Here is a 72,089-nt window from a genome sequence, read left to right as displayed (position 1 = left end):
GAATTTTCAGGAAGATTGTTTTGGCATCAGCGTGGGTACTTGAATTAAAGGGGTAGGAACAATGTCAAGGTTCGGAATTTTTCTCTGCTTCTTATCTCTTGAGATGAGAAAAAGGAAACACAAATATTTACCTTGATGTAGCATCCAGTCACATTTTAAAGCAGAGTACATATCCCTTATGGCCATTCTCTTTTCTCAGTCTCTTCTCTTTGGTGTTCGGCATTTGGTTTTTAAAGACTGGACTAGATTTCTAGGAGGAATGAAAACCCACCCACATTCAAAGGGCATTTAAAACAATCTGTTCCGGTTAAAATTGGATGGAACATCAACGTATTGCATCATATTAATTTGCCAAGTCAAGTTCTATAAGAGTTGCTAAGACTTGGTGAAAATATGAGGCTTTTCCAGAGCTGGACAAAGAAACTTACAAATGGATCAGATTGGAGTGATTACAAAGAGGGAAAAAAATGAAGGGATCCAAAGATAATAGTTTAGACTGTGACCGCTTCTTGTCCCTTAAGTCTTTTTTCTTTGCCAGTGCTGTCAACTGTTCATTAGATTTCTAACACCTTTTTCCAGAAGGATTGCACAAGACACATAAAGATCATTGCCTGGGGTCAGGCACAAAGTGGGCATTTAGGATGGGGAGAGTTTTTCTTATGGACTGAGATCTGTTTTGTCTAAGAGAGTCAAATCATGAGACTTGTCTTAATGCCATATGCTCCTTAAACTTCAAAAAGCTAAAATTGATATGCATGGGGGATCAGCTTCTTTTTTTCATGAGGCATTTTTTTAGAGCAAGCATGGTGGAGTGGAAAGAGTGCATGACTTGGAATTGGGAAGATGTGAGTCTGAATTCCATCCTGGACACTTAAGAGACACTGTGTAAGTCACTTATCTTCTCTGGGTCTCAGTTCTTCCACTGGAAAAATAAGAGCATTGGACTAGATGGCTTCTGACATCCCTTCCGTCTCTAAATATATAATGCTATTATCTTAGGATTTGAATATATATGTATATGTATACATACACATGTGTTTATATATATGTACATATTAAATGAGCATTATATGAAACAGTACAAGCTTTAGTAGCCCTCAGGTCTAACTTGTCTGTCTAAACCCCTATACTGTGATTGTGAAATCTCTGACACTAAGGCAGAGTTGGGGCCAGAGTTAGTCCTTGGCTCTATAGCATCGAGATCCTCTCTGGGTCTCTACATTGATCTCTACCATTCTTTTGGATGGGCCTTATAATCTTCATTTTAATCTTGAGCCCTCTACTCAGTGTCTATTTTCTCCTCTCTATTGCCTTATTCCAAATAAAAAGAGATTTGGATCTAGGAATCTTAGGACTTGGTTTCAAATGACAATTTTGCTACTTATTGTTGTATGTGACCTTGGGAAAATCACTTAACTTCTCTGGTTCTTACTTTCCTTATCTACAAAATGAGAGAAAGTAGGCTAAATGTCTTCTACGATCATTGCTAGCTCTAAATCTATGATTCTACAATCCTGTGATCCCTAAATGTTCATCTACTGCTGAAATCAGAAGGATGCTTTTGCTTTAGTTGTGTATGGGTGATTCCACAGCCAGTCAATTTGGTGAGGTAAGGTTTAATGAGGTGAGGGTTAAAAAAAGTCAAACAGGTTACTTAGACTGAAGAGCTGTTTTATTGAATGGTTGAATCAATTCAATGGCATGGTGCCTGTGGCAGCTCCATGAAGACACAACTTGAATCTTCTGCTTCTTGTCTCACTCTTCTTACTCAATTTCACTGTATGGGTTTTGGTTCCATGGAGCTGCAGCAATGCCTCAACTGGAAGGAGCATCCCAGGAAGAGTCAAAAGCAGTCATCTTATCAGTCTGCAAGCTGTTTATATAAAGCTTTGTGAATACGCGCACGCACACACACACACACACACACACACACACACACAGCACAGCTAATTATCTGCATGAATTAATCCATAGGACAATTAAAACAAAGCCAAACAAGCGAGGAAAATTGTTTTGATTTGTTTTACTCATGCTGTCTAATTATTTTGTTTATATTTATGATTCTAAAATGAGATGCAGAGACAAATACATTATTTGTTTTCTGTATTTGCTCCAGCTTTTCCTGCTGCTACAATGGCAGTTTCCCCTCCCCCCATTTCTTTTGACAACTTGTCTTTCCCCACCTGTTATCCTCATCTCTCTCCATGTCCTTGATCCCTCAGCCCATCTACTACCCTTTAGCCTCCATCTCCCAGTGTTCCTTCCTGTAATTACAAGAGGAACATTTTCAAAAAGAATCAGAATAAGTACTTGGTTATCATTAGCGCCTGGAGGAGACTTATAACCATAGCACCTCCCTTCCACGTGCTGTATGTTCAGTTCCATAGGCCAATAGTAAGAGAGAGACTAGATGTGAGTAACCCATAAACATATTTCTATTTACCCTCCTTACTCTTCTGTTATTTTGAGCCCAGAAGGAGCCAATAGTAAGCAATAGTTGACTGTTTGTTACTTTCTTCATGTTAAACCTACAAACAAAATTGGCCTCCTTGGGTTGTGGCACTCTGCATCTTTGCCAGAATGCCAAGAAGAGAAGCCAAAGACATGACCAATGACAATCAGAGTCCGACTTTTGCTTATGAATAACAAAAAATATTTTGAGATGTGTACATCAGTGTTTTAGGAGTACGAAAAGGAAGGGAAAAGAAAACCTCAATATTCTGCTGAAATCTTAAGAGTAACACATGATGGAAGTTTAACTTACTTTACACTTTATTACGGGTACCTAACACTAAGTTACTGTGGCATATGACTAGAAATCTAGTGTGATATGCAGTATAAATGTTGAATTAATTAATTATAATCAGTGATACTGCAATGAATTCCATATGACAGTAAGCTCTTTGGCAGAAATTCAATTGTGTTCAGCTCTTCCCAGCACTTATAGATTAGTATTCAAACAATATAACCTCTGTTTGTGCCTCAGAATTCCTCTTCTGCGGTTGCCTACAATTCTAAAGAAAAACAGTAGAACAATGACTGCAGCAAGAAGGGATAGGAATAAGAGTTTTGGGAAGTGATGGGTCCTCGTGTTCATGTGTCCCATATATCTGTAGAGGACAACCTCAAGGAAGGCAGAGAATTACACCTGAGGTGCTGGTTATGGTCTTGCAAATGCCCAAAGGTCAAAAGAGTCTTATGGTCAGGATAGGAGGCCCATCTGAATGGGTTACTACATCTCACTGCCTGGATACACATGGAATCCCTGCTTCCTGTGAAGTGTTTCGCATTGTCCAGGAGACTGGGTTGTCATGCCTAAAGGTGCGAGATAAATGACAAGCAGACATATGTTTGTATAATCTTCATTACCTTTAACATAGTTCAATATAATTTCCCCAAATGTTTCATTTATTTTTATTTCAGAGATTGTGACAGTTAGGATTTTGAAGTACAAGCCCGCATCTGTAATCAATTTATGAACCCTCCCCAGTGCAATCCTGAAGAGAGAGAGAAAAAAAGAAAGGGAATTATTTGGAGTAAAAAAGCATTGAAAAACAAGCAGAGTGGAGTAATAGCACATCTGTTTTCGTAAGAAATCATGGAACCTGGCCTTTTTTCAGTGGGGTATTTTACTACCACATGGCTTTAATCCTACATCTGGGCCTGTTGTTTTATGAAATATTTCCCACAGATGATGTCAATTATAATTTTTGTCCCGGTCGTCAATTTACGGACTTTTGGAATAAGACAAAATGAAACAACCAGAAAGAGAACTACTTATGTGGTCTACTCTCTGACAAAATTATAGCTGTGTGATACACATCTAAAATCAATAACTCTGTTAATGATTAGCAGAAAACATTGCTTGGTTTATGAGCAGAGATGTGGCCCACACTCTGCAGATGTTTGGCTCAGAGTTACATTTTTGTTTGCTGTGTATTTACCAGCAGATGTTCAGCAGTTTATTTAATACCTCTTGTATGAGCCAGTAGTAGGTCTAAGTCTGTGCGACATTTATAAGCCATCTGCCAGCAATACAGGTGGAATGCTTTTATGCTTTCCTTCTTCCCCCTCCTCTAGTGATGATCTATCAGAGAAATCAGGAATAATTCTTTATAGAGTTATATGGCTATTAAGACATGGAGCTCTGATCTTGCGTGTAAAGATTAAGAAATTTGGATTCCCAACACATGGCCTTTTAGTGGCTCTGAATACAAGGCTTACAATACTCAGGCACTAGCAATCAGCCCAAGGATGGCGGAAGCTTTGGGAAGAAGGCTAAAAATGGAATTTATGTTTATACTGAAGCAGAACCAAAGTTGTTGCCAGGAGCCATTTTCATCTTCGCTTACTGGGAGCCATCCTATACAGGGAAGGTATGGTGATTCTTTAAAGAGAATCATTCTACCAAAATATGAGTCCACTAACTACATACTGAGCCAGATTTTTCCAGTGAATTCAACTTCCTGGGGGGAAAAAGGCATCTGGTAGAGACTCTAAGTCTTTCAGCATATAAACAGTCCTGTGTACAGGCAGAGAAAGCCTTTCTAATGTAGTATGATTGAAGGGTCCCTTTTCCCTACATAATGTTCCCTAATGACCTGTCAGAGTACCTGAAATTCCTCCATTAGAGAGTCATTCTATTGTGGATATACCATTGTATATCCAAGAGTACTCTTTTTTTAACTCTCTGAAATCTGGCTTCTATCCTCTCTAGTCTGCTGAAACCAATGTTTTGCAGAGCATTTGTTATCTCATAATATACAAATCACCAAGCTTTTCTCAGACTTTATATTTCTTATATCTCTCTGGCATTTGAAACTTTTGAAATGAATTTTCCCCTTATTCTCTTTAATGATAACATATTCATTCCACTATATCAGCGTACAGTATTTTCCCCCTCCCTTATTGTCTCTACTTATACTTTAACGCAACTTGGTTTAGTAGAATAATCATTGAATTTCAAATCAGGAGGCATGAGTTTAAATGCTAACTTCAACGTTATCTATATGACTATAGTCCAATGACTTTAACTTTCTATTCATACTAATTATTTTGACATAACATTAAAAAGTTAAACTAAGTTTAGTATACAATGGTTTAGAATTATCTACTGGACATTTTGAAGTGGATCACCTATAGACGCAAAAAAATTTCTTAACTTTTTCATCTAAAAATGGTAATTAAAATATTTACTCTTCAGAATCAGATAATGATTGAATTTTAGATTTTAAAGGAACCTCAGTGACCATTTAGCCCGACCTATTCCCGTAAAGGAATTCCCACAATGAAAATACCCAAATGGACATCCAGGCTCTGCATGACTTCCACTGAAGAGGAATTTATGCCATATCAATACAACTCATTTCACTTTTGAACATCTATAACTGTTAAGAGAAATTTACTAAACAAGCCTAAATTTACCTCTTTGCTAATGCCAACCTTTCTCCCTGATATGTTCTTCATCTTTCCAAACCTAGTAAGTTAAATCCCTCTTCCATATTTAATTTAAAAATTTTTAATTAATTAAATTATTTTAAATAAATATTTGTACAAAATCATTGTGTCTGAGTCTTCTCTTCTTCAGGCTGAGAGCCTCCAGGGATGTCCCTAAAGGGATATCTTTGAGAGACTGGATGACCACTTGTTAGTTATTTTATATTTAGTTCCTTTGGCATATGGATTGGAATAAATGGCCACTGAGGTTCCTTTCCACAATAAATTGTGTGAGTAAATGTTGCTATCATGACATATTCCACAGCATTATTATGGTGAAATCATTGGTTGATACTTAAATAACTAAGTGTGAGTTTTATTATTCTGACTCCATAAGTAGAGATGGTCTTCAAATAACTGTTTTTTATGTTATCGCTTTTGCTGTACCTTCCTCCCTAATCCAACAAAGTGAAGAAATTTTTACAATCTGTATTTAGTCCTCTCTTTTTCTCCATTCTACCCCTCTTTCTTCTGTAATGGTGAAAGGAAGAAGCAGACATAGTTGCTAAACTCTGTGGCTAAATTTTCAACTATCTCTTACTGGCCGTAGCCTGAATTTGTTGAGGGCAATTCTTGAGGGATTCTCTAGTCATTGGGAAATAAAAGACCTAGAAGTTGAACTCTATCAATTATAGACATGATTTTACCTGAGAGACATACATTTAATGAGAGTTATTATCCAAATGGACTATAAAGGATGTTTTATTTTTCTAACATGTAATATATACACATGATATGGTTCTTAAAATTGTGTTTCATGTTTTAGTTATCGGTATATTTATGTTATTTCCCCAAGTAGTTTACAAGCTCCTTGAGGATAAGGATAATGTCTTATCCTTTGAATCCTCCGTGACAGTGCAGTGGGAGGGAAAGAAGAAAGGAGAGAAAAGAGAGACAGAGACAGAGACAGTCATATAAAATGTACTGTAAATATTTAATTTATGACTAAGTGAAATAGCTTTGAGGACTTAAATATGATAAACAAAGGTAGGATAATATTATGGAGGGTTAATATAGTGATAATTGCATAGTGGTTAGAGTGTGAAATTGGAGCCAGAAAAAAAATGGACTTGAATCAGTGTGGCATAGTGTGCCCATTGGTGATTCAGATTTGGTTTCCTCAAATTGAAGTAATAATATCTGTAATTCCACAGGATTATCATGAGGTTCAAGTGAGATGATGTTTTAAAACACCTTGCACATGTTTTAGCATTATATGTGTCATCCAATGGTAGGAATGAAGCCTCAAATGCACCTTTTGAAAGTCATATATTTTATTCATCATATTTCCTCAGTATCTCACTTAGAGTCTGTTTATAATAAGACAGCATTCTAATAATCCTCTCTTGTTTTCAAACCCAGAGCATTTGGAACCAGCAAGTTAAAAGGAGTTAAAGGACATCTCCTAGAAATAAACCTACTAACAATACCAAAAAAAGACGACTAAGAGCAGGGGAGGGTGACAACAATGACAAGAAAAACTAGAAAAAGTAAATACAAGAATTCAACTAGATAACATTGCAGAGGAGTCCAACAGAAGTAAATTATTCACGTTGATTATTGTGACATAACATTAAAAAACTAAGTTTAATATACAATGTTTCAGAATTATCTACTGGATATTTTGAACTGGATCACCTATAGATACAAAAAAACTTAATATGTCCAAAATAGAACTCATTTTTTATTGAGGTGATATTTTTTCAAACCTACATCCTTCAAAATTTCACATATCTGTTAAGGATACCACCATTTTTGAAATTGCCCAGGTTTATAACCTTGGACCCATCACTGACTCCTTACTCTCTCACACTGACTGAATCTTATCAATTCTACCTTCATAATATTTCTCGCTTTTAATCCTTCTCTTCACTCCCAAATTGATAAATGGTTAAAGGATATGAACTTCTGGGTTACCATGCCACACCTATCAGAATTGAAAATGCTAGAGAGAATGAGAGAAAATAGGCACACTAATAAACAGTTCGTGGAGTTATGAACTAGTCCAGTCATTCTGGAGAACAATATGGAATTATGCCCAAAGGGCTGTATGTATGTATGTATGTATGTATGTGTATCTATATCTATATCTATATCTATATCTTTTGACCCAGCAATAGCACTAGTAGGTCTACACCCTAAGGAGAGACAGAAAGGAGACAGAGAGAGAGAGAGAGAGAGAGAGGGGACCTATGTGTATAAAAATATTTATGGGAGTTCTTTTTGTGGTAGTAAAGTATTGGGTATTGAGGGGATGCTCATCAATTGCAGAATGGCTGAACAAATTGTGGCATATGGTTGTGTTTGAATACTATTTGCTCCAAGAAATGATAAGGGGATGGTTTCAGAAAAAAAAAAAAAACATAAGAAGACACATATGAACTGATACAAATGAAGTGAAAAGAACCAGAATATTATTGTGCACAGTAACAATGTTGTAATGATGATCACCCGTGAAAGACTTGGCTACTCTGATCAACACAATGATCCAAGACAATTCCAAAGAACTCATGGTAAAAAAATACTGTCTACCTCCAGAATTACAGTTGATGAACTCTGATTGCAAATTGAAATATAATTTTCTCACTTTATTTTTTGTGGGTTTTTTGTGATATGACTCTACAAAGATATGATTCACATTATTTCACATACATAATTGATACAACTTTGCTTGCCTTCTCAGGGGACTGGGGAAGAATGAGTGGTATGGAAAGAATTTGGAACTCATAGTTTAAAAAGAAAAGAATCTTAAAAACAAATAATAAATTTATTTTAAAAACATTTCCAAGAAAAATGGTTAAAACAAATGCTGCATTACCTTAAGGATTAAGATTCACTTATTTAGAAAACACAATTCCTTGACAATTCCAGGTAAATTATTCTTGTTGTCATAGTTCAGTCATTTTTCAATAGTGTCTCACTCTTTGTGACCCCATTTGGGGTTTTCTGGGCAAAGATACTGTAGTAGTTTGCCATTTCTTCTCCAACTCATTTGACAGATGAGGAAATGGAGGCAAAAAGAGTTAAGTGATTGCCCAGAGTCACATAACTAATAAGTATGTGAGGCCAGATTTGAACTCCCAGCTACCTTACAATGATTCTTCAAAAATGCACAAAATTCCCATGTCACAGAATGTCTTGTATTTTGCGTGTAGGGCCTATCATATATCTTCAAGGCAGCGAGTAACCTGTTATTTTTTTTAACAAATCTTCATGGTTTGGCATTGCATTAATCAAAGTTCTTGGGTCTTTCAAAAATTATTTTATTTATACTGCAGTCATTGTATAAAATTCCTACTGGTTTTGATGACTTCATGAAGTTATTAGTCATCAATTATGCATTATCAATCCTTAAAAGTCTGAGGTTCTCTGAATCTATCACTTTTATCATTTTGTACTGAGAATATTCCATTACATTCATATACCATAATTTGTTTAGCAATCTTCTACTTTATTTTAACTCATTTTTTCCTTTTCCTTGCTACAACAAAAAAAGTGTTAGCATAAATATTTGTAACATTTTTGACATGGTTCCAAATTGCTTTCTGGAGTGAATGGACCAAAACACAACTCCAAGAGAGTGCAACAATATGACTTTTTTTAATACAGTCTGTACAGCAATCGTCATTTATTTTTGGTCACCTTTGCCATCTGGAAAATTGGAAGTCTTTCAATTTGCATTTCTCTAATTAGTAACGATTTTGAAAAATTTTTATATGCCTCTTGATTGCTTATATTTTATTCTATGAGAACTGTCTATTCTTGTCTTTTGATTATTTAGATACTATGGAATTCCAGTTATTCTTATATATTTGAGTTTCCTCTATATCCTAGATGTCAGAATTCACCAGATTGTTTGCAATTTTTTCCCAGTTTACAGTTTTCCTTTTAATTTAAAATTTATTTATTTTCTTTGTTCAAAAACTTTAAAATTTTACATATTTAAAATTGTTTTCTCTTCTATAATCTCTATCACTTCTCTGGTTTTAATCTCTTCCTACATTCATAGTTGCAGAAAACAGTTTCTTCCTTGCTCCTCTAACTTGTAATGCATCTAATTTATGTATCAATTTGGAGCTTTTCTTGGTATAGTGTTTGCGATATTGGTTTATGCCTAATTTCTGCCATGTTACTTTTTGTTGAATAGAAATATCTGTTTGGATTTATCAAACACTGTGCCACTCTGTCCATTTGCTTCTGTGTTTTATGTGCTATACTTTTCCACTGATGAACGTCTCTATTTTTTAACCAGTATCTGATCATTTTGATGATTATATCTTTGTATTACAGTATAGCTTTTAAGCTGGTAATACTATGTATTGTTCTTTTCCATTTTACCTCATTCCCTTTGAGAATCTTGACCTGTTGTAATTTCAGATAACTTTTTATTGTTATTTTCTAGCTCCTTTAAATAATCCTTTGGTATTTTGATTGTTAGGGCATGGAATAGGTAGGGTTTTTTTTCAGGAAAATTTTTAGCATTCATATTTAACAAGATTTTGAGTTACAAAATTTTTACCTCTCCTCTTTTGAAATTGGTCAGCAGTTTGATATAGTTTACATACATACTACTATGGAAAACATATTTGCATATGATAAAGTTGTGGAAGAAGAAACAGATCAAAAGGAAAAAAAAAACAAATACGAGAAAGAATAAAATAAGTGAAAAAAACATGCTTCAATCTGCTTTCAGAGTCCATCTGTTATTTATCTGGATATGGATAGCATTTTCCTTCATGACTCCTTTGTATTTGTCTTGGATCATTGCTTTGCTGAGAAAAGCTGAGTCATTCATAGTTGGTTATCACACAATGTTGTTGATACTGTGAACAGTGTTTTCTCAGTTCTGCTCGTTTCACTTTGCATCAATGTGTACTAGTCTTTCCAAGTTTGTTTGTTTTTTTTTTTTTCTGAAATATGCCTGTTCATCGTTTCTTATTGCATAATAGTATTCCATTACATTTATATACCACGACTTGTTCAGCCATTCCCCAACTGAGGGGCATCCCCTCAGGTTCCAATATTTTACCACCATGAATAGGGCTGCTGTAAATATTTTTGCATATGTAGGTCCTTTTCTCTTTTTTATAATCTCTCTGGGATACAGACCTAGATTGCTGGATCAATGGGTATACACAATTTGGTTGCCCTTTGGGCATAGTTCCATATTGTTCTCCAGAATGGTTGAATCAGTTCTCAACTCCACCAAGAGTACATCAGTGTGCCAGTTTTCCCACATCCTTTCCAACATTTATCATTTTTCTTTTTTTGTCATATTAGTTAATCTGATTACTATGAGATGGTTATTTCAGAGATGGTTTCATATGCATTTCTTTAATCAAAAGTCATTTATAGCACTTCTTCATATACATATAACTATCTTTGATTCCATCATCTGAAAACTGCCTGTTCATATCCCTTGAGCATTTCTCAATTGAGGAATGGCTTGTATTCTGATAAATTTATCTTAGTTCTCTATGTATTTGAGAAATGAGGCCTTTATCAGAAATACTTGCTCTAAGCACTGTTTTTCAGCTTTCTGCTTTCCCTCTAATTTTGGTTGCATTGGTTTTGTCTGTACAGAAGCTTTTCAATTTAATATGATCAAAATTATTCTGCATTTTGTAATTTTCTCTATCTCTGGTTTGGTCATGAATTTTTACCCTCCCCATAAATCTGACAGGTAGAGTATTCCTTGCTCTTTTAATTTGATTATTTCATTGTCCATGGTACCTTTTAGAAAGATGTAGTTTCCTTCCTTATGTCTTTTAATTAGATCTATTTTTGCTTTTACTTTGTCTAAGATGTAATCCTAGCTCCTTTGCCCTCCAGAAAATCATGTTCCATGGTCTCCAATCCTTTAATCTTGTAGCTGCCAAGTCCTCTGTCATCCTGATTGTGACTCCCAATTTTGAATTGGTTCTTTCTGGCCACTTATAATATTTTATCCTTGACATGATAATTCTGAAATTCAGCTGTAATGTTCCTTGGGGTTTTTATTTTGGGATCTTTTTCCTGAGGTGATTGGTAGATTCTTTCAATGTTTATTTTGCCCTCTGGTTCCAGGACATCATGGCAGTTTTCCTTGATAATTTCTTGAAAGATATCCAGGTCCTCTTTTTGATAATGTCTTTCAGATAGACCAGTGATTCTGATATTGTTTTTCCTGGATCTATTTTCCAGGTCAGTTGTTTTTCCCATGCGATAGTTTATATTTTATTTCATTTTTTCATATTTTTAATTTGTTTGATTGATTCTTGATGTCTCATAGAGTTGTTAGCTTCCATTTACCCAATTCTAATTTTGAAGGTGTTGTTTTCCTCAATTAGCTTTTGTACTTCCTTTTCCATTTGGCCAATTTTGTTTTTTATGGAGTTGGTTTCTTCAGTGGATTTTCGTATCTCTTTTCCCATTTGGTCAATTCTATTTTTAAAGTAGTTTTCCAAGCTGTTGAGTCATTTTTTTTCATAATTCTCTTGCCTCTCTCTCATTTCTTTTCCCATTTTTTCTTCTACCTCTCTTATATGATTTTTAAGATCCTTTTTGAGCTTTTCCATGGGTTCTTTCTGGGCTTGATGCCACTTCCCATTTTTCTTTGGGGTTTTGCCCATAGGTGTTTTGACATTTTTATCCTCTTCTGAGTGTGTGTTTTGGTCTTCCCTGTCACCATAATAACCTATTATGATCAGATTCTTTTTTCTGTTTTTGCTAATTTTTTTGGCCCTTTTTCCTTTCTTTTGAATTTGATCTTTGCTCCTATGGTAGAAGGGGTTTTGTCTCAGGCTTCTTGTGTCAGTGACTGCAGGCCCTGGCCATTTACCTGGTGCTTCACTGATGTTGCCCTGAGGCCCAAGGGGGAATCTTGTGTCTGATGCTGTGGGGGGGTAGGGTAGGGGATAGCTGGTGCTGTAGGGGTTTAGCAGCCTGCCTGGTGCTCAGCTGGAGTCCCAGTGATTGCTTCTGGTGTATGCTGAGGCCAGGGGTGGAGAGGAGGGGGTGGGGTGTTTCTGCATTTCTCCAGAGATTCACTGAAGCACATGGAGGTATGGCCACAGCAGGAAGCCTGTCTACCCAGGGCTACACTGAAGCACAGGCTGGTTCTTTGAACTGGAATCTGCTTGTTCTCCTCCTCATCAGGCTCTCCTGCTGGGTTGCTGAGGTGGGGCTTGCTGCTGGCTTGCTGGGACATTTCCTGTCCTAGAATGCACTACCCTCTTACACAAGTGAGACGAACCATTCTTGCTGATCCTCCAAGCTCCCAGGCTAAAAGACTGCTGTCTTTCTGCTGGCTCCACTGTTCCAGGATTTGTTCTGGGGAGCTGTTTTATGGTTGTTTGGAGGGCTCCCAGAAGACCTAGGTAATTGTTTTCAGTGAACATTGTCTTGTCCTTTTCTGCTGTTGATTGATGCTAACGTACAAAAGGATGATTATTTCTGAGAATTTATTTTATAATTCACTGCTTCACTGAAGTTACTGTCTCAATTGATTTTTAGCTAACTCAGGGTTTTACCAAAGTGATTTTGTGGGTTTTTTCCCTTTGCATAAACAGTTACTTGTTTCCTTTTTCTTTTATAATTGTGATAGCAAGTATTTTTGATAATGGATATCCATGCTTTATTCCTGATCTTATTTGAAAGCAATCTGATTTATTCCCATTAAATACTATGCTAGCTCTTGGTTTCAGTCAGATATTTTCTGTATTAAGGAAAGGTTTATTGGTTCTTATTTTTTTCATGTTTAAAAAAGAAAAGGTTGTGTCTTGAAAATTCTGCATATCTTGATATAACTATTTGTTTTCATGTTTTTAAATGTTCTGTTCTGTTTATAGTTTTCAACCCTACGTTACTGATATAAATCTTTTAAATTAAATTTTCATCATATATTTGGTGTATTGATATTTAAGAAATTACTATTTAATCGTATATTTTGTTTTTTATATCCCCAGAGTTTCTCCTGGTATTTTCCATGTCCTCCTCTCAAAGAACCATCATACATAAAAATATTTTTAAAGGGAAGAAAAAGAGGAAGAGAAAAAATTGAGAAAAAACTGATAAATACATTCCAAAATCTCTGAAAATATTTACCATATTCCACATCTGTGGATCTTTCTCCTCAGAAAAAAATGGGGTAAGTATACTTTCTCATATCTCCTCTTAGAAAGCATAGTTATTCTTTTTAAATTTTCCTTATTCACTTTTGATTTTTGGTGTCAGTATCTTTATTTACATTGTGAAAACCATTGCGTATATTATTTCCTTGGCTCTTCCAAGTTCATTAATATCAGTTAATGTCTTTCTATACTTCTCTATAGTCATCATCTCTATAGTCATCATTTCTTACAGCACAGTAACATTCCTTTAAATTCATGTGCAACAATTTGTTCAGCTATTCCCCAATCAAAAGATCTCTAATTTGTTTCTAGTTCTTTGCTACAACAAAAAGTATTTCTTCTAATAGTTTGGCATATATAGAAACTTTCTTCTTATCAATGACCTCCTTGAAGTATAAGCCTAGTAGCAGAATCTCTGAGTCAAAAGATATGTGCATTTTAGTAAGTTTTCTTGGTATATAATCAGGAGAAATAATTTCTTATAATTTCCTTTATTTCTTGGCAATTTTTGTGATTTCTCTTTTTTTCGTTTTTGATACTGTAACCTGGTTTTCCTCTTAAAAATATGGGTGTTAATCATTCATATTTGAATTAAAATGTTTTTGATATTATTGATCAATTCAGTGGGCTTTTTTATTTTGTTGATCCCATGTTTAATTTTCAGGAATTCTATATTGATTTGTAGTTCAATTTTAATTTTGTTGTTTTCTAATTTTATTTGATTGAATGTTTAATTTACTAAGATGTACTTTTGTGTTTGTTTCTGAAAGTGTTGATATATCTGCTTCCCCCCACTACTATTTTAGTAGTATACTAATGATTTTTATATTTGTATTATTGTCACTTTCAGCTGTAATTTACTTTGATTTGCTGTTTTTCATTAGTTCTTTAGAATGAATACATTTTGTATTAAATTAATTTTATTCCCCTTTCCAAAAGCCAATTATTATTTATAATTTTACGTTATTGTTAATAGTATATGGTGTATACATATATATGGTTTTCTGTATTTGTTCATGAGATTTGTATGTCATGACATGGTCAGTTTCATTAATCAGTAGTGCTCTATCATATCTAAATTTTTCTCAAATTATTTTCTCTTCCTTTACTTCTCCATCATATATATTTTGTTTGTATTTTTTTTAGTTCTGAGAGGAATACATTGTACTCCCCCAATATTATATATTTGTTTTCTATTTCAATCTTCACCTCAATTGGCTTTTCCTTTAATTATTGTAAGTATTGTACCATTCAGTAAGTATATGTATATATATGAATATATATTAAGTATTGATATTAATTCATTGTCTGTGGTATATTTGTGAATATTTTATTCTCCCTTTGTGTCTCTTTTAATCTAGTCAATTTTATTATTTCCCTGAGATCATGATTTTTGCATCTGCTTTTTTGAGTTTAATCAAAATATAATAGATTTTATTTTTGTCCTTTTAAAAAATTCTTTGTGATTTAAAAAAAAATTTCACATTAGTCATGTTGTAAAGAAGAATTAGAAGCAAAGGGAGGAACCATGAGAAAGAAGAAACCAAGAGGGAGGGAGGGAGATGGAGAGAGAGAGACAGAGAGAGAGAGACAGAGACAGAGATACACACACACACAGAGAGAGAGAGAGAGAGAGAGAGAGAGAGAGAGAGAGAGAGAGAGAGAGAGTGAGAGACCAAATAGTATGCTTCAATCTACATTCAGACTATATCCACAGTTCTTTTTCTGAATGTGGATAGTATTTTCTATCATGGGTCTTTTGGAATTGTCTTATATCCTTGCATTGCTGAGAAGAGGTAAGTCTATCAAAGTTAGTCATCACACAATGTTTCTGTTACTGTGTACAACATGCTCCTTTCTGCTCACTTCACTCAGAATCAGTTCATGTAAGTCTTTCCAGGTTTTTCTGAAGTCTGCCTGCTCATCATTTCTTATGGAATGATAGTATTCCATTACTTTTGCATACCACAACTTGCTCAGCCATTCCCCAATTGATGGGCATCTCCTCAATTTCCAATTCTTGGCAGCCATAAAAAAGAGTTGCTATAAATATTTTTGTACTGTGGGTCCTTTTCCTGTTTTTATTATATGATTGGCATACAAACCTAGAAGTAGTATTATTGGATCAAAGGGTATGCACAGTTTTATAGTCCTTTGGGCATAGTTCCAAATTGTTCTCTAAAATTGTTGGATCAGTTCACAACTCCACCAACAATGCATTAGTGTTCCAAATTTCCCACATCTTCTTTAATATTTATCATTTTACTATTTTGTCATGTTAGCCAATCTGATAGGCATGATGTGGTATCTCTGAGTTGTTTGGATTTGCATTTCTCTAATTAGTTGTGATTTAGAGTATTTTTTCATGTGACTATAGACACCTTTAATTTCTTCCTCTGAAAACTGCCTGTTCATATCCTTTGACCATTTATCAATGGGGGAATTCTTGTAAATTTGACTCAGTACTCTATATGTTTTAGAAATGAGGCCTTTATCAGAGACACTAGTTGTAAAAAATTGTTTCCCAGCTTTCTGCTTCCCTTTTAATTTGGTTGCATTGGCTTTGTGTGCTAAAACTTTTCAACTTAATGTAATCAAAATTATTCACTTTGCATTTCATAATGTTCTCTCTCTTGATTGGTCATAAATTATTCTCTTCTCCATAAATCTGACAGGTAAACTATTCCTTGGTCTCCCAGTTTGCTTATAATATCAGCTTTTATATCTAAATCTTGTACCCATTTTGACTTCATCTTGGTATACAGTGTATAATGTTCTTGTAATGGTAATCAGGGTGGGACTTTTTTTGCTGTTCTTCTCTTTTGGAATGCTAAGGCCATCAAGTGTCTTTAATGAGTCTTGCCTTTATTGAATGAGGCAGGTAAAGTGGGACCCTTTTGTCTTTTGTTTTGGAGTGCTTCTCAGCACTGAGGTACTCAAGTGCTTTTGATGAGTCTTGCCTTTCAAATGCAATGGTAAGAAAAGTGGACTTTGTTGTCTTTGCTTTGGAGTGCTTCTCAGCACTAAGGAATCTTGGATTGAATTGGGAGTCTTTGATGACCTGCTTACAGTCAAGGGAAGGCCTAGTTCACATGGGTTTGAGTCACGTGGTTGTGATGCCTTTTGACCCTGAAGAAATGTATATATACTCAGAGGTTAGCATTTTGCCTTTGGGGGCACACTCATCGGAAGAGTGTTGGTGATTTGGCCAGACAAGACTCTGAGTAGCCTTTGGAGCCCCCCTGGCTTTGAAAAAACCCAGATGTTGTTGCTTCTCTCTCTGGTAACTGTCTATGTATTGCTATGAATAGACTGGTTTGTGTTATTTGCTCTGTTTATGTAATGTATGCTTGTGACTTCTGTTTGTATACTCTCTGAAGTTCAGGGTGCTTGCTTTTTCCCCTGAAGTAAGTGAGTGATATATGTATGTTTAATTAAAGTGAGATTGTTAACCCCTTAAAGTTGCTTTTCTTAGAAAGGCAGATCAAAGAACCTGTGCTAGCAGCCCTTCTGTGTGTTGTGCTGGTGTTATCAGTCTTTCATCCCCACAACAGCTGCTAGCAACATTGTTGTTACAGTTTTATGTCTAGTTTCTGCCATACCATTTTCCAGTTTTCCCAGTTTTTGTCAAATAGTGAGTTCTTTTTTTTCAAGTGTCCAAATCACTAAAATTTTATTTGTAATCTTTGAATTAGACATGACCTGAACAAACATTTCAGTTTTATTTATTGAAATACTTCAGTTTTCCAGCTGGATCTGGAATTATCATTTCACTACCAGGTTTCCAAACAGCAGAGCAAATTTCTCCATGTTTGTAAGTGTATTGGAATGCTTGGACTAAACAAAGCATTTCATTGACTGATCTGCCAACAGGAAGGTCATTCATTGTAATCTGTCATAAGATCCCTTTATCATCAATAATGAAAAGGCCTCTAAGAGTGTGACCTGAGTCCTCCAGATCAACTACATAATTCTTTGAAATCTAGTGTGTCAAATCTGGAAGAAGTGGAATTTTCATTGTCCCAGGTCCTCCTTGCTTCCCAGGGGTATTAATCCATGCGAAATTGGTAAACTGAATCATTAGAGCATGCAACCACTTCAATATTTATAGCTTTGAATTCTTCAATTCTGTTAGTAAAAGCAATAATTTCAGTAGGACACACAAAAGAAGTCAAGTGGATAGAAGAAAAAAACAAATATTTTCTTCAATAATCAATTAATTTGAACTCCTTAAATTCTCCATTTATCACAGATGTTCCTTCCCAATAAGGTGCTGACTTAGAAATCTTGACCTTGCTCTGGTGCAGGGAGTGGTCTGACACAAGCACGTCATTTGCCTCCCCTGGATACACTTGACTTCTGATGTAGAAGTGGCACTTGCCACAGGGGGCCCAAGATGACTGCAGCTCTGTGGGTTCCTCAGCCACCTGGCCCAGCCCGGGCACAGCCTACAGCAGCAGCACCAACAGCAGTGCTGTGATCCCCCCAAATAGTGAGTTTTTAACCCAGAAGTGGGAGTCTTTGGGTTTATCAAACAGTGGGTTACCATAGTCATTGACTACTTTGTCTTGTGTACTTAACTTATTCCACTGATCTACCACTCTTTTTCTTAGCCTGTAGCAAGTAGTTTTGATGATTACTGCTTTATAATATAATTAAAGATCTGGTACAGCTAGGCCACCTTCTCTTGAATTTCTTTTGATTAATTCCCTTGATATTCTGGACCTTTTGTTATTCCGGATGAATTTTGTTATTTTATTCTAGCTCTATAAAATAAATTTTGGTAGTTTGATTGGTATGGCATTGAATAAGTAAATTAATTTAGGTAGAATTGTCATTTTTATTATCTAAGCTTGACCTAACTATGAACAATTAATATTTTCCAGTTATTAAGGTCTGACTTTATTTGTGTGAAAAGTGTATTGTAATTATGTTCATGTAATTCCTGGGTTTGTTTGGGCAGGTAGACTCCCAAATATTTTATAATGTCTATCGTAATTTTAAATGGAATTTCTCTATCTCTTGCTGTTGGACTTTGTTAGTAATATATAGAAATGCTGATGATTTCTGTGGATTTATGTTATATCCTGCTTCAAGTAGTTTCAAGTAGTTTTTTATTTGATTCTCTAAGCATACCATCACAACATCTGCAAAGATCAATAGCTTTGTTTCTTCTTTGTCTATTCTAATTCCTTCAATTTATTTTTTTTCTCTTATTACTAAAGCTAACATTTCTAGTACCATATTGAATAACAGTGGTGACAATGGAAATCCTTGTTTCACTCCTGATCTTATTGGAAATGCTTCTAGCTTATCCCCATTACATATAATGCTTACTGATGGTTTTAGGTAGATGCTACTTACCATTTTAAGGAAGACTCTATTTACTCCTATGCTCTCTAGTGTTTTTAATAGGAATGGGTGTTATATTTTGTCAAAAGCTTTTTTTCTGCATCTATTAAATTCTGTTAGTTTTGTTGTTGATATTGTCAATTATGCTGATAGTTTTCCTAATATTGAAGTACCCCTGCATTCCTGGTATAAATCCTACTTGCTCATAGTGTATGATCCTTGAGATAGGTTGCTGTAACCCCTTTGCTAATATTTTGTTTAAAATTTTGCATCTATATTTGTTAGGGAAATTGGTCTATAATTTTCCTTCACTGTTCTAGCTATTTCTGATTTAGGTATCAGCAACATATTTGTATCATAAATAGAATTTGGTAGGACTCCTTCTTTGCCTATTTTCCCAAATAGTCTACATAGTATTGGAATTATTATTTAAATGTTTGATAGAATTAAGTTGTAAATCCATCTGGCCCTGGAGATTTTTTCTTAGGGAGTTCATTGATTGCTTGTTCAATTTCTTTTTCTGAAATGGGGTTATTTAAGTACTTTACTTCCTTATCTGTTAATCCGGGCAATTTGTATTTTTGTAAATATTTATCCAGTTAACTAAGATTGTCAAATTTATTGGCATACTATTGGACAAAATAGCTCCTATTTATTGTTTTCATTTCATCTTCATTGGTGGTGACTCCACTCTTTTCATTTTTGATATTGGTGATTTGGTTTTCTTCTTTTTTAAAATCAAATTAACCAAAGGTTTATTTATTTTATTGTTTTGCTCATAAAACCAGCTTTTAGTTTTATTTATTAGTTCAATAGTTTTCTTAATTTCAATTTTATTTATCTCTCCTTTGGTTTCAAATTTCTAATTTGGTATTTAATTGTGGGTTTTAAATTTGTTCTTTTTATAGTTTTTTAGTTGCATACCCAATTTATTGATCTCCTCTTTCTCTATTTTGTTCAAGTAAGTATTAAGAGATATAAAACTACCCCTAAAAATTGCTTTAGATGCATCCCATAAGTTTTGGTATGTTTTCTCATTATTATCATTCTCTTGGATGAAATTATTGATTGTTTCTATGATTCGTTGTTTGACCCACTCATTCTTTAGGATTTGATTATTTAGTTTTCAATTAATTTTATTCTATCTCTCCATGTCCCTTTATTATATGTAATTTTATCACATTATTATCTGAGTAGGATTCATTTAATATTTCTGCCTTTCTGCATTAGATTATGATGTTTTTATGCCCTAATACATGATCAATTTTTGTGTAAGTGCCATGTACTGCTGAGAAAAATGTATATTCCTTTCTCTCCCCATTTAATTTTTTCCTGAGATCTACCAAACTTTTTCTAAAGTTCTATTCACCTCTTTAACTTCTTTCTTGTTTATTTTGTGGTTAGATTTATCTAGTTCTGAGAGGAGGATTTTGAGGTCCCCCCATCAGTATAGTTTTGCTGTCTATTTTTTCCTATAACTCCCTTAACTTCTGCTCTAAGAATTTGGATGCTATACCACTTGGTGCATATATGTTTAGTAATACTATTACTTCATTGTCTATGATACCTTTCAGCAGGATGTAGTTTCCATCCTTCTCCCTTTAAATTAGATCTATTTTTTCTTCTGCTTTGTCTGAGATCAGGATTGTTACCCCTGCTTTTTTTTTATTTCAGCTGAAGCACAACATATTCTATTCCAGCCTTTTACCTTGCTCTGTGTATATCCCCCTGCTTCAAATGTGTTTCTTGTAAACAACATATTGTAGGATTGTGCTTTTTAATCCACTCTGCTATCCACTTCCATTTTATGGGAGAGTTCATCCCATTCACATTCACAGTTATGATTATTAACTGTGTCTTTCTCTTCATCCTATCCCCCCATTTATGCTTTTCTCTCTCTTTTCTCCCTTTCCCTCCTCACTAGTGTTTTGTTTCTGACCACCACCTCGCTCAGTCTGCCTTCCCTTCTATCTACCCCCTTACTTTTCTTTCCTATTTCCCCTCCTGCTTCCTGTAGGATAAGTTTGATTTCTATGCCTGAGTATGTTATTTCCTCTTTGAGTCAAGTCTGATGAAAGTAAGGTGCAAACAATGCTTATCTCCCTCCTTTTTTCCCTCTACTACGATAGGTCTTTATGCTTCTCCATGTGATGCAATTTATCCTTTTCTGCCTCCTCCTTTCCTCTTCTCCCAGTACAATCCCTTTTCATCTCTTAATTTGATTTTTTATCATCATATCAAAGTCAACTTATACCCACACCCTTCATCTAAGTATATCCCTTCTAAATGTCATATTAAAGATACAGTTCTCAAGAGTTGCAAGTATTACTTCCCTTGTAGGGATGGTAAACAGTTTACCCTTATTGAATTTTTTCCTGTTTAACTTTTTATGCCTTGCTGGAGTCTTGTGTTTGAAAATCAAATTTTCTGTTGAGCTCTGGTCTTTTCATCAGGAAGCTCTGGAAGTCCCTTATTTAATTGAATGTCAACCTCCTCCACAGAAAAACTGTGCTCAATTTTGCTGAGTAGTTAATCATTGGTTGTAATCCAAGCTCCTTTGTCTTCCAGAATATCATTTTCCAAGCTCTCTAATCTTTTAATGTAGAAGCTTCAAGGTCTTGTGTAATCTTGACTGTGGTTCTACCATCTTTAAATTGTTTCTTTCTGGCTGCTTGCAGTATTTTCTCCTTGACCTGATAATTCTGGAATTTGGCTACAATATTCCTTGGTGTTTTCAATTTTGGATCTCTTTTAGGAGGCGATCGGTGGATTCTTTCAGTGACTGATTTATCCTCTGGTTCTAGAGTATCAGCTGTTTTCCCTGATAATTTCTTGAATGATGCTGTCAAGTCTCTTTTTTTGACCATGGATTTCAGGTAGACAAATAGCACTTAAATTGTTTCTCATGGATCTATTTTCCAGTTCAATTGTTTTTCTAGTGAGGTATTTTATGTTTTCTTCTATATTTTTCATTCTTTTGATTTTTTGACTGACTACTGATGTCTCATAGAGTCATTAGCTTCCACTTGCCCAATTCTAATTTTTAATGAATTATTTTCTTTTTAACTAAAAGGTACTTTTGTACCTCTTTCTCCATTTGGCTAATTCTACATTTTACAGAGTTCTTCTCTTCAGTGAGTTTTTCTGCCTCCTTTTCCATTGCCTAATTCTACTTTTAAGGAGTTCTTTTTTTCAGTGTACTTTTTTTCCATTCATCCAATTGTAATTTTTAAGGACTTGTTTTCTCCAGTCAATTTTTGTCCTTCCTTTTCCAAGCTATTGATTCTCTCTTGCATACTTCTCATTTCTTTTCCCAATTTTTCTTTTACCTCTCTTATTTAATTTTTAAAGTCTTTCTTTAGCTCTTCCAAAAATGCTTTTTGGGCTTGAGATCCATTCATATTTCCCTTTGAGGTTTCAGATGTAGGAATATTGACAATGTTGTCTTCTGAATCTGTGTTTTGGTCTTCCCAGTCCTCATAAGAAAGAATCTATGGTCATTGTCAGTTTCTGCTTTTTGTACATGATGTTTGCTTATTTTGTGTCTTTTAAAGTTAAGTTCTCCTGCTGGAGCACAGGGGGCACTGACCCAAGCTTCTTGTGCTGGGGGCCAGGGGCCTGGTCACTGACTTTGTGTACTGGGGCCTCAGGTGTTGGCAGCTGGAGGTTGTAAGGGTCTGGCACCTTACCTAGTGCTGAGCTGTGGTCCTAGTGGTGGTGTCTGATGTGTTGAGGCCAGAGGGTAAACTAGGTAGGGTTTTCCGTGTTTCCCTGGAGCTACACTGAAGCTCTCTGGGTGGAGGAGGGGAGGGGAGAATGTCTGGCCCCTCGAGGACTACTGTTCACCAGGGCTGCACTGAAGCATGGGGAGGTTTGGCTGGTGAAGGATGCCTGCCCACATGGAGTTGTGCTGAAGAACAGGGAGGTTCAGCTGCTGGAGGATACCTGCCCACTGTGCATATGGTAGATCTTGGAGCTGTAGTTTTCCAGTGCCCCTGGCTTGCCAATGTACTCGAGGGTCCTGGTGTTAGTACTTGCCTGCTCCACCACCCTGGAGCTCAGGATCTCCCTCTGGTTTGCTGAGGAGGGGCTTGCCTGATTACCTCCTGTCCTATACTGCTTCCCTTCCACCAGAGTGAGAGGGACCTTTCTTGTTAATCCCCCAAGTCTTCTGGGCTAAAAATCTGCTGTACCCAGTGCTTCTTATGGCTCTGCTGTTCCAGTATTTTTCCTGGGGCTATCTTTCTGGGTTTTTAGAGGCCAATAAGAGAGAGTGACTTAATGATTACTCCTCCATCTTGGCTCCTGAAAGTCCTATATCTTGTGATTTTTTTTTAAAATCTCAAATAGACTTCTTACAATCAAGAGTTTTGGATTCTGTTTCTAATCTAGTCCACTGCCTTACTCCATTTTGGGGGTTAGTTGATACAATTCTTGTACACAGTTTTGTTGGCTAATTATATACTGCCTTCCTCTTATCCTTTAATATTTTTAAATTGTCTATGTTCTCTCTTTAAGAAGAAAAGCAGACATTGAAACAGGAGTGGGCTCAACACTAGTGATATATAGTTGATTCAATCTATTTCTGTTCCATCGACCCTCTTTTTTCCCCTTTGGCTACTTCTCAATCCAAGTTCTTTCCCATTCTTTCATTTTCCCTTCAAACTCTATGCTCATCAAAATATAATGAAACAACTCCCGGCCTCTCCATCTCACCAATATATCAGTCATAAAATCTTTAATTGCTATAAGTCATGAAACCAATAAAAATACAAACTGGCCTTTAGCCTTCTTTGGCCCCTTTCTGCTTTTGATGTGATGATGGCAATATTATGGAAAGAGGGAAGAAGGTACCAATAAGTAACAGAGTTTTTAGACTGTCCATAAAGTTTAATTTGGCTGTTGTTACTCTAAATTGTTAAATCCTTGTCTAATTACCAACAAGTGAAAATTGAGGATATGAAAAATATAAATCTTGACATTCTTTCTATAAATTAAATGATCAGAAATAAGGACTTGCTATAATGGAGGAATTGTTTTCAGATACTCTTCTGAGTGGTATAAAAGTGGGTTGATGAAGTTCGTTTTATCATATACTCAAAGGCAACAAAATATGTAATTTCTGAAAATATTTGGTTATCTTGTTTTGTATTATTCACAATAAACATTTTAAAAGGACATATTGAAAATCATATTCTGTATGCAGCAATATTCCTTGCAGAGGATGAAGAGGTAGAGAAATTTGACTAATGATATATGTACAATGTTTCCAACTAGGATGGTGAGAAATATATGGCAAAGTATGTAACAGAAAGAAGAAATGAGGGAGGCTAGAAACTTCTAGATTAAAAATAAATTTTATGCATTACATCATGAAGATTTTATTTTGAAAAAGAATTGGTAACCATTGGACATAGAAAGCACAAAACATCATTAAAATGGAAGAGGTTATATTTTGGCATCCAGGAAAAGACTCACCGATTGGGAGTTTTCTTTGGATCAGCTTTCTCTGTATAATAATATGACCAAAACGTCAGGACAAAGATCATAATTAGCGAAAAAGAAAAAAAAACAGGAGAAAGAATGAAAATTAGGAAAATATATTGTATATATAGAAACATGATAGAAACAACCCAGTCCTGAACTATTCAGGAAAGTGGTGAATAATAGAGATTAAACAGCAGAAATGAGGTTGACATTAATTAAAACATTTTTCTAGGCAGAAAGTGCCTAGAAATTAACCTTTGACTTATTTTCTAAATAAAGAAAGATGGCAGACAAGGTCAATGCTGGTTTAGAATGTAAATTGATATTTTTTATGATTATTTATATTTGTAAATATGAATAATCCCTCAGCAAGACTTCATGATTTCTTTTATCTTCATCCCATAGCTTGTATTTGGAACTGAAGACATTGAATAGTAGGAATCAGTTAAGGTTGCTCTTTGGAAGGATATGATCAGCAGTAATACAAAGCAAGAGAATTGATTGTAGAGGAAACTGCAGGGTTAAACTGATTCCCCAAGATTTCAAGAAAGAAAAAAGGGAGTTTAGTCACAGCAGGGTGATAGTCTGGGAAAGAATACTGATAGGGACTGGAGATTTCATTGTATTTATTTTGTGTTGATTATGAAAAAATATTCAACAGAGAAAAATGTTAACTTAAATGATCTCTTTCAACAAGGTATCTTTCATCCATACATTTAAAATATTCAGGATTGCTTAAAATTAAAACAAGAAAAATAACTGTGTAAAGATATTCTGATTACAAACACGTGAGGCAAAAAAATTGGGAGGTGTAGGTTTTTTAAAATTATATTGATATGTTTTTTTATATTACAAAAATTTACAGATCTCATATCATGATGGATCTCTTGTAACAAAGTAAAACAATTAAGCAAAGCTCATAATACAGTGACCCCATCTGAAAGTGCATGCAAAGCACTTTGCAACTGTGGCACCTTCCATTCTTCTATTAAAAAATTAATAGAAATGTATTTTTCCTCCCTCTTATTCCCCATTCCCACTGGAAAAAATATTGTAATAAATATGCATAATCAAGCAATAAAATTTTTTTCAATTGCTATTTGTATGTATGTATATATATATATGTGTGTGTGTGTGTGTGTGTGTGTGTGTGTGAACACATTTGTTTCATTCTGTATTCTAAATCAATCACATCTCTGTAATAGATAGCATGTATCACCAACACATTTGCCAGTGTGATGAAGGACCTCCAGAACAGCATTGAAATTGAAGAGGCATTCCCTCTCAATGTAAAGGTTCTCCAATGGTTTTGTGTATGGATGATATTATACTGGTTTCATCTAACCCAGCAATAGTGCAGCATCTCCTGGAAAAGAGCTATAACCACTCAAAAGAATTTGGCCTAACCATCTACATACAGAACACCAGATTGATGACAAGTGTCTGTCACATAGATTATAATATGCATTGGGATAGAAAATCTACTATATATATATATATATATATGTATATATATGTGTATATATGTGTATATATATACATATATATATGTATATATATATGTATATATATATATATATATGTGTGTATATATCTGGGACAGGCAATACAATGGGCAAGTTGCACCCAGAATTGAAGAGAAGCAGGGTGACTGATAATGGTTTTAGGAAATTCCAAAATACTTTTAGTGAGCCCAAGTTTCCCCTAGAAATAAAGGCCCATTTTTGATACCAATATTACTACAAGCATAATACTGCTACAATATTATTACTAGTATTGCTGTATGGCAATGAGGCATGGAAAACAACAGTCTCCAAAGACTTAAAAATAAATGTCACACTAAATACAAAAGAAAAAGCAAATGGCAATCAGAACAGGCTGCAATATATGACCAGTGAGGACTTTCTAAGAACAGAATTAAAGCTGTATTGAGGGAAATATGTAATAGGAAGAGGGGTTGAGCTGGTCATGTGGAGAGGGCAAAGGATGACAGGTGGACAGACCAAGTACTATTGTAGGTAGAATCATACTGTATCTAAGTGGTAGGGAATATCCAGGAAAGTGTTCAGGATATTGGATGGGCCTTTGGGAATAAGCTTATGGTAGAACACAGAGAATGGTCAAAGAAGAAGGACAAGCATGAATCTGCATTGTTGGAAGGAACAACCAAATCCAGCCTCCAGTGAGAGACTAAACTCAAGGAACAAAAGAGTGGTAATTATCATCCTATGAAGTAGCAATGGTAGACACTGTTTTGGAAAGAGAAAGCATGACTTTTTTCAAATTGTGTTTACTTTATCATAACTGATATCAGTAAGAATTTTCAAACACAGATTCTTGTGTTATATAAATCTTCTAAGATGTCCCATTAGTTAGAAGATAATTTATCTATATACACTCAACCAAGAAAGAGATGATAAAATGTCAGTTTAGAAAGGACCCTTGTACATATCCTTTTATTGAGGGTGCATCTAATTAGCCACAAGTGAGGCCTGTCAAATGCCTTGAATCACTTACTAAATGTCTTGAAGTTGGCAGAAACCAAATCTTTTTTTCCCTTTTTATTTTGTATTTTTCCCTTAATTTTGAAATCCAAGTGAATCCTAGGGAAATTTGATCCATATGTTACTAGTTCGTTTACACTTAACTCATCAAAATGTTCTTTTGTAAGAGCTGTTTGATGTCCAAGATGCCTTTTTTAGTCATTTTTCTTAGAAACAGGAAGTTTTTTTTTGTTTTGTTTTTTAAGAGTGAAGTTGGAACCCCCAAAAGACTGAATTCAATTCCAAATTCTTAACCACTGGAATTGAAGGGGACTTTTGACACTCAGAACAACATATTCTCTGAGCCCAAAATAACCTCACAACAGAGTTTTGGTTTGGGGTGCTGGTACAGGCAAGGGATTCCCATCAGCTGATTGTTACACATTTTAATAGCAGTCTGCAGTGATCAAAGATCTCCCCCACCCATTCAATAGGCCTCAGATAGGCCTAGGTGGGAAAGCATGATTATATCTTTGTTTGTAAGTAGGCTTAAAGCCTCTACTTACTAGGTACTAAGCCAATTTGGGTGTGAAGCCCTCAGGGCCCTAAGGGGAGTTGCTAAGACCAGAGCCAATGGTATGTGCACTGAGTTCTTGTCAATCATGAATTCAGCCAATAAGAGACCTGAGTTCTAGCCAATCAGATGCTGACTAGGACTGTATTTAAAGAGAGCCCAGAACTGAGAGCAGCAGAATCTGCAGGGAGCTACAGAAGTCAGAATTCAGCCCAAGAAGGAGCAGGAACTCAGAGTTGACAGAGCTGCAGAAGGAGCTACAGAAAGAGTACTGAGTGGAAAGTGAGGATTCCTAATTGATTGTTTACAGGAAGGCCCCTGCAGGGGGTAAGGTTAACAGGATGACTTGGTTCCTCACTATAACATTGTATTATAATTTCCTTGTTGCTACATTGAGGTAGGTTTAATGGTTTTGGAATATAATTACTGCTATATAGAATTGGAGTAGCTGGTCTTCAGATTTTATCCTCGGGAGTCTAAATAAATGTTATATTTCCTCTGCCTTTTACCTAGAGAGTTTTTCATACTTTGCAATTCCAAACCATACAGGCATGTTCATGGTCATCCTCAAGGTCATGAATCTTACCTTACTGATACAAGGTCATGTATTGTTCCCAAGTTACTAGAGCTGCCTCTAAGAGAGAAAAAATGAAGATATCAACTTAATGCCTCAAGACAAATGAGATGGTTCTTTCTGCTATAGGGTTTTGAATTTTTAAAAGAAGGTCATTTCTACCAGACTATAATGTGATAGAACACAATTACATCCCCAGTAATGGGAGGCAGGAAATAAATGTATATATTATAGGCTTTTTGCATCTCTTTTGAAGAAATGTATTAGACACTATGTCAATGGGCTTCAAGTCTTAACAAGCCTACTATGAAGTGTTTTATGATTGTACTTTACTATCCCTTTTTGCATGTTAGTTCTTTGGACTATAACCTAAAGAGAATATAATTATTGATCTTGATTTTGTTACAAAATGTAGGGACAGAGATAAGTCAAATTTATATGGCTTGGATAAAAGTATTATGATGCTAAAAAATAATTCGAATTATGGTCATACTTCAGAATTTTCTTAATAAGTATACAATTTATGGTCCTTTCAGGCCATAATTCCTTCTATAAAAATAGCACCAAAGAAAAGCATGTTGGATCTTCATGATAAGAGAGAAAAAATATACATCTAAATATTTTTAGTTTTGTCTCATCATCTTGTATGAGTCTGTCAGGGTCTGTCAAAGACATGTAAAAGTGGGAAGGATCATCATTGCTCTACCTTCAAAGCTTTAAAGCACCATATTTGTGGAAGTTGTTTTGGTTATAACTGTTATTCTTATTCATGTTATCATATGTAACATAGATGAAATTGTACTGGATGATGTGTTGAGGAGGTTTAAAAGGGAAGAAGGTATAGTAAACTTTCTTATTCTGCTCTCATCATGTCATAGCACTACTCAAATAGCTTCAGTGACGCAAAATGAATCAAGTCCAAACTCTTTAGCTTGAAATAAGATTCTAATATTTGGTTCAATCCTCTCTTTTCCAGATTTTTCTCATATTTATTTCCTTTCTATGTCCTGTATTCTAATCAAATAAGACAATTCATACCCAGTCTCTCAAACCCACCCTGCACTTTTCTGCCTCTGGGCCTTTTTTGTGCCATTCTCACTTGTGCCATGTTCTTTGCTAATCTTTGTATTTTAAAGTCCTATTTTTCACAGCTGACAACTCAAATTGCATCTTCTTGAATACCTGTGGTAAATACCATTACGATACCGCAGCCTGAAGTGACATCTTCCCTGTCTGACCTCTCCTAGCACTTTTTTCTTCATGTATTATCACATTTTCCTTTGTTATAAAATTTATTTGAGAATATAACTTACCTCCTTCTATGTCCTTTCATACTTATGTTTATATCTCCTAAAATAAGTCAGGTCATTCTCATACATATACCCATTGCCCCAGAAGCAGCTTGGGATAATTATTAAATTGATTTCAGGATGATGAATTTTCTTACCCACAGAAGCTCTTGAGCCTATATGCTAAGTTACTGGTAGGGGTAGGAGAGAGGAGTTATTAGTTCTGTATATGTGAAGGGAGTTCTTACTTTGGTAAAATTCCAGGTCCCTTGAACTATCTCTTTCAGTATTTAGTAGGCTAATGTACCTAGTTGACATTCATTAAATATTTTGTTTTCGTTATTTTAATGAATAAAGGAATGAATGAATGAATGGCATAGATTCTAGTCTCTGTTGCTAAAAAGTATCCACATAACCTTCGTTGAAACATTGTGAAAATATATTTCCAGCATAAAGATCCGGGTTTGGAGATGAAAGATGGAGTGTCAGATGCAAAGAGTAGCAGGTAGGCCAATGCAGTTAGATAACAGGTTTCTTGGAGGGAGGTAAAGTATAAGAAGAATGAGAAAGTAAGACAGGTCCATGATAAATCTTTATTAATGTTGTACCTACCAATGGTAGGTTTTCTAAGGCTCTGTACTGGTTTTTCTTCTCATTTCTTTCTATAGTCTCTCACTTGGTGATCACATCATCTTTCATTTGATTATAGTCTCTGTGTAGATGCCTCTCAGATCTATATCTTACCTAAGCTCCAGCACTATATCACCAAATGCCCTTTGTACATCTCAAATGAGATTTCCCATAGACATCGTAAATCCATCATGTCCAAAACAGAATTAATGATCTTTTCCCCAAACTTCCCCTCTTACTCTCGAGACTACAACCATCCTTCCACCCTATCCAGCTTCAATATCTTGGTGTCATTCCTCACTTTCCCTCCCTACCCATATCCAATCGATTGCCAAATCTGTTTTCTAATTTTACAAAATCTCTCATATATGTCCCTTTCTTTCCACTAACACAGCCAACGCCCTAATTCAGATCCATATCGCTTATCTTCTGGACTATCTCAATATTCGCCTAATTGGTTTCTCTAACTCAAATCTCTTCCCTACCCTAATCCATTTTTCAGCTGCAAAATGATTTCCCTACATTCCCCTACTCAATAAACTCCATTTGTTCCCTATAATTTCTATGATCAAATATGAATACCTCTTAAACTTAAAGCTTTTAATGTTCCGGCCTCTTCCAATTTTTAAATCTATTTATAAATTACTGTCTTCCACAAACTCGATGATTCAGCCATGTAGTTCCCCTTGTTATTCTTCACATATAATGCTTCATCTCTCAACCCTTTGCTTTTGTACTGGCTGTACTCCAGAAAGTTTTGGTGATTGATATATGAGAGTCACTGTTGTGTAACAGACTGGGGTAGCCTTGGAGCCAACAACTCCCGAGGTCAAGTCTTGACCCTGCCTATGGTCTCTGGGACATGGTCCAAGACTTCAACCTCTTTAGGTACCAGACAACTCTTTAAGGCAATAAGCCACAGATAATGTTGCTGATATGCATGAATAGAAGGAGTTCCCTACAGTGATCTAACCACAATTCTAGCCCAAATGTTTTGTGTATAATATTATATTCAAGATTTTATCATACTACTTATATAAAATGATTGAGAATATTGTAATTATCATTCCTTACTGTTTATTAGAAATAATGTACAGATACATTTATATGGATTAGGCTAATTCAAGGGAAAACCTAGCACCACTAACTGAGCTGGGTTATAGACAATTATAAAACTGCAGACCATTTTTTGACATAGAACTAATAATAGCAGCTCACATTTAAATCGACCTTTAATGTTTTCTAAGTGCTTTAGGCTCACAACCCAGAAGGTAGGAAGTGTATTTTTCTTCCCATTTTACAGAGGAAGAAACTGAGGTGACAAGAAGTTAAGAGGCATGTTCAGAATGACACAGCAAATACCAGAACTGGGAATTGAATCCAAGTATTCTCATTCCAAGTTCAGCACTATATCCACCACATTAATCACTTCTTCCCAGGGTAGGTGAGACAGGAACTATGGTTTTGAGGTTAAGTTTAAGGACTAGTCAAAAAATGCTATTGCAAATGACAAGTCACTTAGATAAGGAAAAATACACAGAAAAATAGCTAGAGCATTTGGTCAACATGATCACCTATGAATTCTGACTTTCTAAATATTGGAGAAAACAGGCAGCAAGGTGGCACAGTGGGTAGAGTCAGGAAGACTCTTCTTCCTGAGTTCAAATCTAGCCTCAGACACTTATTAGCTGTGTGACCCTGGGCAAGTCACTTAACCCTGTTTGCCTCAGTTTCTTCATCTATAAAATGAGCTAGAAAAGGAAATGACAAACTGCTTCTGTGTCTTTGCCAAGAATACCCCAAATAGGGTATCAAAGAGTCAGATACAACTGAAAAATGATATACCAACCATAAGAGAAAACATATACTTATGACTTATGGGTGCCCATTGGCCTCTTTACTATGAAAATCTGAATTCAAAAAGTTTTTGGAATCTATAGTGCACAATGTAGTGTGAATTAATTTAAGCCAATGAGCTAACTTTATAAAAAATTTTGTTTTATTACTAATTTAAGAAATAAAACAAGCATTTCCATAAAAGCAGAATAGAAAAAAAAAGATAATTGTCCATGAAACTGCAAATCTTTTGTGTACTACTTGCTATTCCTTTTAAATATATAATAAAGCTATCATGAATTTTTTTTCTTTTATTCTTCCTCCCCTTCACCCGAGAGATAGCTACCATTAGACACAAATATGTGTATCTGTCTATCTGTCTGTCTGTCTATCTGTAAAACCATTATATACATACTTTAACTTATCATTTCTTTCCCTGAATGCAGATAGTGTCTTCTTTCTTCTGTGCTTTGTAGTTAATTTGGATATTTACAATAGTCAAAATGTCACTTCATCAGTTACTCAAAGTTGTTGCTAAAACAATATTGTTGTTACTGTATACAATGTTCTCTTGGTTCTGCTCATGAGCTCACTTAAGGATATATGGATTTTAAGCTTTATTTCAAGTTGCTGAATTAGACGCCTTCTTTTCTTAAAGGAATTTTAAGCATCAGAAAATGATGGACCAGAAGATTTTTTTTTAGACAGAAAGTCTTCTCTCTACCCTGAAATCTCAGCCCTGTGATCTTTCATGAGGGTTATTGCAAAACAATTCCTTGTTTAATTATAGCAATTTGAATAGTCCATTTACTGCAATTTCCAGCATTCCCTCCTATTTCCTTATTGTGTTTATTTTAATTGAGAATTCTTCATTGATAAAGATCATAATTACTCTATTCTATCCTTTATGGGCCTTCACAGAATTACAAAATCACAAAATGTTAGAGTTGGAAGGGACCACAGAAGTCGTCTAGACTAACTCTTATTGACACAAGAATTCTCTTTCTAGTATTTACTTAAAGATGTCTAGTAAGGGGGAACCCACAAACTCCTGATCCAGGCCATTCTGTTTTTAAACAGCTCTAATTGTTAGGAAGTGTTTCCTTAAGGCAAGTGTAACTGCCTCCCTGAAACTTCCACATATTGCTGCTGGTTCTGTCTTTTGAAACTGATGGTTATAATTAATAATTATAAACATAACAAATGATTAATTAGTATTATAACGTGCTATTAACATTTTATCATTTTATTACAGCATATAAACAATGCTTTAAGGTTTACAAAATGCTTTACAAATATTATTTCATTTGATCCTCACAACAAACCAGGGACATAGTCACTATTATTATCCCTCTTTTACTGATGAGAAAACTGAGGTGAGAAGATTTTAAATGACTTGCTTATTGTCACACTGCTAGTAAGTTTCTGATGCCTGATTTCAACTCAGGTTTTCCTCACTCCAGCACTCTACTTACTGCCCAATGTAGTAAGCATCGTCTACCCCATAAAATTTTCTTTTATATGGACTCTGTATCCCCACTTCATTCATCCAATGCTCATATGGCATGATCTTAAGAAATTATTTTCTTCAGTATTTTCGTGACTCTTTTTACCAAACTATTAATTCGCTTTTTCATAATTTTCTTGCATTGCTCTCATTTCTTTTCACAGTTTTTCTTCTGCCGCTCTAATTTGATTTTAAATATAATTTTAAAAATTTCTTTCATTAGCTCTCTTAGGAATTCTGATTGGGCTTGGGTATAGTCTACAACTTTTTCTTTAAGGCTTTGCTTTTAAATGTTTTCACATCATGGTTTTCTTCTAAGTTTCTGTTCCTTTCTGTTAGTTTCTGAACTTCCTTATTATTGTAGTTTTTGGGGGGTGGTAGGAGGTGAGATTCTTTTGTTGTTGTTTCCTTGTTTTTCTTCCTATTTCTTGACTTTGGATTTTATTTAAGAGTTAGTCTCTGCTCACCTGTGGGTCAGGGATTTGGCAATCATTGTCTCAAACTTTAGGATTTTTTTGCCCTGCTGTTTTCATAGCTACTTCTAGGCATCTGTAAGTTTTGCGTGCTTCGAAGGTGGTAGGATTCAAGGAGACGTATTGTCACTATTATCCTGGTCTGTCCCCTGTTCCTTACCCAAGTAAGGTCTCTCCTCTCTGCAACCAAAACTGCTCTGTTCACTGGAACTGTGATCTGCACTCTGGTAGGTTCCTGTTCCTTTGCCACCAAAATGTAAGCACTCTTATCTGCTCGGGAACTGTGATCCAAAAGTGAGTAATGGGCAGCAGAGTTACCAAGTGGCACCTGGTCCTGTACCCAGTACTAGCACAGGGATCCTTGTAATTTCTTTCTGACTGGATATTCAATCTCCTTACTGTCTCTAGGCAATGAGCGCTCCTGGTAGAACTGATGCTGCTTGTGCCACCAACATCTCCATGGCCCGTAGCTGGTATTGCTGCTGTTCTGCAATGCTGGCCAGCCCCTACCTCTGTGCTACAGATCTCTTATTCTGATCTCTTAAGTTGTCTGGGGCTGGAAAAATGTCTCATTTGACCTTTCTTGGTTATGCTGCTTTAGAATTTGATTTGATGCATTATTTTACAGTTGCTTGGAGGAGAACATTGGGAGGGCTCAACTAGAATCTTGTCTTTACTCTGCCATCTAGATTCCATCCTCTATTGTGGCATGATCTTCAGGTCTTTCACCATCTTGTTCATCCTCCTCTGAGGGTTCTTGAACTTATGAATGTCCTTCTGAAAATTCAGTGTATAGAAATAAAAATAATACTGCAGATGTCATAGCTGAACCACCCACCTACTCCTGAAAGCTGTACCTTTTTCAGTGCTGCAAAAAATACATTTTTTTAAAAATTGTGATGGCTTTTTTTGTGTGTGTTCATTGTTAACTCACATTGAGTTCACAATCCATTGAAACTTCTACACTTTTTTTTTTCAGATGAACCAACAGCTCTTTAAGAACCTCTTCCTCCACGCTTGCATCTGCAAAGCTGATTTTTTTTAAGATTCAAATGAAATCTTTACAGCCATCTCTCTTTAATTTGATCTTATGAGATTTGGCCCTATATTGGATTGTCAAACCTCTTTGTACTCTGGCTCTGTCATACAGCATTAGTTATCTCTCCCAACTCTTTGTCATCTGCAAATTTGATAAACTTGTCAAGTATGCTTTTCTATAGTTAATGCTAAATGTTCTTCATTTGGTCCTGGTGATGTCAACTCATTCCATCAAAGGCAGCTAGGTGCTCTAATACAACTTATCTTGAGTTACAGCTCCCTGCTTCATATTTATGTTCTGTATTTTCCAGCCAAAAGATTATTCTCTTTGGCAGAGAAAACAGAAACAAATGAGTTGAGTAGGTCTGCCTTCTCTTCATCATCTGTTATCAGCATCCCCTCCATGCCAAGTAGCATTCCTCTAACTTCTTTGTTCCTCCTCTTTCCCCCAAAGTAGATTTTAAAAGCACACTCACGTACAAAGTATTTTATCTTCCTTAGGATACCTTGTCAGACTTAGCTCATTCTGAACTTTAGTATTTTTGATATGATTTTTGCAGGATCATGTCACATTCTTGTCTTCATTCTCCATTACTTTCTCTAGTTTCCATCTTCTACATGTCCTTTAAAAATATAAGTGGGTCCTTAACTCCACTACACATCTATAATCAGCTCTTTAGACAGTTACCCTTCTTTCCTTTTATCACTTATTTTTCTTGGTATCTTCAAAATGGCACTCTTGACAGTTCCTCATCCTTCTTGGACTGACTTCCCATGTAGAATTTTAGATTATGTGATCCTATCTAACTTTTCTCTAAATCCTCTGAAATGTACTCTCCCCAAATCTAGGGTTCATTTCATACCATTCCTGGTTTTCCTCTCTTTTTATCATTTGGAATTTCTACAATAGAACCCTCCTCCTAGGGTTCCCATCATTTGTTTCTCTGCAACCAGTTTATCTTTATTGAGGAGAAACAGAATCAGAAGCATCCCCCTGGTGTGGTCTCCTCTGACATTTTGAAGGAGAAAATCATCATTTAGACAAATAAAGCAAATTATGATATGCTTTGCTTTTGGCAGAGAAAGGGTTTCAGCAGATTTATAGACAATGTACATGTCTGTCACTACTTTAGCATGCCCTCATGGCAGGATTGTAATCTGCTTTCCATAATACGCAATTCTTCCCTCTTTCTGTCCAGGTGGTCTGTAGTGTATTCTGAAAACAATGTTCGGTTCCTCCCTTCATTGATCATTTATTAAACACATTATAATTCTGTCCTCAACCTTTTGGATTCAATCATATGAGCTTATCTTCTTAATGCACAATGCTTTTTTCTGTTCCCTTGAATACATTTTTCCCTTCCAGATACATATTTCAGTCACATACTTTATCTTTGCAAGTCTTCATGATTTTTGTAAGGTCATATTTTCCTACTTGCAATAGTAACTTTGACTTTTATCAGAATTCACTACACACACATAATTGCGTATGCGTGTGCGTGTATCTCAGATCCTATTTTTTATTTTGGTTCTTTTATTTTATTTTGTTGTTTGCAGATTTCTAAGCATCTCTTCTGTTTTTCTATACCATAGTCATTCTCTATTGTATCTAGCCTTGTAGATATCTATCTACCCATTTATCTGTCTGCCTGAGAGTTTTTCCCTCTCATCCTTTTTCAGTAAGAAGTTCTTTGATTAGATTTCCACGACACTGTACAAACTGTATCTAATTTATATTTGTAACATCGTCTCTACATTTTTTTTTACCTTTTTGTATCCTTACTATATATACTCTATTCTAAAATCCTATTGTTCTTATATTTTAAGAAATAGAAAATATGTTTTCTGGTATGACAATCTTAATATAGTTGCTGATTTGCCATTAGTGATGAAAACACTTTGATTTCTTATCCAAGATTTACTAATCCTTAACATACATTCTAGCTTGACAGTGTCATTCATGCCCACTTGAATCACCAGAAGTACATATTAGTCACTAGGTAGGCAAGTATTGAGAGATTTATTATATCTTGGAAATATGGCCTGAGAAGGCAATAGTCTTCTGTTATTGCTCTCATCAAATATGTCTCAGTAACACTCCCTATTACCCCTTTACCAGAGTCATCAGAGTCACCAGAGTTGGAGTTGAAGCTCATTCTCCAACTCCAGCTTGCAGATCTCTCATTGATAACTCCTATAAATAGACGTCATCATTTCTTGAAGGAAAAGCAGTTGCCTTCTGTGTTCTCTAATCCCTTGCTTTGGTTACTTTATCTGTTTCCAGGGGTTAAAGTATCACCTCTATGTAGGAGATTACCAAATGTATAGCAAACCATGCTTTCTTTTTTTGGTTGAGTACCAGGGGTGGGGAACCTGTGGCCTTGAGGCCACACATGATGCTCTAGGTCCTTAAGTGCAGCCCTTTGATTGAATTGAAACTTCCCAGAATAAATCCCCATAATAAAAGGATTTGTTCAATAAAACTTGGACTCTGTAAGAAGACCATATCCAAGTACCTAGAAGGCCACATGTGACCTCAAGGTTGCAGGTTCCCCACCCCTGGGTACACTATCTCCAATTGTCAGATGCACCTCTACACCTGGATGTCTCACCATCATCTCAAACTCAATATGTCCAAGACTGATCTGATTATTTCCCTGCCTAAATCCATCCTTCCTTTAACATTTCCTTATTCTCTAAATTTCACCACCATCCTTTACCCTTAGCTAGGCCTGAAATTTCAGTATTAACTTTGACTCTCTCCTCTCCCTCCTGATACCCATTAGTTGATGAGACCTTTAAATTCTACCTCTTTAGGATCTCTTTAATCTCTTTCTTTCCACTTAATCAACACCTTAGTGCTGATTGCCATTATTTCTAACACTATGTCAATGGACAATTTTAATTTTATAAATGTTGTCTGTAGCTTTTTGTCTTTCAATGTATCTATCACATAATGATCAAAATATTTGTCCCAATACACAGTTCTGACCAGGTATTCCCTAGCTTAAAGTCCCTTGGGGGCTTTCTATTGCACGTAAGGGAAGATACAAACTCCTTAGATTGATATTAAAGGTCTTCCACAGTCTAGCTCCAACCTAACTTTATATAGATAGATGCTAGAAGATAGGTAGGTAGATAGATGATAGATAGACAGATAGATAGATAGATAGATAGATAGATAGATAGATAGATAGATAGAAGAATTTATTAAATGCTTAGTAGGTGCTGGGATTACAAATACAATCAAAAATAAAGACATTCTCTTTTCTCAAAGAACTTACATCCTAATGGAGAAAGAAAAACTGTATAAAGGAGCTGAAAGTGGAATTATAGAAGGAATCAGGAGAATCATGGCTAAATCCTTTGGAGTGAACATGATTCACACTGGTGCTTCCTCAAGTTGAGATTCAAAGGACAAACTCACTAATCAGAGAGAAGATTGTAGAGGAGGTAACATTGCCAGAGTGGAGACTTAAGATTCTTTTCAGCAACATAAATTTTTTTAGTCTGCTTCTGTGCATTCATTGGGATTTCACTAATGTCTGAGTTGTTTTCTCATTTCTGTCTTTCCAAATCTGGCTCTTTTTTAAAGGCTCAGCTCAGGTGCCAAATTTTCCATAGAGCTATCCCTCATTCTTCCTACCTACTCCCCTAAAAATGTTCTCACCCTATGAAAATATTCCCAGAGCTTGTTGTATGGATCTCTCCTTTGACCTAACACTTTTCTCTTTGTATTATATTTATCTCTTTACATATCATATCTTTTCTAACTTTCCTTTTTCTCAATCCAATGTAAACTCCTGAGGGCAGGAATTGAATCATTTTTGCCTCAGTGTCTATCCCCAGAGCTTATCATAGTACCTTGTACATTTTAGGGGGCAGGGGAATGGGGCTTGACTTCTGAGTTTAACAGTGTGGAAACTGCTGGTTATGAATTGCTAACTGTGAAGGTCATCACTTTCTCTGGAATTTATCATCTTAGAGAATTACCTGGGAGGGGCACTAAAAAGTTAACTTGTCTAGGGTCATGCAGGTAGTGGAATGGGTGAAGTGCCAAAAATGGGGCAAGAGGAAGCCTGGCTAGTAGACAGCTGGCCTCAGAATAAGGAATACCTGGGCTCAAGTCCCATACCTAATCTTGCACATAATAGTTGACTAATACATACTTGTTGAATTAAACACCTGCTGTAGTCAGGGAATTGTTTATTAGTCCCCTTAATTAGATACATAGCTCTATAAGAGTAAGGCCACTTTGTACATGGTGTTAAGCAGTGCTGAGCATCCTTATAACTTGGCCTGATGTCCATGTTAAGATTGTAATAGTCTATCCCTTGAGAAAGGAAGTTTTTAATATGATGAGTCAATGACTCTCACTTTACACAGTGATTACATGTTTTATTATTTCACTTGGTATCCAAGAATAATATTTTAAAATTGATTTAATTTTCCTTAATATGTTATTTCCTGTCATTGGTACTATAATTTTCCCTACACAAAGCACAGAATACATAGCTGCACACATATGCACAAATTCCCATAAAGGTGAAAAAAGAGTTCTGCCTCCCCCAACAGTTGCATAATTTGCTTCATTAAGAGGACAAAAAAATCAACCTTGATTGGTGTTATGGTGAAACAAGCATTAGAGTTGGAATTAAGAAAACTTGAATTCTAGTCACAATTTTGCTACAGGCTAGCTGCGGACTTTAGCCTTCTACCTAGTATGATGAAGGGGTTGGACCAACCTCCAACGTCTGTTCCAGCTCTACATTCCACGGTGATAATTGTGCCTATGTTGGGGGCAATGCACTGATTGCAATTGTTTTCTGTGTTCTGATTGCAAATGATAGGCATGGAAAAAAAAGTGCCAGCCAAGCATAGCAAATGTGCAGAAAGATAGTTGTATAAAAAGGAAAAAGAAAAACAGTCCAATAGTCCTGACTATTTTTTCACCCTGTTCTTAATCCCTTGTATTTCTGGTTTAATTTTGGGTAGTTCTTATCCATGCTGGGAAGGGAAATAATTTCCTTGGGAACTCTGATGATTTTGTTGTTTTACCATCAGTATACTTGTCAATTATTTGCATCTCAAGGGGAGCTAGGAATTCCTATAACTGATGCTATTTTTGCTTTTTCTTTCTAATTTTGTTTTAACTGCTTGTTCTTATTAATTCTGGTACAGAATGATAGGAGGATTTTGGATCAGCTGAGATGAAGATCCTTGAATATAAGTTAGAAATTAAGGATGAATTGAATTTATTTCTTTAAAAATACTATTAATTAATTGAGGCACTTAGAGAAATAATTAAAGATAAATTTACTAGAAAAGAGAAGAGCTATTTAAAAGTACTACTAAACATTAGTAAATATTCAAGTAGCCCTGGGTTGCCCCAGGCCAACTTAGGAATGTCTCATAAAAAGGAGGCAAAAATCATGTTCTTTCACTGAACATGAGGCTCTTCATAAGCATGTTCCTTCACAAACTACTAAAGAAAATGAATCTTATTATTTGTTAAATACCTTTATTTCATTACCTACATGAAATGTATTACCTTCTATTCTACAAACTAATGGAAGAAATACAAATCCTGCATATTAGCTTTGATCTTACTAGTGAACGAATGATTTTATTACTATGGTAACATGATGTTTAACTGCTAAATGGAAGATGAAAACTTCATTTGGTTGCCAAGATGCTTGGAGAGCTGGTGTGGTAGAATTAAAAAAAAAAAAACAGTGGATTTTAAGGCAGAGATTCAGATCCTAAGCTTTGACAATTAATACCTTAACAAGTTACTTGACCCTTCTGGGCCTCAGTTTCCTCATCCCAAATAAAATGGTTGAACTGAATGATCTCTAATGCCCCTTCTAGTTCTAAATCTGTAATATGGTGATATATTGCCTAGGTTCTCCAATGTAGGACTTCCATGGTTTAAAAGTATTTTTAGGCAGTCTCCAGGAAGAAAGGGTACCTTCCTCACTTTCCTGAGTAACTGTTTCATCGTGCTTCAAATGCCCTCTCTGGTCTCCTACAACTCCCCTGAATCTGTCTTAACTCCTTCCATGGCATCCTCCACTCCACCCTGTGTTCACCCTCATCAGAACTTTCCAGGTCCACATAACTGCCTAACACACTGGTGCAATTCCACCCAAGGCTGCATTCCTATGGACAATGAAAATCTATCTTAATTTATTCCTCAATGATTAGCATATTTCCTCTCCAACCTGGTGACTCTGAAACCCCAGCTGCCATTGTTCAAACTCTGTGCTCCATTCTCCATTGACCACTCCCTTATTATCATTCCCCCCACCCAGCTCCAAGCCTATCTACTTCCACTGTGCTCTCTAGAATGCCTCAGTTATAGGTAACAAGCTAGGTTTTATCTTAAACCTTTTCCTTTCTCATTCCCTCCATCTTCTTGCACTCACTGAGACCTGATTCCATCCTGATGACATAGCTCACCTGTCCATCTTTTCCATCACTGTATACAATTTTATTAATATTCTATTCCCACAGTGACTGTGATGTGGGAGTTGGAATACCTGCTCCCCATTGCCACTTCTGGGATCTCCCTCTATTATCATCAGTCATTAACCATTCTTCTTTTAAAGTTCATTCAATCCCTATTTATCACTCAGTGAATATTCTGGCAGCTATTTTCTACTAATCCCCAAGACACTCTCTTTGCTTCCTCAAAGAGTTTGATATCTAGTTCTTAGTCTTTTTCTCTTCCCAAACTCCTATCCTCATTCTAGGGGACTTCAACATAAATATTGACACTCAAGCACTTTCATTTTCCACTTCCTCAACTTACTTATTTCCCATGACTTATTCCTCTATCCAAACTCAACTGTACACAGATTGTTGTACCCTTGATATTACTGTAACCCACAAATGTTCCACTTCCATGTCTGTGGGTTTTGATCATAATCAATAGTCATTCCACCTCTCCCTCTGCCTTACTACTCTGAATCTTGTTCTTCATCTGCACTATGACCTCCAATCCTTCTATTCCTCAGTTCTTTCTCAGGCCCCCAATGCTATAAGGACGACACTCTTTGTTTCCCCATCTTGACCCCTTGGCGAACCCAGTTAAACTCCTGTCTGGACTCTTCTCCTGACACCATTGACAGATTATCCTATTGAAGATCTTACCTATGAAAACTCAGTCTTGGATTATTCTCACCATCTAAACTATCTTTGTTTCTACTCAGGCACTGCTGAACAAAGCTGGAGAAAATAGTGAAACTATTTCAAGTGGGCCCTCACTGCTGTAAGACAATACTTTTATACTTCCTTGTTCAATGTACCCTCCCACTTAGCAAAGTGCCTTTTCAAAACCCTTTTATCCATTCTCAAGCCTGCCAAATTTTCTTGTGTCCTCACCCTCTCAGCAGAGAACTTTTCTTCATTTTTCAGTGAAAAAACTGAGGACACTGTCTGAGAACTCTCTTCTTTCATCCTTATTTACTATGATTCATACGCTTTCCCTCACTATCTCCTCCTCCACCCTTGTCTCACATGAAGAGGCAGCCCTTCTCTTTGCCAAGGCAAACTCCTCTACATGTACAAATTATGCCATTCCATCCCAACATCTTCAGCAAATTGGTCTTTCTATCATCCCCACACTTTCACTCATTTACAACTGCTCCCTCTCTACTAGCTGCTTCCCTAACACCTACATTCATATGTGTCTTATCCTCAAGTGTTATCCAAAAGTGTCTGTCCCCACTAGGGATCATCCTATATCTCTCCTCTCTTTCTTGGCTAAGATCCTTAACAAGGCTATAATTATTTTAAAAAATTCTTATTAGTTATTCAGTGCCTCCAGTTCCTTTCCTTTCATTTTCTTAATAAATCTCTGTAGTCTGGCTATTGGTCTTATTATTCAGCTAAAATTGGTCTCTCCAAGTCTCTTAATTGCTAAATCTAATGGTCTTTTCTCAACCTTTATACTTTTTTACCTCTTTGCAACCTTTAACACTATTGGTTATCCTCATTTTGATGCTTTTTTTCTCTCTATGTTTTCATGATACTACTCTCTCCTGGTACTTCTGTTACCTGACTGCTTTTCCTCAGTCTCCTTTACTGGATTTTTATCCATGTTATGCCAGCTAACAGTGAATATACCATCAAGATTCTGTTCGGGGCTTTCTTCTCCCTCTATACTATTTTTCTTGACAATCTTACCAGCTTCTATGGATTTAATTATCATCTCTATGCCAATGATTCTCAGATCTATTTTTCCAGTTCTAACCTCTCTCTTGATGTCTAGTCTTATATTTCCAATCACCTATTAGACATCTCAAACTAGGTGTCTCATAAAAATCTTAAACTCAACATATCTAAAAGTGAACTCATTATCTTCCCTCTCCCAAACCTTTCATTCTTCCTCCTTTCCTTCTTACTGTCAAGGGTAAAACCACACTCTCAGTCTCCCAGGCTCACAACCTAGTTATTATCCTTATCTGTTCCTTCTTCTTCATTTTCCATATCCAACTGATTGCCAAGCCTTGTTGGGTTTTTTCCTTTATGATATATTCCATGTATACACCCTGCTCTTCTCTGATGCTGCTGTCACTGTGTTATAAGTTCTGATTACTTCATTCCTGAAATATTACAGTAGCCAGTTATTTAGTCTCCCTGACTCACGTCTGATGCCACTCCTGTTTATCCTCTCTCAGGTGTCAAATTGATTTTCCTAAAGTATGTCTCATCATGCTATATACTCCCATTAGGTAAACTCCAGTGGCTCCCTATTGTATTCAGATAAAACACAAATCCCTCTTTTTAGCTTTTAAAGCATTTGATAAGCTGGTCTCTTCCTACATTTTTGAGTCTTTTTATACCTTGCTTTGTGCCAAATACTTTGAGATCCATAGACACTTATGATCTATTGATGCTATAGTTCAGTTTCCTTACTATTCTCTTATAATCCATCTCCCACTCTGGGCATTTCAGTAACTACCCCATGCTAGAATTTTTTTCTCTCCTCATCTTCATCTCTTGGCTTTCCTGCCTTCCTTCAAGTTTTAGTAAAAAAAAATATCTCCTAAAAAATTAGAAGCCCTTCCTGGTCCTCCTTGATCTTAATTCTTTCCTCCTGAATTTATCTCCAATTTATCCTATAAATATATTTGGCTTATACATAGTTGTTTGCATGTCATCTCCCTCATTAGACTGGGAACTCTCTGAGAGCTGGGACTGTTTATTCTTTTCTTTGGATCCCTAGGATTTAGCACAGTATCTGACACATAGTAAGCTCTCCCCCCTCCCACCCACTTAATAATGTTCGATTTTTTTCAATTATGTGTAAAGATAGTTTTCAACATTCACTTTTGTAAGACTTTGAGTTCCAATTTTTTTCCTCCTCTCCCTCCCCTACTTCCTCTCTAAGATGGCAAGCAATTTGATATAGTCTATACATGTACATTCATATTAAATATATTTCCATATCAGTCATGTTGTGAAAGAAGAGTCAGAACAAAAGGGGAAAACCACAGGAAAGAAAAAAAAAACAAAAAAAGGAGAAAATAATATGCTCTGATCTGCATTCAGATTCCATAGTTCTTTCTCTGGATGTGGGGAATATTTTCCATCATGAGTCTCTTGGAATTGTCTTAGATAATTGTATCGCTGAGAAGAGATAAGTCTACCAATGCTGATCATCACACAATGTTTCTGTCACCATGTACAGTGTTCTCTTGGTTCTTCTCTCTTCACTCAGCATCAGTTAATCTAAGTGTTTCCAGGTTTTACTGACGTCTGCCTGTTCATCATTTCTTATAGCACAGTAGTACCATTTCATTCATATACCACAACTTGCTCAGCCATTTCCCAATTGATGGGCATCCCTTCTATTTCCAATTCTTTGTCACCAAAAAGAAAAGGCTGCTATAAATATTTTTGTATATGTGGGACCTTTTCCATTTTTACATAGTAAGCTCTTAATAAATGCTTTCTGACTTGATTTTTTTGAGGCAATCAGGGTTAAGTGACTTGCCCAGGGTCACATAGCTAGTAAGTGTCTGAGGTCAAATTTGAACTTAGGTCCCTTTGCCTCTAGGGCTGGTGCTCTGTCCTCTGTACCACCTTGCCCATTATTTTTTGCTTTTCTCCAGCTATATTTATTAATCATACCCAAAGTTCAGTGATACAGAGCAGCTTATTCTTGATAAGGGCCTTAAAATGCTATTTTCTCACTAATTTCTTACCAAAGGCAACTTTAAAAAAAAATAGACAGGAAAGAAGCAAGTATATTTAATGGCTGCAAATTTTTCTTTTCCATCCTCTCCAGGGAAAAAAATCCCCTCTCTCCCTATATTCTAAGCCTTTATATTTAAAATATATTGGTTTATTATTATTATTAAATTCTTTTTATTTAAATTTAAGAGAACATATTAGCATGACATATAGCATTACAGTAGAGGGTTCTAGCTATAAAATAATGTTTTTCATAAAAGTGCTTCTGTTTTAGAAAATCTGTAATCTCAAATTCCCTTGTGGGGAAGCAAAACAAATTTTCCATATACATGTAACACATATACATACATGGGCAAGACACAAGTACATTGCCTCCATCAGCTCTGATCTGAATGAAGGAAGAGGTTTTCCACACTGGGAGTTTCTACACTAACTTAAAAAACAGGTCCACAACAAACAAAACAATATAAATACTGAATGTCCCAAACTCTCAGTGTAGTTTGAAGCATTATTAGTTTATACACAGTGTGTCCACAAAGTTGTAATGCAGGTTTAATGAATTAAAGCTTAAAATTGCATCAAGACTTTGAGGACATTTTATATGCATACACACACACACACATATGTAGTTCTATTCTCTCGTGTTATAGTAAGGTTCTGGAATTGCTAATAATAGTGATGAGAATAATAAATAAGATCAAAGGACCATAACAAAAACAAACAAAGCAAAGTCAAACAAACACAAGACAACCAAAGATACCTGCCTAGTGATTACAAGAGATTGCCATGTTACAACTAACTTCTTTCAATGTTGAGCATCTGAACTTAGGTAGGGCTCCTTATGCAGATGGGTGTAACTTACTTCTCACAAACATGTCTACTAGTTGCCTAGGAAGTTTTACAGCCTCTCTGGCACCTAAATTATTGCAAATTTAACATAGAATCTTTTGAAAAATAATATTAATAAAAAGATCCACTTGCTTACTAGGCATGCTGATGTGGGTGGTCCTGGGATTTCAGAAATGACTTTTAGTCTTTTTCATTTTTCTTTCTGTCAACCTGTGTGGCCCACCCAGAGGGGATCTAATAAGAAACCTAATTATAAAATACGGGAAAGGGGAATTTGGTTGCCAATATTCTTCCAAATAAGAAGCAGAACTCCAGAGAACCAAGAACTTGACCAATGGAACCCGCCTTCTCGACATCCCCAAATGAAGAAAATGAGTTAAAATGCTTTAACATTAACTTTCTTGCCAATAGATTATTCAATTCATCTAAATCTGCTCTCACCTAGACTGTTGGTTTTTGAGATAGAAGCAAGAGAAAACTAAAATAAAGACAATTAATCTTCTGAAACCAGAATTAGCCACTGCAGAAACCAGAGCGAAAGTAAGGTTAGTACTTGGAAGAATTTTTCTTGGACCACTAATGTTAAAAGGCTAAAAACATTTACCTAAATTACCTGAATTTTAGTGTGGAAGAATTTAGCCCAATGATTGGCAAATTAGGAACTGAAATGTTATTCCTAAATCACTTTTTGAGTGCCTTAAAGCTGGGGGACAATAAGAGTGAATGGCAGCTAAAGACTTGCAAGATGTGGTTGTGCATAGGTGAAACATGTTGCCTAAGCCTCCGTGGTATTCTAAATGTCTTGCTGAACAGTCTCCTCAGATTAATGCTTTCTCACTTAATAATCTAAGGTGTGGACAGAACCCCTCTCCCTTTATACCGGTTTCATCCAGTCCCTTCCCCTCCTTTAGCCTCTTCCAAAGATATGATATTTTTCAAAAGGAACACTATTAAACTCTTAAATGATGTGTACATTGATCTGGTCATTCTAGAAAACAATTTGGACTATGTCCAAAAAGTAATTTAACTATATATTCTCTTTGATGTGAAGGTACCACCGCTATTAGGCTTGTAAATCGATCAAAGAAAAAGAAAAGGACTCATGTTCAAAAATATTCATAGTAGTTCTTTTTGTGGTGGCAAAGATCTGCAAACTTAGGGGATGCCCCTCAATAAGGGAATGGCTCAGCAAATTATGGTATATGAATGTAATGGAATACTATTGTGCCTTTAGAAATGATGAAAGGGATGGTTTCTGAGAAACCTGCAAAGACTTGTATAAACTGATACAGAGTGAAGTAAGAAGAACCAGGATGATTTGAAAATAATATAAAACATGAGGATAAACATTTTTGAAAGACTTAAAAATTATCATACATGTAATGAACACTTAGGGTTGCAGAGGACTGATGATGAAGTATGCTCTACCCACTTCTTGACCGAGAGCTGTTGGATTCAGGGTATAAAATGTGACATTATACACACATACACACACACACACACAACACACATAGACATAGGTATATATGTATGTATGTGTATGTATACATATATACACACATATTATATATAGATAGATAAAGATATAGACACATATTTAAAATAAGTTTTTATTTTATCCCTTTTTTATACGACCATAGTTTACCTCGGTATCCCTACCCCTGCTCCTCCCAGAGAGCCATCACATATTCCCATATAACAAATAGTATTTTAAATACAAAAAATCAGCATTACTGAATAATACATTGAAAAAGTCTGAGAATATGCATAATGTGCAATACTCTTGTGTCTCCCACTTCTGCAAAAGGGTGACATGGGAGTTTCTGATCCATACATTAAACCTAGTATGGTATAGAGGCTAGTCTATTCAGATGAATTCTTACCATTAAGCTTTTATTTCAGTATGCCAATAAGTCTCTAAACATATTCATTGATAGCTTTACTTTCAAAGTGTCTCTCCTAAAGAAGATAAAATTATATATAGAAATCACTTTCATCCGTTGGTTATCTATGACCTCAAGATTCAAACTTTAAACCATTAGCTCTTCATTATTTTGGCATAGGTCAAGATTTTGCATGTATATATCTGAATTCTCCCAATGGCAATGTCATTCATATGTGTATATAGATACATATATACAGATATGGATGTGTATATATGCAGGTGTACCTGCAATAAACAAATACATGTATATAAATATATATATATATATATATATGTGCAATACATGCGTGTGATGTGTATGTGTTGTATTGCTATGAATTATCTGTGATATCTGTACATGTATATGTCTGTATATGGTGTATAATCTAACTATGCCACATACAAACACATCTGGCCAATATGGGAATTTATTTTCACTGAGAAGTATGTTAAATGGCTATTTCATCATTTGGAATCTTTCTCTATTGTCATGAATGTCATTTGCACTTGATAAATGTAAGTTCTTGACATAGTACAAAACAGTCTCCACTCTCTTCCTTTACTGTCCCCACATCCATCTGTCCCTCTCTTCTGTTTCCCTTTTCTTTTTCCCTTCTCCCTTCCCTTCCCTTTTCTTTTCCAGAGTAAGAATTTATTTTTCAGATCTATGGATAGGAGAATAGTTCGTTACTAAAAAATTGATAGAAAGGATCACATAGAAGATAATACAGACAATGTTGATTATGTAAAATTTTAAAGCTTTTGTACAAAGAAATCCAATATATAGTAAAAATTAGCAAAATCTTTTAGCTAACTAAAAATTAGCTTCCTAGAGGCAACTAGGTGACTCAATATACAGGGTGCTGGGCCTCAAGTCAGGAAGACCGGAGTTCAAATTCAACCTTGGACTACTAGGAATGTGACGGGGGCAAGTCACTTAACCTCTTTTTGTCTCAATCTCTTCATCTTTAGAGAATGGCTGCACTAATTTACAGATTGACCAGCAGCACAGTGATGTATATATTTTTCCACAGCTCCTCTTCACATCCCCCTAATTCACCAATAGCTTCGAAGCCAGTCAGTTACCCTTAATCTGGTTTAGCACATCTGCTGAGACAACTTAGCAGGGTGTGGCTGCTACACATGCTACAGCTTCTTGGAGCCATAGGTGAGAGTTGGGTGAATGAGGTGGACACCAAAGAAGGATGAGCAACCCTGGAAAGGCTTTTTCTAGTATCTATTAATATATTAATATGGTTTTTATTAGTTATATTATTAGCATGGATTATTATATTGGTTATCTTTTTATGTCAATCCAGCCCTGTATCTCTTAAATAAGCCCAATGTGGACATAGTTTATAATATTTCTGATATGTAGTCATACCCTTTTTGCTAATATTTTATTTAGTTTTTTGCATTGATACTTATTTTGGGTAGTGTTCTATAGTTTACTTTCTCTGCTTTGTCTCTGATTTAGGCATCAAGAACAAATTTGTATCCTAATAAAAAATTGTATGAATGCCCTTTTTTCTTCTTATTGCAGTTTATGTGTTAATTAAATTGATTTTTCTTTGTATATTTGATAGAATTCTTTTATAAATATTAATAGCCCTGGAGTTTGTTTGTTTGGTTTGGTTTTGCTGGTTTCACAGTTTATTTATGGCTTATTCAACTTATTTTTATGCCATTGGATTATTGGATTGTTTAGATTTTTCTATTTCTTCTTTTTTTAATCTGAGTATTTAAGTATTGATTTCCTCTAAAATGTCAAGCTATATGAACAAAAGATTTTCTGTTTCCTTTAGTTACTCCTCAAGTGTTGTACATCTGAAAAATATGTCAATTCTTTTCTGTCCAAAATTCAGGAATCATCAAAGATCTGTCATCTCTAATTTTTCTAATTTTTAAATTGTACTTCTTAAGTTTTGCTTATCTTTCAATTAGACTTGGCTACGTTTTTAAAAGCATACATTAAGTTTAACCACTCTCATAGTTTATTATCTACTCCCTCCAATTCACTGAACTTTAAAGTATTCAGATACAGTCTTATTAGGGGTGTGTGTGTGTGTGTGAGTGTGTGCGTGTGTGTATGATATTGTGATTTATGATCTATGGTAACTTCAAGCATAATGCAATTTCCATGATTACCTTTTTTAATCTTATCTACATTTCATGGTGCCTAGTCTGAAATTATGATTACTTATTTCTTTTTAACTTCTAAATTCACGGTTATATTATCTGAGATGATGAGTCCTACTACATAGGTATTTTTTTTTAGTTCAGCTGAACCATAATGTGCTTCAACCCAGTCTCTCATTTTAACTTTATGTGAATCTTTGTCTTTCAGATATGTTCCTTATAAATATCATATTGTTAGATTATGCTATCCTCCTCTACTTTGTGGGTGAGTTTACACCATTTGTATTTACAAGTGTGATCCTTAATTGAGTATTTCATTTCATCTTGTTCTCTTGTACTTTTCCTCTTTTGTTTCCATCTACTTCTTACTAATAAGATAAAGTTTGTAGAAGAGAAGGATTTCCTTGACAGTTGTGAACTTATAAGTCAAATGGTTTGTTTTCTCTCTGTTGCAACTGTTCTCTTGACTTTACCCAAGTATAATCCCCTGTACCTCCCATTTTTATCTTCTCCTAAGATAATTAAAATGGAACAAAACACACATATCCCCACTGTTATTTTAACATTTCTATATGATCCTTCTTAAAGATATTAAGGTTCTGAGAAGATATATATTTCTTATTCCTCTATTAACAAGAAAACAATTCATTCCCACATATTTCCATTCAATGAAACACATATGTGTACCTTTTAATGTTTCTCTTTGTGTGTGTTTCATTTCAAAATGTCTTCTTAGTTCTGGTCTTTTCAACAGGAATGCATGGAAATGCTCTATGCTATTAGCAATCTATTATTCCCTTGCGGGATTATACCTAGTTTTCCAAAAGGCTTATCTTTAAAAATAATCCTGTATAGCTTACTTTATGGAATATTGCATTCCAGTCTCTCATCTCCTTTGTAGTGGCAACTGCTCAGGCTTGTGTGATCCTTACTATGGCTCCCTGGTACTTGAACTCCTCTTTGGTTGATGCAGTATTTTTCTAGAAGTTCTGTACTTGGGCTACTATGTTCTTAGAGCTTTCATTTGACATTTCTTTGCCAAATACCTTTCTTAAAATGTAGGGTTTATTTTCCTATTTTGAAAGACCTGTAGAGTCTTTCTATTTTTACTTTGCCCTCTGATTCTAAAAGTTTTTGACAATTTTCATTTATAATTTCTTGAAATATAATATCTGGATACTTTTCAGGTTATGATCTTAGGAAAATCTCATAATTCTTACATTGTTTCTCTCTGCTCTGTTTCCCAGGTCAGTTGCTTTAATACATTTCTTACATTTTTTTCTTTTTTACTTTTTTGTTTTTGTTTTAATATTTCATATTTTCATAGACAGTTGTTGTTCTCTGTCTGGCCTATTCTAAATTTAGCATATAAGCCTATAATTCTACTCCTCCAGCTCCTTCTTACAATTTCCTGTTCTCTAGCTCCATGTGTCTTTATCCTTTTAGGAGCTGGGTCCCTCCTTGAGGCTCCATCCCAGAATCTATGAGGAGACTTTAAAAGGCCACCCTGAGGCATAGCATATTATTCTTCATTCTCTCACATGGTTTCTTTTCCAATTCATTCAAGGGACTAATTTGAAACCCATAAAGAGATCACATGCTATTGCTGAGTGTTTTACAGTTAGCTTAAACTCTCATTGTTGTTCTTTTCCTAGTAGGAAATCCTGGGCTTTCAAATGTTGAGATAAAAACTTACAACCAAGAACAACCTATCCTGAAAAAAAATTTATATAATTCCGCAGTGGGAAAAATGACTTTGAGTGAGATAGAGGATTTCCAGGCATTCTTGATGAAAAAGCCAGAATTGTGTAGACACTTTAAATTGAAAAAAAAAGATACAAGATAAAGAGATCATGTACAGATGAGTTGTTTATATGCTAATAGTTGAAGAAAAAAACAAATGTCTTCTTAGAGCCCTCATATCCTCAAGGGTCCTAGATAAAGTTAAATGTAATAGAGAGGCTGGTTTTCTTCTTTTTCTGGTATTAGGAAAAGAAGAGTAGGGGAGTGACAGGGCATTATATTTTGGAGGAAAGGAGGATAGGGAAGGATATTCACTGTCTTATGTAATAAGGTAATGTGAGATGGTACATACAAATATTGTAGAAGAGGTAAGATGCAATAGTTGATAAACTTCATTTTGATCTCACCTGGAAACAGGAAGGTTAAACATACTTACATAAACACCTACAAATACACAAACATACAAAAAGCATAGCATAGAAACACATTAAACTCGGCAGGGAAACAGATGGGGATAGAGAGAGGGTAAAGGGTAGTGTATAAGGAAGGACAGGATAGGGGAGGGTGTAGCCATAAACAAAATAAACAGCAACATTGAAGAAGGAATGTGAAGGTGGGATTTAAAGGGAAAGAATGAAGACTAAAAACATGTGATGAGGAAAGTGAGGTAGATAATGTAATTCATATATTACAAGTCCTAAGAAGATTGCTCTTTTACCACCTTTTTTGGTAAAGGAAAAAGGGCTAAGGGAAAGACTGAAGAAATGTAAAAGGACAAGATTCATAGAAAATATAATTAACTTTCATAATCATTAGCTTGAATGAGAGGAACTCAGCCTTAAAGCAGAAGACAGCAGAATTTTAAGAAATAAGAAACACTTGAAACAAAGTCCCACATAGAGTTAAAATGAGAGGATGGAACAAAATGCTTTAGGTGAAAAAAAGGGTGTAGAAATCATGATATTAGACAATATTATTGTAAAAGTATATGATGCAAATAGATAAGCAAAAAATCTACATTAAGCTTAAAGGAACCATATCTAAAGAATCAATGTACTTTTCATCTATGCATTAAACAGAATAGAATCTATTTAAGTCCTTAAAGGGAATACTAAGTGAAATGTGGAGAGAAATAGTAAAACCACAGTAGTAAGGGCTTTCAATATACTCCTTTCAAATTTAGACAGATATATACCTATACATACATATGTATGTAAATACATAAACACACACATATATGTATATATATATACACATACACACACTTATGCAAGAAAAAAGTTAAAAACCTGAATAGAATTCTAGAAAATTTAGAGATGATAGATCATCTCTGGTAATTACTGAGTGGGAATAGAAATGAATTTATAAATTTTTCATCTATGTATAGCAACTTGACAAAAATGTACCATGTATTATGGAATAAAAATGTCACTGATGTTTAAATGCTTATATGCGTGGTCAGTGTTTCTGCTTCTCCTTGTGGCCTTTCTGCCCAAACTCTCCAGATTTCCTGCCCTCCAGCACAGGGTGATGTTAGCTTCAGGGTCCTCTGGAACATCTTAGGTCAGTGTGCAACATACAACTTTTGGCTCCCTTTCAGAACTATTGGAAAAGCCCTGACTTCTCCCACCTTGGAGTCCACAGTCAGAGCTTTGGTTTCAAGTCTTCTTGGGCTTTCTTCTTTCCTCATTATAAGCTTCCTGCCCCACCTATATCCTGAGAGTTATATGCTTCAGGTGCAGGTTAATCTTCTCTGATCTGACTGCTCCCACACTTCTAAATGAACTTATAGTTTCTCTTTCAATTTCCTTGTGTGAATGTGATCATGACTTTTTAAATTTTAGAAGCAGTTATTGACTCTAAACTTTCTAGAGACAGTAATTTAAAGGTTCTGAATATTTGCATTCACAGGAAAAAACTAATAAAGTCTGAAAAGTTGCACTTTCTATGTCTCTTAGGATGTTTTTATCTTGGCTTGGAAAACTTGATTAGAAGTTCTGTTCACATTCAAGAGAAGCTGGTTATTCTATTTTAGAATGAAACACATTGACGTATCTTGGATCAAAAATGGGGTAGACACTATAATAAAGCATCTAAGGCTCACTGATATTTTGTTGTAAGCCTTTAATTTCATCTTTTTAGACAATGGTGTGCCTTTCAAATCCTGAGAGCTATTTGATATATCTGTGGTCATAACATTGTCTCTAAAGGGCTAAGTTTCTACTTTCTCTGAATTGTTCATTAAATTTTCCAAAGAAGACACTGAATTCTACTCTTCAGAGGTAGCTTCCCATCCAGCTCTATGGCTGTATCTCGAATCTATGAGGCTTCATCTCAGAGTGGTGCCCTTTCATTGCTGAGTTCTATGTGGACCCAGAGCTTGAGAAGTACTCATTCCACTGCTTGATAATTGACATTTCAACTATAGCTCTGCTTATTATTATCATGTTCACATCTATCATCTCCAGGGACATGCTGTACTCTGGCATGGTCTCCTCTGCTCCACACTTCTCATCTTTGCTATTTTTTTATTTTTATTTTGTTTTTGTCATCTACCTTTTGGTCCACAATGGGGTCCAAATGACTTATAGATTTGTAAGGATGTGCCACCTACAGTCATCTATTTATGCTTCTATTTGTGGATTTTCTTAACAGTCGTCACATCTATCTTGATATCATCTTTGGCCTGATTTGTGGTTTCAGCATGAGCCAACTTGCCTGAATGGTTCTGACTATGATAGAGAGTCTAGTGGAGTGGGCCTTCATCTTTGGATCTTCTGATCATCCTCATTACTCAGGAATTCTTTTGAAGTAGACATATGTGAAATGGGCACCTTTGTGACCTTTGATGATACAATTTTAACCAGAAATCTATCATCTTATTTTTCTTTAAGTATCAAAGAAAGCTGATTCTAGTACCCCCACAATTACTTTCCTCTACCAGGCCATTAATATTTGTTCTAGTGCAACTTCCCAGGGAGTTCTGTGAAAGATAGCCAGCATTCCCCAGCTGTTATGAATGATTGACTCATCATTGGTAGTGAACAAAAAAAAAGTTCAGTCCTACAAAAACTTTTTTGGGAAAATAATTATGAGAGATCAGCACTGACAGAGTAAATAAGAGTCATTTACCACATCAAAGAGACAAAAAAATCCTATGAGAAGGAAATATTGTTTAGGAGGAAGAGAACAGAGTTTGAGCTGTGTGTGCATGGGAGCTAGAGTTTACCTCTCTAGATCATTTTAGCTTTTTAAGTATTAAGAGAAGAAATATTTAATTACTCACAATTCAACCTCAATGGATTGTATCTTTAAGCATCATTGCTAGGCATATAATAATTTTTTCTGTTTTGCATGTAGTAGGTGTTTAATAAGTGTAGAATTGCTTTGAATGTATCCATTTAAAAAAAGAATCAGTTGATCAAGAGACATTTATTTAATGCCTACAATGTGCCCAAAATAATACTAATCATTGTCAAGGAAACAAAGTCTTTCCTACCTGCTTAGAACAGCTGGCTGCATGGGTCCTACCCTCACTGAAAAAATTGGGGGAGGTCAAATTCATACACATGAAGCCACTAAGAAGTAGTATATTCATTCTATAGGAAGTGGTACCAAATGTGTGTGTAGGAGGGGTTCATGGACTGGAAATCATTGGAGGTCAGAATAATTTGGGAATCTTTCCTGGAAGAAGTGGAATTTGAGATTGGATTTCAAGAGGTGGCGACAAATGTGGAGAGAACTTCAGAATGGGGGAAATTGTAATAAACAGCAGGAATTAGCATGGTAAGCATAGGGGCAGTAAAGTGATAGAACTGCCTGGAGAAACTGAGGCATATCGGTTCATTCAGTCCTCGCATCCAAATTTGATGATGTTCAACTGAAGATAGACTTAAAGTGAGACAATCCTTTTCCATCTCTTTATTTTTGCAGTCACACAGATAATCTCCTATTTCATCACTGAGAATAGAATGCAAGGGTAGAGGGATGAAGTTTAAGAAGATGCGCGCGCACACACACACACACACACACACACACACACACACACACACACACGACCACAGGCTGAGCATGCGAATTGTGCCAACCAGGTGTGACCCTTCCATACCTCTTTCTCACATTGTTCAGTCTTTCCAAATCTAATCTTAGCTCCAGTTCCCTTGTAAATGCTTCCTAGATCTCCCCTCTCAGAAAATCTTGCATTTCTTTTCTTTTCTTTCCTCATGAACAATAACTTTTATTATGATTTGGTATCCAACACATAAACTGTCAGCAACATCTGAGATTCCCCTAACTCCATGAGGGGAAATTTGAATCTTCTTTCTCTCCTGTCCCTGCCTCTCCAACCACACCCCCCCCCCCGGCCCTCCACACATACACTTGGTCCATACTCTGAGAGACAATCTTTGGAACTAGAATAAAAGCAGCTTGACAGACCTAGAAAACGGTCATTCTCTTCAGGGATGCTTTCCTTAATTCTTGGGAGCCGATTTAGAATGCTTAGAAGGAGAGGTTTAGACTGCCTTAGCCCTCACAGTCCCCTGTCCCAGCAGGACTGTGAGAAGCAACTAAGCTACCTTGACTCAAAATGGAATTTACTGGCATTACCCCGGGCCTCTCAAAATAGACAATGGAACATGCTAAGCCACCTCACCACAGGGTGTGTGGGAGTGGAAGCTTTGTAATCTGAATTAATTCTGTTGGACCAGCAGGGGAACTTTGAGTAAATTACTATTTTGGCAGAGAAGAGAAAGAGCAGGCACCCTGTTTATGTCCTAATTGTATTATAATAGGAGGAGATGATATGATCTCTAGGGAAGGAGGTATGATTCTAAACCCAGGTGTGGCTTATTTTCAGTGAAATGAAACACTTCCCAATGAAGAGTCATTAGATGCCAAAAACAAATCTTGGACAAACTGGCTTATTTTCTTACAGTAAATGAACACCAGCTCTGCTTTTTGTTGTCATTTTATGTCACCAACTGCATTGTGGCATTGTTTGTTGCCTTCCGAGATTAGTTCCTGGTGCATGATTTCCCCATTAAACTCTGGCAAGTGGATAAACAATACCCAGGATGAAGCCTCTCTCTTGAAAACTAAGAAATTTTATTTCAAGGTAGGACCTTGAATAACCACAGACACGCACACACACAGAGACACACACACACACACACACACACACACACACACACACAGACCCACACACACACACCCCAAAACAAAATCAAAAACAAACAAAACAAAATCTTAAAAAAAGAAACAAAGGTAAAATAAAAGAACAATGAAGAAAAGAACAGAAAAGAAAAAGAGAGGAAGGGAAACTTTAAAACAAAGAAAATAGAAAGAAAGAAGAGAGCAGAAAGGAGGGGAGAAAAGAGAAGGATTGAATTATAAGGCTAACAACTAAAGGAAGAGTTTAAAGTTTTTTTTAAAGACTTCTTTGGAGAGGTGTTGATGATTTGGCAACTATCTATAGACCTCTATTTCTTTTTTTTAATCAAATGAGATAATATTTATAAAAGTATTTCCTGAAGTGCTTGGCACATAGTAAAACACTATATAAATGTTAATTATTATTTATTATTATTGCTATCATTATCCAGGAAATAATGAGGTTGGACTGACGTCTCTTCTAGTTCTAAATCTAGGATTCTATAGTACATGGATTGTTTGTTGGCCTTTCCCTTCAATTCTCAACATTTGGGAGAGGCACCATGCACTGTGAAAATTAGCAGTTGGTGTAAACATCCTCCCTATACTGCCACCCACGAAAGCTACAGTCCATATAGTGATTTTTACCACCAACTTCACCCTTCAGTCCAGAAAGAAAGAATCACGATGCAAATACCTTCATGGATCTTGTAAGGTGGCCATTGTCTGCCCCAGGGAATATAGTAGGATCATAGACAGAGATGGAAAGGATTCTAGAGGACTTTTAGTTGTAACTTCTGATGTTTAAAGATAAAGAAAATGATGTCCTGTATAGTTAGTCAGCAAATGCATTAAACGCTTTTTTTTTGCCACCTACTATGCTAAGCATTAGGAATACAAAGAAAAGCAAAAAACACAACCTCCCCCCTCAAGGAGTATACATTCTAAGTGGATTATCAAACATCAGACAGGCAACAAGTGGTAGAACCAGGGTTCAAATGAAGACCCTGATTACAAATCTAGAACTCTTTCAAAGATACCACAGTATCTTTGATATCGGTTCATCCAGAAACGTAGGTGGCAATGTAGCTGAAAAATAGTGCCCAATGTATCTGGCATTGATTGAGTTGCCAGGTGGTCTGATGCAAATGTCAGACATTTGATCTCCTGAAATCTTTTTTTTTTCTTTTTTCCCCCTATGCACATGGTTAGGGTGAAGGTGCAGTTGAACCCTACTGAAAACAAAAGGATTTAATGAGAAAGCACACAAATGGAAAAGTTTAGAAAAATGATACTTGGTGCCTTTAATATGTCCACATGTTGGCATGATCCCAAACTGTTGATATGGAAAGCTAGAGAAACTACTCATTCATTTCCCACGCTCCCTCACTGCATTGCATCACTGCCTAGAATGACCGCCTTGTTCCATGCCAATTGATAATTTGGGCCTTAGCACAAATCAATGCCAGAAGTGGGACCATATACTCTAAGTACTCCCGGTATAAATACTGATGGAAGAATAACCTTTTTGTGAACTACCATGTGGTAATCCTCTAGAAGCCAGGGAGTTAGTGTTACTTCAATGGACCTTTCATAAGTGTCAAAGCAAAGTAACCCTCCTCTCTCCTCCCACCTCCCCTAACACAACTGCCTTCATCCACAGAGGGAGCTTGCTTAGGAATAATAGCAAACATTTATATAATCTTAAGATTTGCAAAACATTTTACTATGTTACATATGCTTCTTCATTTTCTTATGTAATCGTGCTTATTGAAAATCATTATAGTGGCTTAATAATTATTTCGATTGGCCTTTACGAAGCAGTTCAACACAAGACCACGAATGGCAACTGCACCCCCAAGCCCACTCCAGTGTTCCTTATCTCTCGTAGAGCTAGATATAATAATAATTATACTAGAAAGCTCTTAAACCAAAGAGATTTCGAAGTTTATTCTTAATGGAACGCTCTTTTACTCAGTGAAGAGAATCAGGCCCAAATTAAACAAAGAAGCAAGAGAATAATATTTGCAGGGGCTTCAGTCAAAGGCAAACACTGACTTCCTTCTCAGGTAATGTTCAGGAGTTGGTACAAGGCAGTTTGGTAAGTCATTATGAAGAAAGATAAATAAACCACCTAAAGAAGCTAACCCTTTGTTGCACTAGGAACTCGGCGAAATTAGAGAAAAAAGGTACAGATTGGTGGAGTAATTCTCTCTCTATAGAGTCAGGATGGGATTTCAGAAATAAGTCTTAGAGAGCTGAGAGTGAGCATGTGACGTTATCATTTCTTGTGTGAATTTGAATAATCAGTAAAGAGCTATAATTATTTATCAATCAATTAACAAGTATTTCCTTTTTAAAAAAACACCCAGGACATTCCTGGAACTGTGCTAGGAACTAGGGATACAAAGACGTAAATATAACAGTCCATTTCCTCATGGAGCTTGCATTCTATTGGTGCAGGAGGTGGTGGGGGGAGTGAGAGAACAACCTTTACACGTGTAAGAATGTACAAAGTAAATAAATATATAAAACATGTATAGACACCAAATACAAGTCAATTTCGGGGAGAGGGAGGGACTCTCAGTTGGGAAGAGAGATCAGCAAAAGCCTCATGTAGGAGGTAATGTTTGGGTTGGGTTTTGAAGGAAATCAAACTTTTTTTAAGTGGTGGAGATGAGGAAGGGAGGGTATTACATATGTCGGGCATTCAACCGTGTAGAGATGAGAGGTAGAATACAGTGTGTCAGCAACAATGAAGACGGTGTGGTAGGATTGTAGTGTGCATGAAAAAGAATAATCTTCAACAAAAGTGGAAAGGTAAAATAGAGCCAGGTATTGAAAGACTTTCAATATCGGACAAAGGATTTTACATTTGATCTTAGTGTTACTAAGGAGCCAATGAAATTTATTGAGAGGGGAAGTGGTAAGATCTCGTACCTGTACTTTGGCAGCTGATTGAAGGATGGCTTAGAGAGGAGAGACATGAAAGCCTTTGTGACTGGAAGGTGGGTCTCTCTACAGAAAGAAGGAAGTTCAGAACAGGAGATGCCATTGATGAGTATAAATTATTAAGTATTACGTGCCTACTATTTGGGAGATGCTGTTCTAGGCCCTGGGAATACCAAGACAAAAAGTAAGAATCTCTGTTCTCAAAAAGCTTCCATTGTATCAGAGAAGAGAATAAAGTCTGTTGTCGACGTTGAATTTCAGATGTCTATGGAACATCCAACTTTATATATCCAAAAGGTACAGAACAGGAGCTTAGCATAGATACCAGGGTTGGATATGCAGATCCAATTATAAACTCCATAATCTCTTTTCAGGCTTGGACTGTTGTGTTAAATTACAGGTATACATTTTAAGAATGATATTGGGGTCAGCTAGGTGGTACAGTTAATAGAGCTCTGGAGTCAGGAGGGCCTGAGTTCAAATCTAGCCTCAGACACTTGACACTTGCTAGCTGTGTGACCTTGGGCAAGTCACTTAACCCCAAATGCCTTGCCTTTCCCTCTCAAAAAAAAAAACAATGATATTGATAAGCTGAAGAATGTTCAGTGGATTGTTACAAGGATAGTAAAGAGCCTCTAGTTTGTGCCATATAAGGATTATTTGTAGGAATTAAGGATGATTAGCCTAGAGAAGACTTAGGAGGAAATATGAGAGCTGTTTTGAAGTATTTGAGGGGTGATCATGTGGACCAGGACTTAACATTTGTTTTCTAGCTTTAGAGAAGAAAACTAGGTACAATTGAATGGAAATGCCAACAGGAAAACTTTTGTGTGTGATGTAAGGAAATAATTTTCTAACAATTACAACTACCCCTTAAATAAAATGGGATGTCTTTGAAGATAGTGGGTTCCCTCTCAATGAGGATCTTTAAGAAGAGATTACATGACATCTTGTCAGAGTATGTCGTAGAAGGAATTATTTTGTGGATATGTGTTGGACCACATGCCCCTGGGGTCCATTGCAACTCTAAAATACTGTATTTCTATTCAAAATGGTCAGCTGGACAAATTCCTGTGATGTTCAGTAACATCGTTTGGCCTTATTTCCTGAGTCAGATTCTCTTAGTGCCTCAGCTACAACCTGGTTGAAGGTTAGGGCTCCTTAGAAGCTGCATTAACTGTCCTAACCCACGAGACTATTTAGTGAAGTCGGCTTTTGTTTATAAACTTATAAGACTAAAACCCTGGCCAATCAATCAAATTGATTTGAATTGTGTAGTTAAAACATTGAGTTAGACAATTGGTCTTCTTACTCATTTCTTTTTCTTTTCTCTTCTTTTTTTTGCGCTTCTCTGTCCTTCTACACTTGATCTTAATTCCAGATTACTGTTTTCTATCAGAGATACCACCAGTCTTCCAGTCACCCATATTTTAAACCTTGGGATTATTTTGCCACCTCCCTCTTCCCTACTCCTCTCATTTACTAAGTTACAAGATCTTGTTGATTCTTTTTCTACAACATCACTCCCATCTGTTCCCTACTCCCTATACCTGCTGTATGTACTCTTGTACCGCCTCACATTATTACACTCCTGGACTGCTTTGGTTGCTTCCTAACCAGTCTTCTGCCCTCCAGTCTCATTCTATTCAATATGTACTTCAGATGGTTACCAGATTGATATTCTTTATATACAGATCTAATCATTTCATTACTCTGTCAATGCATTTACTTTATATTAATTGCTTACTGAATGTAATCCAAATTGCTCAGTCTGACATTCAAGGCCCTTTGCAATCTGGAGCCACTTTATATTTCCATCTTTATCTCGTACTACATATGCCCTACATTCAAACAATTTGGGACATTCATTATCTCTTCCATAAATCTCAAATTGTCTTCCCTTCAGCCCTTTTCCCATGCTGTTGCCTATTCATTGAATGCCTTCCTTCACTCATCCCTTCAATTCTCCCTATTCCTCTTCACCTAATGAAATCCTTCTAAGCATTCAAGGCCTAGATCAAATGGGACCTCTTCTAGAATGTGTAAATTAATTCCTTTAGTAAGAAGTATCTTTTCCCCTTTGGACTTTGCATAGTACCTTCTCAGTAGTTCTCTTAGACATTTATTAGTTTCATTTAGTACTATGCTTACTTATGTAGCATAGCCTTTGAGGTAGCTCCGTAAAATTACTCATAGGTTTTCAATTGGGACCCTCAGCATGGAAGTGTCTCCTCTTACAGGTTCAAGGTAAATACTGTTAGTCTGCACTCCTAAAACTATGGATCATGAGCCCCCACCAGTGGTTTCCAATCAACGGTCAGCCAGTAGACACAATTAGTTCTTAGCAAAAGTATTTACTATGACGGCATAGTAAAAAATAGTACCTACAAAAATTCTCCCCATATACCTAGGGCACAGTTTCCCACAAAGAACAAACAGCATCTGTACAAAAAGTGGACACAAAATTAGATTTCAATGGTAGTAAGACACATATGTGCAACCATTATCCAGAGAAACATCTCCTGTGGAGAAGAGGACAATCATTCCCACTAACTTCCAACCAAATTCTACTTACAGGATAGGCAGGCTAGCCTCGCTAAAGTTGCAAGGCATTCTGAGAGAAAGATGGTATGTGCCAGGCAAGTTCAACCACCACCACTAACTTGAATACTCCCTTCCCTCAGATTCTGATGGAGATAGCCTTGAACCCTGAACTGCAATGTTTCCAGTGTCCTCAGTCATCATCCTAAGAAACAACCCTTCTGGACATGTAGCCTGGCAGCTGCTACCTGCAATCACTGTAGTTATAGCTACTTAAGGCCCACAAAATAAAGATCTTGCCACCAAAGCCTTGGCACCATCAAATCATTCAACATCAGAAACTGAAATCATTTGATCGGTGTAAATGACACTAAAGAAGCATTAACATCTTCTTTGTCATTGCATTCTAAGAACCATAATACCTTTCCATGTGATTTCTAGTTGAAACTTTCGTATGTACTCCCCTTTAGAATATGAGCTCATTAAGAACAGGGACTATTTAATTTTTCTATTTGTATACCTAGAGATTAGCATAGTACTTTGCACAAAGTAAGTGCTTTATAAATCCTTCGTTCCCTCCCTCTGTCCTCCTTCCTTTCTTCCTTTGCCCAAGCAGCTCAATGTCTCTTTTGATCTAAAGTAGTCTTTATATAGCACCCCTTGGTGCAGGATCTCTGTTTGGTATGTTGCTCAGTTGAAGTGTTGGAGGTTACTCATCTCTGAAGTTTAATTCACAATTTCTAGAGTTTGTTTTCTCTTGAATCCATGATCAGTAATCTTTTTTGCTGTCATCAGGCACAGTGCTTGAAAAACTAGCTAAAAATAGCTTCCTTTCTCAAGTCATAGCTTCTCTGTATACAGAGTATGTGTTTCTACTTCATAAGATGTTCCTCAAACTCTATTGAATTGATGAACTTTCAAATTGTTAGAAGATTATCTCTTCCTAGAAAGTGGTGGGGAACCTGTGGCCTTGAGGCCACATGTAGTCCTCAGTGTGGCCCTTTGACTAAATCCAGACTACACAGGACAAATCTCCTTAATAAAAGGATTTGTTCTGTAAAACTTGGACTCAGTCAAAAGGTGGCACTCAAGGACCTAGAAGACCACATGTGGCCTTGAAATTTGCTCCAGGGATTGAATGATGACAAGAGCTGGTGAAATCAGGTTTAGGGGACCATCAGGAACATGGCAAGTCTTTTCCAATTCAATCAAGGAAATCACTTCACACTTAGTAGAGTAATATAATGTGCAGGTACACCTTTATAGTTTTAGAATTAGCTTAACACTTTGTTACCTGCTCTTTACTTTTTGTGATCACATCCTGAGCTTCTTGCATTGGTCAGTAACCAATTCCCCAAGGGTTAACTTACTAAATTGTGAGTTCCTTGAAAATAGATACTTTGTCTTATTTATCTTTTTAACTCTTCAATGCCTATTATTCTTTCTTTCAACAAGAATTTACTAAACCTATGTACTGTTTCTGCTACTATCTTAAATACTGAGGATAAAAATGCAAAAATGAAATGGTCCCCGCCTTTAAGGATCTTACATTTTATTGTGGATGGGATGTGTACACGTATAAATCTATAAAATGAATGCAAACTAATTTTGATGAAGAGCAATTAAAATTGCCACAGGTCAGGAAAGGACTTGGGATGGAGGTGGAGCTTGAGATGAACCTTATAGCTAAGAAGGGATTCTAATGGTCAGAGGTAGCATGTTCCACATTTGGGGGACAGCCTGTGCAGAAAGTCGGGAGATAGAATTTCATGTATGAAAACATCAGGGAGGACAGCCCAATGGGAACAAAGAGGATTTGAAAGAAGTCCCACTAAGTAAGCCTGGTAAGGTAGGCTGGAGCCAGGTTCTGGAGAGCTTTAAATGCAGAATCAATGAGTTTGTATTTTATCAGAGAAACAGTAGGGAGCCACTGGAGTTTCTTGAGTGGAGAAATGAATGATAAGATCAGAAGTCTCACAAATTTTAGGAAGAACACTTTGGCAGTTGTGTGGAGGATGAATTGGAAAAAGGAGGGACTTGAGGGAAGGAGACTAATTAGAAAGCTGTTGGTCAGGTGAGAGGAGTTAAATTCTGGAACTACAGTGGTGGTCTTTTAATTGGAGAAAACCGATGAGAAGAAAGAGATGTAGAGGTAGAATCAACAATAATTAACAACTAATTAGATAGCAGTAATTAACATGTCTTGAAGGAAAGAGGGAAGAGGACAAGCATTTATTAAGTGCCTACTATGTCCCAGGTGCTCTACTCAGCACTTTGCAAATATCTCATTTGATCCTAACCACAGTCTTGTGAGATGGGTACCATTATTATCTCCTTTTGAGAAAACTGAAGCAGACAGAGGCTAATTGACTTGCCCAAGGTCACAGAGCTGGTAGATGTCTGAGGCCAGTTTTGAACTCATGTTTTCCAGACTCCAGGCCCAGGACTCTGTCCGTTGTACCACTTAACTGCCCTGTTAAATTGTTCCTTGGTTAGGCAAAAGCTACAGATTATAGAATTTGTTGAATTTCATGTTCCCAAGTTGATACTTCCAATATTTCAGGGAGTCTAGTTAAGTCAGGTCAAAAAGCATTTATTAAATTTCTACTATGTTCCACCACTATAATAAATGCTAAGGACAGAAAGAAAGGCAAAAACCAAAAACAAAACAGTTCCCACTCACAAGGAGCTCACACTCTAAAGGGAGAGACAACATTCAAACCACTATGCACAAACATGATATATACAGGATAAATTGGAAATAATCAGCAGCAGGAAACCACTAGCACTAAGAAAGATCAGGAAAAGCCTTCTTATAGAGGTTGAGATTTTAGCAGGAACTTGAAGGAAGCCAGGAAACAAGAAGGAAGAAATGAGGGGGGAGAGAATTCCAAGCACAAAGGACAGACAGTGAAAATGCTCAGAATCTGTGTAGTTTACCATGAAACAGGGAAGCAGTCATACTGACTACTCTAGTGGTCTTTGCCAAGAATTTAAGGGAGCAAAAAATAAAAGAAATGCAGAAGAAACTATGAGTTAACCTGATCCCAAATTCCCTGGTAAACATCTTCACCTGAACCTATGGCAATATCTGGTTGAAATGGCCTTGAGTCATGAAAGCACACACAAACATGTAACTCAATGGATTGGACAAAAAACAATATGAATGAACAGAATCAAATGTAAATTCTTTTGCTTGCCTTTCTTCAGATTTTGCAACTCTGGGATGGGCCATGTCAGAGTGACAGGAACACCCAGGCACAGTGGATAAACATGTAGACAGATGGCTCTGGTATGCAAATGACAGCCAAATGGTCATTGTCAATTTGAAGGTTTTATTGGCTAATAAATGTTTGGTAACAAAAATTATCTGGTGTAACATTTGTTATTTAGTATTAATTGATACTTTTTTCATGTTAACCATCAGCCTCATAGGTCAATTATTGGTTTTAGAGAGAAATTCATGCACTGATGATTTCACTGACAGAACAAAACCCAAGCTCAGGAGTTTAACAAATTACAACTCCTGTGGCTGTTTCTACATAGGCTAAAAATATGGTGAACAGAGCAGCTGTAGTGATGCCTTGTTTAGGAATTAACAGCCCCTAGGTGGACAGTAGGGATCATTGGAGAAATTTGTCTGGGACAAGGATTGATTGCTCATTGTCTTCAGAGCCCCAATTAACTCTGCTAGGTGATGAATTACAGAAATAGAGGCAGTTTGTCTTCTGCACCTCTCAACACATAATACCATCTTCTTCCCCTTAGGTAAGTCCCCACTGGATTGCTCCCCCCATGCCCTCAATCTCCAAATCCCCTATCAAGCAGGCCCCTAAATTTACCATATGTCTTATTTCTCCCTCTATCTTGCTTACCCTTGGGTTCCTAGAGAAGCATACCTTACAATTAACTCATTTCCTGAGGTCTCTGCTTCCTGCCAGGTGATAATGAGGAGATCTTATAAGTTAAGCACCATTTCAAATAGGACATATGCATATAGAGGCCTTTCACAGACAGCCTTAACTAGATGGTTTACTCAAATGGAATTCAATTAGCCTGGAAACGGTAATTCAACTTTCTGAATTTCAATTACTTTGGGAAAGTCACTTTCTTTTTGGACCTCAGTTTCTTCTTCCATAAAATGAACAAGTTAGAGTAAATCTTTAGTCATTTCTCATTCTAAAATTCTACATAAAGTTTGTGGTACTCCTGAAATTGCAGCATGCCAATTGTTTCCTTATACTGCTTAACTAATTTTAGCAACAAACCTTTGAAGGTGTTATTGAGAATACAATTATGATAATACCTCTGAGTAGTACCCGCTGGTAACTAGATGGTGCAGTGCAGAGAGCACCAGGCCTGTAGTCAGGAAGACCTGAGTTCAAATACAGCCTCCAACATTTACTAGCTGTGTGACTCTGGGCAGGTCACTTAATGCTTTTTGCCTGTTTCCTCATCTGAAAAAGGAGCTGGAGATGGCTAAACCACTCCAGTATCTCTGCCAAGAAAATTCCAAATGGGGTTACAAAGAATCAGACATGACTGAAACAACTGAACAACAAAATTACATACCTAAAGATGACAAAATTTTATTAAATTCTGTCCTTGGAAAACATAACCAGAAAATTGATTCTAGATATTGGCAGCATATTGAGCTGGTTTGGAGTTGCTGAAAATGACTTCTTTTGGCCATAAAGAATGTCAGTTGCCTTTCTTTTTACTTGTTAAACTTTTTCTGACATTGATGAGTTCCTCTTGAAGCCTCCATTTTGTGAAGGAACATAGGCTGGCCTGCCTTCCTTTCCCTACTGATTCTATTTATGACTTCCTCTAGACTTCAAAACCAAATTCCTAGATGGTTACATTCCCCTTTTCTATCTCCTCTTCAGCTCCTTGTTTTGCATTGTCTTCCACAATTAGATTGTAAACTTCTTGAGGCCAGGGGATATGTTTTTGCTTTTATCTGTATTGCCAGAGCTTAACACTGTGCCTTGCACATACTGAGAGCTTAATAAATGCTTGTTTCCTTCAGTATACTTCCTTTTTATTTAGGCAGCAGGGTGGTACCGTATAGAGTGCTCGGGACTTTAAAGTCAGGAAGATCTAAGTTTAAATCTGACCTCAGGCACTTCCTAGATGTGTGACCCTGAACAAGTCACTTAACCTCTGCCTGCCTGGGTTATCTCATTTATAAAATGGGAATGATAATACTAGCACCTACCTTGTAGGGTAATTATGAAGATGAAATGAATTAATATTCGTAAAGTGCTTTGCAAACCTTAAATGTTGTTCTTCTTCTTACATCTCATTAAATCTTTTTGATATCCCATTCACATTTGAATGTAAGCCTCCCTTCTCATTTAACCAGTGATTCATCCCTCATAACAAAGATTTTCAAAAAGAAAGAAGAAAAGTAATTTCAAAAAAAATGTACACATTGAGCACGTCTGATGGTTTATACAATATTCATATCATCATAGGAACGCTGATCAGAGCTGGAAGGGTCTTCAGAAGCCATCTAATCCCCCTTCTTTTGGATAAAGAAAGTAAGGCCCAGGAGGATTGCATGTCTGTATCAAGGTCACACAGAGAGTAAGAGTCAGGAGGTAGGATTCCACATTCATTGTTCCCTACTTCTTCAACAAAGATCAATGTATGTTTTTTTTTTCTAGCTCTTTACCAAGGCCAAGTTTTGTCATTATAATTGCAAAACATTCCATTTAATTTGGTCTTTCCATTTGCCTTAACTTAGTCATTTATGTTTTTCTCCTGTTTCTGATTTAATCGACCAGTCAATCAATGGATCAATAAGTAAACATTAATTGTTCACCTGCTGTGTGCCAGGTGTAACTAGGTGGTGCAGTGGATAGACTGCCAGGCCTAAAATCAAGAAGACTTCTTCATGAGTTAAATCTTGCTTCAGATACTTACTAGCTGTGCAATCCTGGGCAAGTCTTTTAATCCTGTTTGCCTCAGTTTCCTAATCTGTAAAATAAGCTGGAGAAGGAAATGGCAAAGTACTCCACTATCTTCGCCAAGAATACCCCAAATGGGATCTAGAAGAGTCAGACATAACTGAAATGACTGAACAACAAATGTGTCAGGCACTATGCTATGTGCTAGGGATAGAATGTGGAATAAACAACAACAGTCTCTGCCCTCAAATAGCTTACAGTCTAACAGGGGAAGGCAACCCACAAAAGGAAGCTGAAAGTAAGGGAAAGGAGAAGTTGCCTGAGATGGGCTTAGTGGAGACATCAGTCAGAGAAGTTCCACAATAGAACAGCCAAGTGGGAAATGTGATGTTTGCCGAGTCATCTCCTTAAATGGGGATTTGGAGTTCATAGACCCATCTCCAGTCAGAGAGGCAAAGAATAAGAATGAGGTGAAGAACAACACTAATGACATCTTAGAGAGTGATGGGATTCTCCCAATAATTAGCTTCCTGGGGCATGTTGGAGAAATCTGTCAGAGAGGTCCTAAAGCAGCAAGCACACCCAGATGAGAGATGAAACCCCATGCTTCTCTGATTTCTTCCTATTTTGAATTTCTTATGGCACAGAAATATTCTATTATATCCACATATCACAATTTGTTTAGCTATTCCATGATTGATTGGTTCCCACTTTGTTTCTAATTCTTTGTTATCACAAAAAAGGGCCTACTATAAATATTTTAACATATATGCTAAAACTTTCCTTCTACATTTGACCTCCTTGGGGGTATACATTTAGCTATGGAATTTCTCAGTCAAAGAATATGAACATCATACTTACTTTTATAATTAGGATTCCAAATTGTTTTCCAGAACAGCTGGTCCAATTAACAGCTATCCCAATAATATATTGATGTACATATCTGCACAAACTCTCTAGGACTACATTTTTTAAAAATCAATTTGGCCAATTTGTTGGATATCAGTTGAAACCTCTGAATTGTCTGGATCTGTATCTCTCTTGTTTTAGTAATGCTTAGGAGTCATCTTTTGGATAGTTATTAAGAGTTTTTGATTCTTCCTTCCATCAGTTTGCTCATACAATTCACCCACTTACCCATTGGGGAATAGCTCTTGGCCTTACATATTTAATTCCCTATGTAGTCTGACAGCAGAATTTTTTCAGACATTTGATATTAAAAAAGGCTGTTTTTCACAAATGATATTTTCCTTTCTTACTCTGGCTACATTGATTTGGCTTACGAAAAGGTATGTTTCAATTTCACGACATAAAAATTATCTATTTTATTTTTGTAACATATTTTGTCCCTTGGTTACTAATTTTCCCCTTAACCATAGTTGGAAGAGACTTCCTCGATTTTTTTGGGGGGGGGTGCGGGGAGGAGATGTGACCTTTTATGTTTAAGTCTAAGGCCAGGCAGGGAGGGAGACCGCAATTAATCAAAAGAGTAGTGATGGACTAAACATTTTGTGGGTGGCTGGCCCCTCCTTTTTTCTGGTGTGTTTATCTGTGTTAAGGAAGCTAGAGGGTGGAGGCAGGACATCCTGTAAATCACCAGTAACAGAGTTAGAAGTGACTCTATAGATCATTTAATCACAAAATCAGAGAATTTTCATTTAAGAAGTTCACTCAGATCTATTCAGTCCAATCTATCGCCCCTCTCCCCACCAAAAAAAAAATCACCAGTATGAACTATTTGACAAGTGATCACCTAATTTCTGCTTGAAGGCCTTGTTAGCTCCTGAGGCAGCCCTTTCCATTAACTGCGATTATTACGGAGGTCTCCCAGACATTCAGGCTAAATCCACATCTTTTAAATTTTCACTCATTGCTTCCACTCATCCACATTTATTACAGGAATATTATTTCTACCACATGTGAATTCTGATGGGAAGTAGGGAATGACTTTAGCCTGAACACTTTTCATATTGATTATATTAATGAGATATGTCCTCTACAATGGATTCTCTGATGTGAGAGAAATGATTATTTCTCTCATATTAATAACCAATTATTGAATAAGGATTAAGCATTTGCTCCCTTTCCACTTCCTCATTCAGAAATCAGCCCCTGTAGGTGATTCAGCCAACCTTTGAAAGACATAGATAATTCCCCACCAAAAAAAAAATCACCACTATGAATTATTTGACAATTAATCACCTAATTTCCGCTTGAAGGCCTTGTTAGCTCCTGAGGCAGCCCTTTCCATTAATTGTGATTATTATGGAGCTCTCCCAGACATTCAGGCTAAATCCACATCTTTTAAATTTTCACTCATTGCTTCCACTCATTGCCTTCTAAAGCCAAGTAGTATAAGTGTAATCCTTCTTCTACATAAAGGCTCTTTAAATACTTTCGTATAACTATCATCCCCTCTCTGGAGTCTTCTCTTCTCCCGGCTAAACATCCTTAATCATTTGACTAAGCCTCATTTGGTATGGCCTCAAGGCCCATCACCATGCCCCCTCTGAATGCTCTTCAGCTTCTCAATGAATGCCCTTCCTAAAATGCAGTGCTCAGAACTAAACACAATAATTTGGATTTGGTATGACAAGTGCAGAGTGTGGTTATCCTAGCAAACACTTATCCCTAAAAGCTATGCCATTCTTAATGCAGCTCAAATTGCAATAATCTTTTTGCAGCCACATCACAAATAATGTTGAGTTTGCAGTCTACTAAAATCCAAGTGTCCTTTATGTCAGACAAACTGATTTTAAAGTGTCTCCTTAGTCTTGTGCTTGTGAATTTATCTCTTTTTCTGAATGCAAGTGTAAGATGTCACAATAATTCTTTTTTAATTTCATCTGATCAAATTTGTCTGGATACCCAAGCCAGCTAAGTTCTTTTTTTAAATCATAAATTTGTCAGATAGAGTAATAGCTGTCCATCCCTGCTTCATAGGCTAATTTGAAAAGCATATCATTTATTTATGCTTTTATTCAAGACATTGATAAAAGTACCAAACAGCACAGTGTCAAATGCATTCCCTCAGGGAACTCCACTGGAGATACCTACTGCCAAATGGAAATTAACAGCTACTTTTTTGAATCTGTCCTATTACCCGGTTCCAAGTCCATCTAATTGTATTATCATGTAGCGTACATTTTTCCATCTTTCTCACGTAAATAGTATGGGATAGTTTATTAAATGTTTCAGTAAAATCTAGGTCAACTATACCTACAAGATGAAAGAAAAAAAAAACAAAACTGAGAAAGGAAGAAGAAAAAGGAGGAGGAGGGAGAAGAGAAGGAGGGAAGGAAGGAAGGAAGAAGGAAGGATTAAATAAGGAAGGAAGGATAAAAGAGAAAATTAAATTGGAATTGGAATGAACTATTTTTGATGAAGTCATGCTCACTCTTTAAAATCACTTCATTTCTAGATGTTTACCAACCATCTCTTTAAGACTCATTTTATTTACCAAGTGATAGAAACCAAGCTCACAGATCTATGGTTTGTATCCTATTTTGAAAATCAAGATACTTGCTCTTCATCAGTTTTATTCTATCTATTCTGTTTCAATCCTCCACCAGTTTTTTTTTCAAATTACCTGACAGACTAAGTAATTGTATTCACTACCAGAGGACATAGTTTCTCTCAACCAGGTAACTTGAATTCAAGAAGGGCAGCTTGGCTGCTCAAGGTCTTGCTAGTCTTCACTCATCTTATGATTTCTCACTTATCATGACTACTCAGTCTTTGTTAGTCATTTTTCTTCTGCCATTTCCAGTGCAAAGGCATTTCTTCTTGACAGAGAAAATAGAAGTAAAATAGAATTGAGCT

General features: G+C 36.1%; 1 pseudogene; it reads right to left on the bottom strand.

Moving 5' to 3' along the window:
* Nucleotides 1-17,328: 17,328 nt before the first annotated feature.
* LOC118842470 lies at nt 17,329-43,065 on the bottom strand (annotated as a pseudogene).
* Between the last annotated feature and the right edge of the window lie 29,024 nt (nt 43,066-72,089).

Source organism: Trichosurus vulpecula, chromosome 3, assembly GCF_011100635.1.
Source record: "Trichosurus vulpecula isolate mTriVul1 chromosome 3, mTriVul1.pri, whole genome shotgun sequence".
NCBI lineage: Eukaryota > Metazoa > Chordata > Mammalia > Diprotodontia > Phalangeridae > Trichosurus > Trichosurus vulpecula.
Note: the sequence above shows the minus strand (reverse complement) of the source record. Positions and strands in the feature narration are given on the sequence as shown.